This window comes from Callorhinchus milii, unplaced genomic scaffold (assembly GCF_018977255.1).
Source record: "Callorhinchus milii isolate IMCB2004 unplaced genomic scaffold, IMCB_Cmil_1.0 Scaffold1, whole genome shotgun sequence".
In the NCBI taxonomy this organism is placed as follows: domain Eukaryota; kingdom Metazoa; phylum Chordata; class Chondrichthyes; order Chimaeriformes; family Callorhinchidae; genus Callorhinchus; species Callorhinchus milii.
This window is the reverse complement of record NW_024704742.1, coordinates 29,239,109-29,300,056: the sequence shown is the minus strand read 5'-3', so window position 1 is coordinate 29,300,056 and position 60,948 is coordinate 29,239,109. Positions and strand designations below refer to the sequence as shown.

The window sequence follows — 60,948 nt, the reverse complement described above, 5'->3', positions numbered from 1 at the left end:
CCTCACTGCCTGTCCCCCTCCCTCACTGCCTGTCTCACTGTCTGTCCCCCTCCCTCACTGCCTGTCCCCCACCCTCACTGCCTGTCCCCCACCCTCACTGCCTGTCCCCTCCCTCACTGCCTGTCCCCTTCCCTCACTGCCTGTCTCACTGCCCGTCCCCCTCCCTCACTGCCTGTCCCCCTCCCTCACTGCCTGTCCCCCTCCCTCACTGCCTGTCTCACTGCCTGTCCCCCTCCCTCACTGCCTGTCCCCCTCCCTCACTGCCTGTCCCCCTCCCTCACTGCCTGTCTCACTGCCTGTTCCCCTCCCTCACTGCCTGTCTCTGATTCACACAGGGGGAGGGGGGAGCGGGAGCGGGGGCGGGGCCTGTCCCCGGGGTGGGCGGGGCCTGTGCTCGGGGTGGGCGGGGCCTGTGCTCGGGGGGGGGGTGGGGGGAGGAGCCAGCGAGCGAGCGAGCGGCCACCACCACGCGCGCTCCTACGTCACACAGGCCGGCGGCGGGCGGCGGGGGGCGGGGGAGCCGCGCCCACAACACCTTACGCCACCCACCCACGCGCGCGCGCGGGCGCGCGCTGCAATCGCGTCGCCGGAACAGCGTCACGTGGCCTTGTACCTGCCGCCGGCGGGGAGCGACGACCAGGAGACGGTTAGTGACGTAGATGACCTGATGACTTCACACCCCCCCCCCCCACCCACCCCCGCCCGAATGACGTCACTGGCTCGGCCAGTGTCGGGTAGGACCTTCCCGGGAGCGAAGCCCAACAGGGAATGGGCCGCACTGCAGACACCGGACCCCCAAACCCGCATCGCTGGGAACACGCGACAGGTCATGAAGTCCACCCCCGGCTCCCCTTCCCATCCCAGGTCCCTGAGAGAGCCGCGGCCTCCCAGCTCCGCTCTTTCCTCTCCTCTCCGCCCACTCCCGCCACGAACCCCTCCCAACAGCGCGGAAACCGCTCCGGTCCAGGTCCCGAACGACACCCTGACCCTGTGCGGCCAGAGGCTCCCCTCTGCCTCCCCGTCCTCCTCGACCTCTCCGCCGCCTTTGACACCGTGGACCGCCGCCTCCTCTCCTCCCACCTCAGCCCCCGAGGTTCTGTCCGTGACCGGCTCAGGTCCTACCCTGCACACCGCCTCCACTTTGTCGCGGCAAACGGCTTCTCCTCCGGCCCCCGCACCGTCTCGTGCGGTGTTCCTCAGGGCTCTGTCCTCGGTCCCCTCCTCTTCACCCTCCACATGCTCCCCCCTTGGTGACGTCATCCGCAGACATGGGGTAAATTGCCACATGTATGCGGCTGACACTCAACTCTACTTCTCTGACTCCACCCTGAACTCCAGGACTACTGAGGTCCTGACCGACTGCCTGTCCGACATCAAGTTCTGGACGAGGGACAACTTTCTCCAACTCAACCCCTCCGCACCTCGGGCACCGACAGCATCAGCCTCCACGGCTGCACACTCAACCTCACTAAGCCCTGTCAGGAACCTGGGTGTCTTGTTTGACCCTGAACCGTCCTTTCTCACCCAAATCCACGCTATGACCGGCATTGCCTACCACCACCTACGCAATATTGCCAGACTCGCCACTGCCTCACTCACCCCTCAGGCTGCCAAACCCTCACCCACGTCTTCGTCACCTCAAGGCTTGATTATGGGAACTCCCTCCTCATCGGCCTTCCCAACTCTTCCCTTCACAAGCCGCAGATCATCCAAAACTCTGCAGCTCGTGTACTCTCGCGCACCAGGCTCCGCGACCCCATCACTCCCACCCTCGCCCGACTCCACTGGTTCCCCATCCCCCAGAGGATCGAGTTCAAGATCCTCGTCCTCACCTTTAAAGCCACCCATGGCCTTGCGCCCTCCTAGCTCTGATCTGCTGACTCCCTACGAGCCTGTCCGCTCCCTATGTTCATCGGGCTGTGGCCTGCTCCATGTCTCCCGCCCGACCTGCCCTACCATCGGTGGCCGGGCTTTCAGCCTCTCTGCCCCTACACTCTGGAACTCCATTCCACGGTCCCTTTGCATTGCTTCCTCCCGTGCCTCCTTCAAGGTCGGTCTCAAGTCCTTTCTCTTTGACCGTGCCTTTGGTCTCCCTTCCACCTCTCTGCCTTCCCTCACCCCTACACCATCCCTCCTCCCCCACGCTCGGGCCCCAACACCTGACTGTTCAGGATTTGGGACGTCCTCCCGGTGTGAAAGGCGCACTATAAATGTAATTTTGTTGTTATTGTCAGAGTTCACAAGGCACTGGGAAAAGTTCTAAACCAGGGCATCTGATTTAGGATGAATTTGTTCCCCAGAGTACAGTCCCAGAGTATTCAGCTCAACATCCTTGTCCTCACTTTGAAACCTCTCCACTGCAACCCCCCACCCCCTTCCATACAACCCTAACTCCGCCTACTCCCTCCACCCCGTCCCCACCGTCGGCAACCTTTCTGGCCCCATTCTTTGGAACTTCATCCCGGAGTCCCTCTGCCTCGTCCATTCCCTCCTCTCCTCCAAGGTGCATCTCAAGACATTTCTCTTTGACCGGCGGCTTCGGTCATCTTCCCCCCCCCACCACCACCACCACCCGCGCACACATGCCTCTTGATTCTAAACTACAGCTCAGGTGTAAACTCTCGACTGTCCAGCGACACGAAAGGAGCTACATAAATGTAATTTGTTGTCGTTTGTTGTAGTATTGCAGAGCTGACTCAGTAAACAGGCTGCTCAGATCACCACAGAGAATTGCTGTGATTCAGCAAACGGCCAAATAGTGCTTGAGTTTCCCACGTAGCGCCATGTTCCAATTTTCATACTCAGTCCGAACGGATTGACGGCTGCGTTCACCTACAAATACACAACCACTGCACTTCACAATAAAATGAAGCATTTTGAGATATCTCAATAATGTGGGGCTATATCAAAATGCAAAGACTATTATTTAAGATTTTGTTGGGTTTTTTTAGACATTCCTATTGATTCTAATTCTATAACTTTCTGGAGCAGAAAATTCCTCATCTTCACAACCCTCTGTTTTTTTGGCCTTCAGTTCTAACTGTCTTGGTTCTGGTTTTAAGGCTATGTACTCTTGTAATGGATCCCTCCACCAAAGGGAAGAATTTTCCACTATTTAACTTGGCATTGTCTTTCAAAGCATACAACGTGGGGAACACCGGCACCTTGTGGCCCTTCAGTGTGTTACAACACATTTAATGTGAGATTAGATTGAAGAATACTCTTTGGCCAATTTGACTTGGTGGCGCACTTAATAATAATAATCCTTGCATTTGATATAGCGCTTTTCACGTCTTCTAGACGTCTCAAAGCGCTTCACAGAATATACTGTAAAGTGAAATTGACTGTATATTTTGTGGGTGAAATTTACCTCTCAATCATATCGAAAGATTGTGGGTCCAAACTCCACATTAGGACTTTGAACTTGAACATAGACTAGCCTGACTTTCGAAGCAAGGAGTTTGCATAGTCGAGCTTCGATGTAATGAAAGTGTGTATGAAGGTTTCGGGGGCCTGCGGTGTGAGACAGTGGCAGAGCCAGGAGATGTTGTGGAGGTGGGGGAAGACAGAGTGGGTCATGGCATAGATGTGGGATAGAAAGGATAGTTGAGGGTTCAACAAGACCTCAAGGTTCTGGACTGGCTTAGTAATGTGGAGTGTGCAACCATGGATGGTGATGCTGTCAGCACCTGAGATGAGGAGGCGCTGACGGGAGCTAATCAGGAGAGCCTCAATCTTGTTAACGTTCAACTGAAGAAAATTAACTCTCATCCAGGACTTGATGGTCCTGGCGTCAAGGGTGGAGGCAGAGAGGTAGAGTTGGGTGTCATCTACAAATATGTGGACGTTGACCCCATGTCTGTGGATGATGTCACCAAGAGGGAGCACATAGATATTGAAGAGGAGGGGACCAAGGACAGAGCCCTGAGGAACGCCATATGAGACGGTGCGGGGGCTAGAGGAGAAAATGTTTATGGGGATGAAGTGGAGGTGGTGTGAGAGGTACAATCTGAACCAGTCAAATTAACCCTGTGTAAAAGTAATAATACTCCACGTTTTCAAAGAACTGTGCATTCTTTAACGGTGCAAATTAAAATGTTGCATTGTGCAGATACATCATTTTCTGCAAACTAAACAGCTCTCTCAGCTAAATGGCAAGAGGCAAGACTGATTGTAGATTACAGGCCAAATCAATATTGTTGGCGCTGAAGCAGAATATGGCTTGTCAGTTGTGCAAATGAAAAATTGGGATATTTAGAGAAATAAAAAGCCTTTATAGATGTACCAAAGACTGATGCTGCGATGCTCCTGTCATCAACAAAGCACAGCACAAAACGTGTACATTAAGCTAGCAGGGCTCACTAAATGAAAGAGAGAATGGATTTATTTGGAACCTTGTTGGAAAATGTGTTTTAAATAACAAGAACAGCAACGTGCATTTATATAGAGCCTTTCATTTGGGGTAGCGTCTCGGAGTGCTTATCAGTGGGGTACGTTTGATGCCGAGCTGGGAAAACATGGGAGGTGGCAGCAGGCACGATCGAAAAGGAAAGCCTTCAGGTGTGATCTGAAGATGGGCAAAGGTGGAGGGATTGGGGCAGGGAGTTCCAGAGGACAGTGATTGAGAGCACAATGATAAAATAATCTATCAAAGATTATACTCAAGTTCTGACTGATTTTAGCTGTGGATCACCACCTCTTGGGAGGCTTTTTGTGAATTGTGCTCCATTTTCCAATGACTGCATTTTACTGGTCAGATGGGTGTCTGACACACGTGGAAACCCATCACCACGTTTAGGATAAGAGTATTCAAAATCAGACAGAATTCCATAAATATATGCCACCAATATACAGAAGTTTCTCTGTGTCTTGAATGGAGTGCGCGTTTTCTCCCTGGAGAGATGCATCCTGCTTACTTAATTAGAGAATGTCAAGCGCAGGTTGACTTGCTCAATCCCTCCCTTCGTTCAAGGCATGTCTCAAAATGTACGTCTTTGTGCTTTTGGTCATCTTTCCCCTCACGCCCTCGGCTTCCACCCCCATGTGCAGGGTGCCCACACAGCACTGTGAAGTGCTTTGAGACGTCCTCCCCACGTGAAAGACACTGCTTACATGTAAATTGATGCTGTATTGTTCTCGGGTTTCTTCCTAAATCCGACTTTCTGTGTCCTGTCACAGATTATATTGTATCTGTACCTAAGGTTTATCGGTATAATAATCTGCATTAATCTCCACTAATTAATATTACAATAAGAATTTAAATAAGAAGCTAATCTTCCCAGGATGTTTTGTCCCACCACCACCCTCCAGTTTTCTCCGCTCTCCTGAAAGTGATGATTCATGCAAGTGGTAGGCTTTGGTGGCACAGAGTGCCACTCTCTCTGCCACCAAAGCTGGACTCACAGAGTGCCATAGATCCTGTGTTGCCTTTGCTTTGTGTGGAACATTCATTCTATAAACTTTGTGGGTGACGTGGCCGTGCGTTTTATGTTCCAGTCCTTGTTGGTGAAAATTGTGGTCCATTTTAGCGCTTATTATTTCTGTCAGTATAACTGGCAAAAATGTCATTTGTTTCGTCTATGACTTCTGCTGCTGTTGTGGCCTCAAGATTTCAAAATACTTTGATGTGCAAGTCCACCACTATTAGATTCTGTTGTTGGAGTATTTCGGATGAGACGTAAAACTGAGGTCTGCCTGTTCAACTGACTGCCATGTTTCGCTCACGAAATATAGAGTCAATCCACTTTATAGTATATCCTGTGAAGTGCTTTGAGACTTCTAGACATGTGTACCTCAGCTGATAAGGCCACCGCCTTCTGTCCTCCTCCTATCCCTCGCACGGAACTTTTTCTGAGAAACTTACTGTTTTGCCCCAGTCTATTCCTTTGATAATATGACAACCTATTTAGCATTTATATGGCTGCTTAACATGGTCTTTTGTGAAAAACATGCACAATGGGATAAGGACAGGTGTACATCTATATCGCAAGACATCTTTTTCAGTTTATCTTTGTCTCCCAGGTACAAGATGCAGGTGGCAGCATTGATTAAATTTTAATCTCTTCTCTCTAAGGGTGAAGCCGTACAATCTGGAATCAAAACCATATTAGTGGAATTGCTGGCTGTTTGGTTCTTCCGTCTGGCATTTCAGCTCATAGAAATTCAACAGACTGTTTCATTGGCTCATTTTATATTTACCAGCACTAAACATCACTATAAAAAAACATTAAGTAAGACTCCAATGTTACATACTGTACTAATAGCAGTATTATCATATTGGCATGTTTTCCCCTGTGATAGACAAAAGTAGTATAAAAAGCAACAGGAGGAAGTGACTTACAAGTTATAGTCTGATCAGAGGGCTTTGTATTACTTGGATGCATTGCATCAGAACTTTGAACTCACACTTCAGCGCAGTGCTGGGGTGTGCTGCGTTGTTGGAGGTACGTTTTTTTGGGTGAGACATTAAACTGAGGTTCCATCTGCTTATTCAGGTGGACATCAAAGATCCCGTGGACCTATTCAAAAAGAGAAGGTGCAACCGTAGCACATTTGAGTCCAGATGAGAAGGCTACGTGTTCAAATCATGTCAGGCTCAAGTCCTTAGGGTTCGATAAGGTTAACATAAAGAGGCTGTTTCCACTGGTTGGGAATCAATAACCAGGGAACCCAAGTATAAGCTTGTGACGAACGGATCCAAAAGAGAATTTAGGAGGAACTACTTCACACAGAGTATAGTGAGATAGGAGAACTCCCAGTCCAAAATGATGGTTGAATCAGATGGTATAAATGCAGTCAAGAGGAAGCTAGACTTCCACATGAGGGAAAGGGAAATGAAAGGGTATGGGAGGGTATAAGAAATGGGTGAAGACTCGTGGAGTATTAAACACCGGCATGGTTTAGTGGTTAGCTCAAGTAGTCTGTTTCTGTACTGATAAAAGAAGTTATGCACTCCATATTTTATACTGTATTACAGTCGCAGGCTGCTAAAGAAACTTCACAAAATATCGTAGCTAGCAAGCAAGTGCAATATGTCCACCTAACTGTCACCTTATCCGACAACCCCTCTCCCCACCTCTTCCTTTCCTGGGGAGGGATTGCTCACTCCAGAATTGTCAAGCAGAAACTCGGGATCTATAAGTATTCAGGACTGCTCAGTTGCTGAAACTGACTCACGACAAGGGATTTCTCAGTGTGACACTGTAGTTTCACAGATCAAAAGTAAATGTCTGTTTCATTTACCTTTTTGCTCAGTGCCTAGCACACCTTTACCATGCAAGAAGCTTCGCTTAGCACTCTGGTAATGAAGAGGAAACAAAAGATTGATAACTGGACTATATGTAATAATAGGAATAATAACGCTTGCATTTGATTTAGTGCCTTATCATGTCATTGAGGCGTCTCAAAGCGCTTCATAGAATATACTGTATATATATACAGTATATATAGAATATATGTAAACAGCGGGCACTGGGCTACAAGCCCATGCTGACACTCAAAGTAACTGCTGCTCTCTCTTGTAAGGCGTGATCCAACCCGAACTCTGTCGCGTGAATCAGGTTCGCAACGAACTGCCTGTATGTTATCCTGTGAGTAACGCAGTGCGGGAGACGGATTAGCTAATTACCAAAATAAATGTTGCTGTGTGTAATTGCCCTATTAATAGTGCAGCTGGGTATCATTGCTCATTATCTTGACATATAAATGATGATCCAAAATGTTGGAAAGAAATATGAATAAAGTTGCTTGATGATTTTTTAATACGTTTTGTGTGACGTACTTGAGTATATAATGAGTTTAAATTATACTGGAATTAGTTCCCCCCAGTTTAGCAGTCAATTTTAATGAGTCATTGGCTCCTATCAGCGAGCACTGGTATCTGCAGCATGGGCTCAGGCCTGTGTCTTGAAATTTAATTTTTATTTTCCAATTTTATCTCTGATTTTATCCTCCTAAAGACCTTAAGGCAGCATCTTAATCAGGGGATCAGGGTAGTTCTGGTACATTACATAGGACAAGGAAACAGACCTTTTGACCCAACGCTTCCATGACGATGTTTATACTCCATACTAACTTCCACCCCTTCTTTTCCCATCACCTATAGCCCTCTATTGCCTTCTCTCCCTTCATATATGCATCAAGTTTACTCTTAAATACAGTACATTGATTTTTTTGTTTCAACTACAGCTTCTGAACAGACCTTTTAATTACAATGCCTTGCCTATTCGTCACACCCCTTGATACCCAAGTACCTGTTTATCTCTCTTTTAAACATGTCTATTGATTTCACCCCTACAGCTTTCTGGGGCAGAACATTCCACATCTTCACAGTTCACTTTCCAACCTGTCAATTCATTTCATTATTTTGAATCCCTCTCAATAAAATTACTCCTTAGCCTCCTCTCCTGTAAACTTAGTTCATCGAACTCTCATTGTAGCTAAACTCTGTCAGGCCAGGAATCAATCTAATTAACTATCGGTTGACACCTTCCAAAGATAGTATATTCCTCCTAAGATTGGGTGCCCAAAACTGATCAGTTACACAATGGACCAATGCCTCTATCAACTGAGCCATAGAGAGAATGTGGTTCATATACCAGAATCGTCTTCAACTGTAGGCACAACTGGATCACTTTAGGCAATTGGATATACTCAGGTTCCTTTGTGGCTTCTGCGTTTTAAATAACAGGGTAAATCATAGATACTCTCTTTCAAGCCCAAATCTGACTGCAGGTCAAGGTCATTCACCTACAAAATACACAATCGCTACACTTTACAGTAAATCCTGTGAATTGTTTTGAGACTTCCGATTTGAAAGGAAGAATTATTATTATTTCGTATCCGAGCCTGGCATCTCTCTCCTGATGGTGGAGGCATTCAATGCTCAAGATCACTGTTACTATTCACTGTTGATGTGTCAGTACATATTCATTACTGCATGTATAATTTATTATTGAGTAAACGAGTAGATTTAAGTACATTTGTCCAAGGGTAAATATTATACAACTGGTATATGACTGTCCTGGTAATCCCCAGTGACATCCTAATGCGGAACATTAATATGTAGTCCCACCCCTTCTACCCACAGCAAAGAAATGTGGTTACTGAGCGATCAGTGAGATAAGGATTATTATGTGGATTAAGTCCTATTTAAAGCAAATGAACCATGAAAATCCCTCCTGTGGATATTCTTGTCACATTACAGGAAAGTTTTAAAATAATATGCCATGCAGTGACCAAAGAGGATCATGTCTAATTATCTCTGCAAACCCTGAATATAACACAGATGAACAATTATGGCTGCAACATGTGTTTGTATAGATGTTTGTCTGTAGCAAAACCTGCTTCCAGAATGAGAGCGAATTTAAGAATTATTCCAAATTTAAATCTTAAAATTTCAAGACAATGATTTTAAGGCTAAGACTCAGAGACTTTTCAGGTCTGTTTTCTTCTTAAAAAGAACAGCCTTCTTACAGCAGAAAGGCAGTGCATAATTAATGTCCCATAGAGATCACATGAATCTCAAGCGATGATCTTTTGGGCTAACGTGCTGCATTTGGGTAGCAGTATTCCTGGTGGTGCGATCATGAACAAAGAGAAAGGCTTGGAATCACCTTTCCTCAAAACAGCGCCCCCCCCCCACTTCAAGAAATAAATCCACTAGTATCATAATAATAATACTAATATTCCTTGCGTTTGATGTAGTGCTTCTCACGTCTTCTAGATGTCTTGAAGCACTTCACAGAATATAATGTAAAGTGAATTGACTGTATATTTTGCAAAATGCGGCAGCCAATTGCACACAGCAGTGGCCCACAAACAGTGGTGGATTGAGTGACCAAATTATTAATGTTTTTTTTTAGGATTATTATCCCTGGAAAAGCAATCGGCTAATCGACTAACAACTGGGTTCCTACTTACTGCTAAGTAAATAGAGACGTGTGGAGTAAGGAAACTTGCCCAACATTTCACCCTGCTGGGAATGGAACCCAGGTCTCTCGCTTACGAAGCGAATGCTCTAACCACTGAGCTACAGAACTCCACATGATATTATGGGATTGGGATGGGAGGCATTGTATGTTTACATTCTGCAGGCTGATACTGAGTGCCTCATACTTATAAGGCCATAAATGATGAGATTGAGGTTCAAGGTATTGTTAGAGCTTTGTCTGAAACCCTCCTTTACTCCCGATCTACTAGACATTCTCCCAACATAATAGGTGCTACATCAAATGTAAGGATTATATATTAGGATTATTATAATAATAATTTCTATATGTACTGTACAGCGCTTTTTAGCCGATTATAGCTGGGTAACAAATTCTCAGTCCTCATGAATTCATTACAATTTAGTATGAGTGTGCTTTTAAGAACAATCTTCCAAGAACGATAGGAACGTTTCAAACAGGTTTTATGGTAATTCATGCTCTTTCCCATGTAGGGAAGGAGGATGGAGAAGGGAGTTTCTCCTGGAGTTGACTGACCAACAATCTCCCAGTTAAATTAATCATTCAACTGTTTGTGACGCATTGTGTGCAAATTGGCTGTCGTATTGGTTTCCAAATATATAATCACTAGAGTTTAGAGTAACCTCTGTGAAGCACTTTGAGATGTTTTGACGTGATAAGGCTTTATAATATCATTATTATTATAATAATCCTGATATATAATCCTTACATTTGATTTAGCACCTTTTATGTTGGGAGAATGTCTCAAAGCACTTCACAGAATATATTGTAAAGTGGAGTGACTGTACCTTGTGAGTGAATAGGGCAGCCAATTTGCACACAGCAATATCCTACAAACAGCCATGACCAATATTATTTGGGGGAATGTTGGGCAGGGCACTGGGAGAAATTCCCTGTCTTTTTAAATAGTGCATTATTATTATTATTAATAATAAGAACCAATGATACAGATAATAGAAGATAATGTCCTACAGGTTATGGATTTGTGTCCTTTTAGCATTGCCATTATTAATACGTTTATGTGCTGTGTAATTCATGTATGTAAAATATTACAAGCAAAAAGTCACAAGAAAAATATTTTAAAAATATGTATAAAAATGTATAAGAAGTATTCCCTATTTGTCTGCTGCAGTTAATGGCACAACATGTTAATGTTAGTGGCAAAATCAATGACCTTGTGTATTAAGACTATGGCTGCTATTGTGACAGAAACAAACACTTATTTACGCAATAAAACTCACAGGAGCAAACATGATGGAAGACTCCAGACCTCAAAAGTGAAGTGTCTTCTCCTCCTCCCCCGGAAATAATTGATGATAAAACTCCCTGTCCAATGACCATGAACCTTTACACTAATAATCTACTGTGAAGTGCGGCCTGTGGAAAACAGCTGAGGGGACTTGTGGGTGTCAGCAATCTTTGAGTGAAAGCCAGACATCTTTCAGGAATTTTTTCTCTTTTTTTTGGTCTGCCTTGAAACCTATTTAGAACCCCAATGACTCATTGCTGGCGACAGTGCAATGATAGTTTCTGCTGATGCTCGGGTTTTACATACATCCTCGCTCAATCTGGAGCGGGTTTAGTACAAACAGATAGAATAATGCAGGGTGTGAGTGAGTTACAAGTCAATGGATTACAATAATAATAATAATCCTTGCATCATTTGATATAGCCCCTAAACATGTTTTCTAGACATCTCGGAGCGCTTCACAGGATTTTTGCTGTTTAGTGACTATATTTTGTTGACAAATGCAGCAGCAAGCAATATTCCCAAAACAGCTATGAAGTGAATGATCAGTTTTAACTGGGGGTTGTTGGTTAAGAGTCCGGGAGGTACTCTGTTTCTTTTTTTGGAATAGTACTAGGGGATCTCTAATGTCCACCTCAACAGGTAGACAGGACCTTGGTTTAACATCTCATCTAAAGGATGACAACTCTGAGAATGTAATGCTCTGGAGTGCCAGCCTAGACACTGAGCTCAAAGGCTCAACAAGGGGCTTGTACCTGCACCCTTCTCACTCCGAGGTCAGATTGCTACCTCAGGCATACAGGTAACCTTTTCCTCCTGCACCTTGCCCTTCCCTCTCTTACGCTGGTCCTTTGGTTGATGTGGAGATTGGCTATTTGGACCACTTCTAGTAAATCCAATTTGATATGAGCTCATTTTAAAACTCTGCTGCTAAAGAAAGAGATATCAGACAGAATGAGTTACTTCAAGCATTTTACCATGAACGCAACAAGCCCCATGTTTGAGCATTTAACTTAGAAATCGTGGACAGCATTTTTATGATAACATACTTACAATGTGCAATTTGAGGATCATCATGTGAACCTAGTGATTTTAGTCCAGTGTGAAGCCTTACAATTCCCTGCTGCTATTGCATTATTTTTCTTTTTTTTCCCTTTCTCAGAAGTGCAGGAGAGAAAAGATGTAATTAACAAGGAAATCATAAAGTGAATCTCTACCAATTTGGACAGATAAACATTTGATGCAGAGCCAAGATGCTGATAGCTGTGTTTTGTTTTATAATTACCCTTTGTGTTGTTATTGAGTTTGACCCATCCTTGTATACTTGTTGCCAAGACTTTCTTCACAATTAATTGCAATGTTGTGTTTTCATGTAATGCCGAATGCCCACCAGGGCCATTTCTGCAGTCCATCAGAACACATTACCTTCAGAGGATTAGATGCAAGAAGGCTGCTGCTGTCAACTTTTATGTGCAGAGAATACATCACACACTTAAATGTTTGATATACGTTTTGCTTGTAAAATGTTTCATTTGGTGAAACCTTCATCCGTGATTTAAAAACACACTATACTATTTGCCTGAAAGAAATGTGTATTTACTACTGACTAAAGGATCTTAATTGGTTTATGCTGATTAATAAAATTTGCAACCTTTTAGTACATATTTATAGCAGGGTTTAAGCTCTAGTGAAAAGATCACTATTTTGATTAAGATATCTATACACCGTAGAAATATAGTACAAAAACAACTTGCATTTATACAGCGCACTTTACATCTGGTGTATAATGGATTCAAAATGATAATTATCACATAATTTCTGTTAGGAAACATTGCATTTTTCATCTCAGAAATTGAAGCGTCACAAGATCATACAATTGATTCAGATGAAGAAGGCTCTTTGGGCCATTTGATCTCATCCTTTCAGAAAAAAAAACACCTCCCCATCTCCCCATCACAGCATCAAAGTGTATTTTAAATTATTCCAGCGCCATGCTTTCAGTCAACCTTCATGGCAATCTGTTCTAATCATTGATTAACCGCTGGGTAAAGAAATACTTCCTGGTGTCACATTTAAAATGTGATACAGTTCTATAAGGTCCCCTCAGACAAGTCTCCTTTCAAGGCAGATGATCCCTTGCTTACCTAATTGTTGTTCATTTAGTTCATTTCTGTAACACTGAACAATTCTCACTGTTCTCCTCTGTATGGCCTCTAGGGCTTGGAGTCAGTTTCAGTCTCATTTGAAGGCAGAGGTGAGAGGGAGTGGGGCCTATAATTGGCTATAATGTAATCTTCTAGAGTCCAGATTAGCACCAAGAAATAAAACCAGCCATGGGCTCCCACTCATGATGGTTCACTCAACCTCTGCTGAAAAGTGCAAATATAGGTTTCATTTGAGGCCAGTATAGAGTTGTGATATTCCTCTGCAACAGAATTGCCTGCCACAGCACTCACTTCCTTGTCTCACACATGAAGAATATCAAGTAACGTATTTGTATTTACTTTTCATGAAGTTTCAACAAGACCCAAATATAAATTATCCGTTGTGCAATTTTACATACAATTGCATATAATGTACAGCAAAGAAACAGGTTGTTCGGCCCAACTAGTCCGTGCCAATGTTTCTACGCCACATGAGCCCGACTCGCTCCTTATCCCCTCTATTCCTTTCTCTCTAATGTATGTATTATTTATTGCACAATTTTAACTATAAGAGACAAAATTTGATAATAATAGAATCATTATCAGAGTGTGTGGATAATAACTGAGTAATGAAGTGTAGCATCTGACCACGAGGGAATGTTCATGTGAGCAAGTTCAATAACTGAATTATTCTGTTGCTGAATACAAGGGATGCAAGCAAAAAAATAGGTTAGAATTTCCCAATCCGAATATCTTTTGGAGGAACCAAATTATTCAACATGACAATGATGATCAAGACTACTGTAACTTTCATATTAATTAAAAATGATATCTTCATGACAATTCAAAACCCTTACTGTTAAATTGGCAGGAGGCTCCAAGGTTCGCTCCATCCTGGATATCCTTGATTTGGGCCTCTGAATTTGACATCTTGCAAGAGACCTCTAAACGATGAAGAAACACCTTTAACAGAAATATGCAGTGATCAGGTTCTTATGACTCCTGGACTCTCTGTGCCACTAGTCAGGTACGCCAGTACTTTATATAGGACAATGAACTTCTGTGTAATTTACCAATAAAAGGAACCTGATAACGTGAAACCCAACTTCACTCGACACTGCTCTTTATTTTCCTAATATTTTGCTCTTCCATTTCTCAGGGAGGAGGATGGGGGTTAGTAAGGTGGGATGGGGAGGTGGAAGGAGGAAGACATTCCGCCATGATCTAACCATTTTTCAGAGCATTTAGATTTTGGAACAATTCTTAATTGTTTCAAAAAACAGGTTCAAAAAGAAACTTTCAGCTACTAGGACCCGAAACTCTGGAACACTCTTCCTCTATCCCTCCGCCTTGCCCCATTCCTTCCCCATCTTCAGATCGCCCCTGAAGACCTTCCACTTTGACCGAGCCTACGGTCACCTCCCCCTCCCCCCGGCTTGATGTTGTGCTCCGCCACTGTCGAGTGCTCTGTGACGCTACCCTACGTGAGAGGCGCTATATAAATGCAAGTTGTTGTGGTTGAAAACTGAATTTGAGAATTGTTCAAAATTTTTGTGCTCTGAAACTCTTAACAACTCCAAGATGGAATTTCTCCACCCTGAAGGCTGAGGTACAGTTCCAAGGTCTTCAGGAGCCCTCTACTGCAGTACAGTACCTCCAAGAACCTAATCCACGTGCGAGCTTGGACAGTGAGCAAACAGCAGGCCATCAATCTATGAGGGTATCACAGCCTCACGTGGCACTTTCCAGCCTTGGTCACTTGCGAGTGATCAGCCTCGACTTTAAGCTCTACGAGACGCCGCCCGGCGTCAAGGGTGCTATATAAATGCAAGTTGTTGTTGTTATTGTTGTTTGTCGCTCCCTCATCTGGAGATAAAGAGGGCCATTGTAACATTGTTACATTGCCCTGCCTGAGATCAGCTAACAGACATCTACTTTGTCATAATAATAATCCTTGCATTTGATATAGCACCGTATCACGTCTTTGAGACGTCTCAAAGCGCTTCACAGAATATACTGTAAAGTGAATTCACCAGTAACACTAAACTTTGTTAGTGAGGGCTACCATTTATCTCAAGTGTGGCTCTCTTCCTTAGACCACTGGAAAATTCCACAGATAGACAATTGCTGGTTGACCTTCACTTTCATCCAACGCTTGTGTTATTTTCAGAAATGGCCTAGGGCTGAACATCTGACTGTCGCGCCATAGAGTCGCATGCTAATGCTTTTTTTTTAAATAACTGAAGAGTAATTAAAAAGAAATACAGTCAATAAACAATCAGAGCAATATTAATTATTCATTTTAATGGAACCGCTCAGCTTTATCAATGTTTCATGATGGGGCTTTCAGATCAGTGTGCTGTGCTTAGCCACACCAGCGGAGGGAGCTGGAGTCCATGGTAAGACTTCAGTTGCACAGAGCGAGCATTTGTTGTACCAAAAAAAGGACAAGAAGTTCAATTCGGGCAAAAGAATGATTGACTGACTCTCCGAAAACTCTCAGAGCGAGTTCTTGTTAATTATGCAATTTTCAGTAGAAATTAGGCTGTAACATTTACAGTACTGTGTTATTTTAAAGAGGCGCATTTATTGGGCTGTGTTCACACTGGGTTACATTGAGAAAATAACACTCAAGAGTTGCAAATCTTCCATATGTATTCAAATGTACTGGGAAATAAAAGTGCTTCATGACAGTAATTACAGTTCATCATTCTTGAATTTCCCATTATAGCACAGTGCCACTAAAAATAAAACACGCTGATGGATGTACAAAAGGACAGTGATAGAGTGCTTTAACCCAGGGTAGACTGCAGCCCTGTTTCAATGCAATAACAAACACCGACCCTGGTTGCTAATGTGTTTTCTTGTTCGTTTTTTCATCTTAATTTTGTCTTCTCACTTGACAGCTCCCGATTCATGCTGGGGGACATTCATGCTTTCAGCAGCATTATGTGGTCCAAGTGACCATTCTACACGTGTTAGCCCATCAGAGTGAGGAGAAAGTATAGCAAAAATAATACCCATCCTCACCAGAGACCTGCCATTTCTTATCCTCGTTGGCTTAAGACGGTTGACTTAAAATTTAAAACTTTATGAGATGCTAGGAAACTGAATTAAATTTTGAGTTTGCCCACAAAATGCACAGTCACTGCACTTTACAGTAAATCACGTGAAGCGCGTTGAGACACCCTCCTGATGTGAAAGACGTAGAACAAACAAAAAGGATGCATTTATTATTTAAATTTGTTCAAAATGCGGAACAAAGTTTTCAGCCGGACTGAAAAAGAACTGCTGAAAGTGGCTTTCAAATTAAGACTTCATTTAAGACTGTTTTCTAAAATTCCACACAATCAATATTAGGTGTGGCGGACGGTCTTTCGGGATTTTGATGGTTTATCGAATGTCTTCACGGGAAATGTTCCAGCAGGTGTTCACTAGATAGTGGTTGACAGCGACTTATTTTCTCCTCCCTAACTGTCGCGCTCCCTGAGATCAGCTAACTCAGCACAGACTAAACATCGAACCTGTCACCTTCGCTGTCAGTATGGTTCCTTTTTCAGGGAGGATCACATTGCAGAAGATCTGCAGGAGACTTTGATGGACGGCGGGGGTGGGGAATGTGGGGGTGGTGGAGGAGGAGGGGTGTTTGTATTTTCCTTGTCTGTAACAAGTATAACAATCTTTATTGTGTGCCTTTAAAATGAAGCATGCCTTTCCAGAGGTTGATAGATTTGCATATGAGATAAAAATGTTGTCAAACGTTGCTACATTTACTGACACTAAGGAGCATAACCTCTTTTATCCACCAAGACTATGGGTAAAGCTTATCTTTTTTGGTCCTAAATTATTTTAACTCTTTTAAAGCCATGTGTATTGCATAAAAAAAATATTTTTATTCGAAAATACAATTTGTATTTATATAGCGGGGTAATGTCACGGAGTGCTGAATAATAATCCTAACTTTTGATAAAGCACCTTATCGTATGATATAGTGTACAGGATAAACTGTAAAGCCATGTGATTGTGTATATTTTTGTGGATGAAATAGTTTGAACTGAATGATGCTGTGCACCTATTATTTTCTCTGCCAGTACTCCACTGGTTATAGTTCTGAGAGAGTGGAGATCCCCAGTTCTATTTATCGTTGGTAACCTTCAACAATGGCAAAACTCAAAGCCATCATTTTGGTAGAGGCATTGCAATGGAGTACCACATGGCAGGAAATCTTGAAAGCTGCACATTTGATCAAAAAGTGAAAAGCAGGGGCTGAACTGAAAGATTATAGGTGAGAGAAGGTCAGTTACCAGGTTATTCATCAGCCAATTTATCATCCAATCAGGATTGTCAGCCAAGTGACTGGGAGAATCTCTTCTCTTTTTCAAAAAGTGTCGTGGGATTTGTAATCTCCATCTGAAGAGTAGGCAGAAGGGATCTCGATTTAATATCCAATCCTAAAAGAGGCAACTTGAATGATCCAGTACTACACTGGAATGTCAGGCTAGACTGTGAGCTCAAATCCCAATGTGGGACTTCAACCTATAACCTTTTGACCCAACAGCGAGAGTGCTACCAACTGAGCCAGATTGACACGCAGGCCAAGCTGAATAATAAAGGTCATTGCTACTGAAAACAGCCTTGGCCACTCCACACACCGATTGTTGGTAGAAAACAGAATCAGAATGACACTTGGGCTTCAAAATATCATGTCCGTTAAAGTCACGCAATGGAAAGGATCACCAGTGTAAGTTATTGGTAACAGATAGACTCTACTGTGCGATTTCTTCACTTAGTTTGAATTTGCAAAATCCTCCGATTTAATGTGCTTTTATTTCAGAGTCTGCCGGTGCAGATTTGTGGATCCAGTGTGAAATTAATGCACAAACCATCCCTAGACGGTGCTCTTGTATTTGAGCAGCTTCTCGCTTGCTTCACTGTTGCAGAGAACCCTCGAGAATGCACAGGGCAGCCCGACTTCCAGAGAACACGTCTACTACAGCTGCTCTTTAATAAACAATTCAAAAAGATCAACTTCCCGTTTACCTGGTACTGAAATTGCTATACCACAGATTTCACACATCAGAAAATAGAATCCTTTAATTCCATAATCTGTCTTGTTTACCACAAGTACCTTAAGGTCCCATTTCTCCTACTTTCTTGCTTCCAGTTAGAGGCAGGTTAAAGAGTGTGATAATTAACTCTGAACATTGCCACTTTTTATTTCTGTTCACACCCAGTCTTAGCCTGTAAAACCATTGTGTCTTAAGATTTTGGTCTGTCGCGTGAGCTACCTCTTTGTACTTTCGGTCATCTTTCTCCCCACCTCCCTCAACACTCACCCCCACCTCGGGTGCCCAGCCATTAATAGTTAAACACTTTAGGATGTCCTCCTGACATGAATGTAAATTTGTATTGTACTGAATTATGAAAATTCTTAAATTCAGTCTTAATTTGGAATCCGTTTTCCCACAGCTCTTGAAAAGAATCGGCTTCAGAAATAAAGCTGAATTTAAGAATTTTCAACAATTCTACACAATCTTAAATTTTAACACATAATTGTCTTACAGGCTAAGACTAGTTGCAACTGTGGCCATTAAGTGCTTATGTCCTGACATGAGTCCTGCAGCGGATTGGTTAGAACACTCGCCTTGCAAGCGAGAGGACCCAGGTTCGATTTCAGGGCAAAGCCTTAGGCAAGGTTCCTTACTCCACGGGCCTCTGTTTCCTAGCCTTAAGTAGGAACCGGTTGTTAGTGAATTGGTGGATTGCTTCTCCGGGGAGTAATCCTTCAAAAAACTAAATAAAGCAAATAATGATAATTTGGTTACTCCATCCACAAGTTTGTGGGACACTGCTGTGCGTATTTGGCTGCCGTGTTTCACCCACAAAATATACAGTCAATTCACTTTACAGTATATTTAGTGAAACACTTTGAGACGTCTCAACGATGGATAAGGCACTATATCAAATGCAAGGATTATTATTATATTATGTAAAACCAGAGTATGTAGCATTCTTGCCTCTAAGTCAGAAGATTGTGCATCTCAAATAGTCACTATATTTTAATTTTATTTGGTTGTATTTAACTTAAATCAAATTGTTGACTTGGCGCTAATAATGCAAGGATTATTATTATTTTTATCATATACTGTTTTCTTTTTTACTCCTCACCTAACAATGTTCATCTCATTTCAACATTCTGCAAGGCCACCTAATTATCACATATAGCCACCACTTCTTTATAGCCTGTTGCACATTCGTTTTGCACATAACAATGAAGGATGGAGTAAGGACATTAGATAAAAAAAGACAGACACTATTAATTTCTAGCAAGTAAACAAGTTGCACAATCATCAGCAAAACCTTACTTAAAAGATTCAGTAGCACAAATGTTTTTTTTCATTATAGACAAAATATATACGGTAGCAATATAACAGCATAATTATCATTTAACAAAATTTCATCAATCTACAGTGTTAAAGTGATTCCAAATATATATTTCCTGCTGGTAAAGCCTAGCAATAATATATAATCCAACAGTGCATTATTCTTATGTCAAGAACAACTTGCCCATAATGTTTCAGTCCCCCTAAAGAATGGAAATCATACGCACATTACAATTCAGCAAAACAACTTAAGCCAAATTAACTATTAAGATACCAATCTAAATTAAAATTCTCATGCGAACACTTCAAACGCCAGGTTGGGAATTTGAACTCATGGTCTAGGTTGGCACTGCAGTGCAGGGCAGGGAGAGCGCCTCAATACCAGCAGTGCTGCCCTTAGTAATGAGACATTAAACGATTGGTGGTCAACCTGTGGCCCACAGGCTGGAAGTCACCGGTGGGGCCTTCATGAAGTGGCGCCCTTCCCACCCCAACATTTGGACAAGTCTGGGTAAGTCTGCATTTAATTGCTAGTGTGTTTGCAGTTTATTCTCGATTCAATATTTCTTGATTTATGGCAGAAATCATAAAATATTCAATCAAGAATATTTATTTTGTTGCCACCACTGCGTTAAAACCAATGTCCCCATCTGCCAGTTCAGGGGAACATGAAAGATCCCATTGACAGCATTGAAAAATGAAGGGAGTTTCTCCTAATGTCCTGACCAATATACTCCCTCAGTTAAAATTGATCATTCATGAAGTGCTGAAATTGACTGCTGCATTTGCCTACAAATGCACAGAAAGCTATGGGACTTTACAACATGATAAGGTGCTACATCAAAAGCAAGGATTATTATTAATGGATCAAAGAGCAGCAGAAGAACCATCCAGAGAAAATGTAAGGATTTGCCATTTTCCTCCAAAGGGAATGGTTATAGGTTAGGAGCTTTTTATTCATAAAGAGATTACTTTAGCATGGCAGTAATCCTAAAATCATTCCATTCGTTAATTAACAACAACAACAAAATTACATTTATATAGTGACTTTCACGTTGGGAGGACTCCTCAAGGCGTTGGATAGATAGAGTTGTGGACCTGAGCTGGGGGTCGGCGTGGGGGAGGGTGGAGGGCAGGGGGGGAAGCGAGGAGATCGAAAGCACGGTCGAAGAGGAGGGTCTTGTGGTGGGTCTTGAAGGTGGCAAGGGAGAGGGCCAGACGGAGGGACTGCGGGATGGAGTTCCAGAGGGTGGGGGCAGAGTGGTGGAAGGTCCGCCTGCCGATAGTGTAGTGAACAAGGCAGGGGATGTGAAGCAGGCCAGAGCCCGCTGAGTGGAGGGAGCAAACAGGGTGGTAGGGGGTTAGGAGGTTGGAGAGGTAGGGGGGAGCAAGACCATGAAGCGCTTTGAAGGTGAGGACCAGGATCTTGAACTGTATCCTCTGTATGATGGGAAGCCAGTGGAGATAGGCAAAGATGGGGGTGATAAGGTTGAGGAGCCTAGTGCGGGAAAGGACACGGGCTGCAGAGTTCTGGATGATTTGCAGTCTGTGGAGGGAGGAGTTGGGGAGGCAGACAAGCAGGGAGTTTGCATAGTCGAGCCTCGATGTAATGAAGGTGTGTATGAGGGTTTCGGCGGCCTGCGGTGTGAGACAGTGGCGGAGCCGGGCAATGTTGCAGGGGTGGGGGAAGGCAGAGCGGGTCATGGCGCAGATGTTGGGTAGAAAGGAAAGTTGAGGGTCAAAGAAGACCCCAAGGTTCTGGACTGGCTCAGTAAGGTGGAGTGTGCAACCATGGATGGTGATGCTGTCAGCGCCTGAGGTGAGGAAGCGCTGACGGAAGCCAATCAGGAGGGCCTCGGTCTTATTTTCAACTGAAGAAAGTTAGTTCTCATCCAGGATTTGATATCTTCACAATAATTAAGGAATATTGTTAAAATGCATTTTGAGATTTCCCTCTCCAACTGCATCCAAACCTGACTCAAAATGCTGGCACCCATCATTCGGACCAGACCTCATAGTTGAGGATGACATTCCAAGATGCCGTCCTTCAGACACAACATTAAACCAAGGCCCTGTTCACCTGTTCCGACAATAAAAATCTTATGGCACTACTCAAAAAGAGAAGGGAATTTCCTCCGGGGTCCAGATCAACAACGCCCCAGATAAAATTCGTCATTCCCATCATGGTGGTTTGTGAGACACTGTTGTGTGCAAATTGGCTGCCATAATTGCCTAAAAAATAAACAGTCCCTACACTCAGTAAAATTGTGAAGCGATTGAAAAATCTCAATGATATGAGAAGGCGCTCTATCAAAGGCAAGGATTATTATTATACTGGCCCAGAGCAAACTTTCAAGTGCGAATCACCCGTTATAACAGAACAATCACTGCAGCTTCTTTACAGATAGGTAGGAGACCACTGTGGAGGGAACCACAAACCTAAGGGGTAGTACCTTATGCTGAGTCGCTCCACAATCTTAAATACAAGACAGCAAGGTATCTGTGCTTCTTCTAATGCCTCTACACCAGGCCTGAGCACCGCAGTTGGTAGACATCTCTGGGCCGAGGGCTTGTACCTTTGCTGCTCTGACATCACGAGTGGGCAGTGCAGTGCAGTGTAGTGTAGTGTAGTGACCTGCTCTCATTCATGATGTCACAGGAGAGACATGGCAGCTGTTCCACAGCACAACACAACAGCAAGAAGTCACCTGTCCAGACCTTATACAGCACCGATAATACTGACCTGTCCAGACCTTATACAGCACCGATAATACTGACCTGTCCAGACTTTATACAGCACCGATAATACTGACCCTGTCCAGACTTTGTACAGCACCGATAATACTGACCTGTCCAGACTTTATACAGCACCGATAATACTGACCTGTCCAGACTTTATAGAGCACCGATAAAAGTGACCTGTACTCCGTTTCTAAGTTTAATGGTGATCTGTGCTGCTGAGTTCTGGATAGTCTGAAAACTGGTGGGTGGAGCTGGCAGGCTAGAGAGTAGGACATTGTAGAATTCGAGTCTGGAGGTGACAAAAGCATGGATGAGAGTTTTGGGATGCATGAAATAGATGGGAGATGTTTTGGAGATGGAGTAAGGCGGATTTAGTTAGAGGCTGGAAGAAAGGTTTGAATGTTTGAGCAACTTGGGAGATCAATACGATCAGCGATTGAGCAGAGGAGGTGCTGACAGGAGCCAAGCTGTTAGACTTAGTTCTGTCAATATAAAGTTGGAGAAAGGTAAGGCTCATCCAGAACTTCTATCAGAACAGCACTGGGCCTGGAGTCAAGGGTGTAGGCAGAAAAGTAGAGTGTCCTCTCTGTATACATATGGGACTGGACTCTGCCTGTGGATAATGGGTGAGTGAGTCGCATCCTCTATAGTACAAGCCTGGTGGGTGCAAATCAAACTAGAATTTGTCTCCCATGTTCCTTTGATATTTTGCTATCCCCAGCGCCTTGGGATGTCCTCCTGACGTGAAAGGGACTATGCAAATGTAATTTTGTATTATATTGGGTGCCCAAGAACTTTCGGTGAGACCTGTATATGTGATATGTAACAATCCAAACATGCAGCCATTTCTTTAATGGGAACAAAATACCAACAGCCATTTCCGTAAGTGTGCATGTGTGCTAAGCTTATATGCTCACAGGATTAAAAGTGCAGCATGAGATGTACTAGTGAGTGGACAGGTTTCTCTCCCTGTAGCGTCTAGCAATTCTGTATAAATTTACACTTTAGCTAAGGATGAATATCAAAAAAAAAGCCTCGACAGTCTCAGTAATTGAGTCTATGCCTTAGCCCAAACGATGATATTTCTGGCAGTTTTAGGACAGTTTGTCTGATTCTCTGTAGCCTCCTTTCTCCTGGAGCATGTGGGGAAAGCTTTCAGTAAGAATTTGATACAGAGCTTGTACTAGTTTCATATGTGTTGCTAGGCACTATGAAGTGCTGTGCCAGCTTCTAAGAGTCGGTGATGTCTGGCTGACTGTCTTCTGCACACGAGAGCTCAAAGACACCATTGTTTAGAGGAAAGACTGTTTTATTGGGGGTGGAGGGATGGGGGCAAGGGAGGCTAGCAAACACAAATGGACCTTTGACAAAGAAATGCTGTTAAAAAAGCTGCCATTGCCCAAACACACACCCAAATCATATTCAAACTTAATTATATATATTCTAATCTCTCTCATTATTTTTCTCTTTTTTCCCAGTTCTGTCTTTGTCTCATTCCCTGTCTCCGATCTTTCTCCCTTCAATCTCTGACACACTTATTTTTCTTTGCGTCTTTAGGTAAACACTAAAGATCTCATGACACTATTCAAAAAGAGGACATTTGTACTGCCTTATAATCCTCAGATAAATTGGTTCATCTCTTCACGAATCTTCGTGGGACATTGCTCTGCGCAAATTGACTGCTATGTTCGCCCACAATGCACAGTCACTACACTTGACAGCAATTCTATGTAAAGTGCTTTGAACCATTTCAATGTTACAGGCACTATATCCAATCCAAAGATTATTCTATTATAATTGTCATGCTGAACCTGGTGGTTGTTGATGAAATCCTGACTGCCTCATATTCAGCTTTTTCTTCTCATTGAATACTAAGGGCACCTTTGCAGACTTCAAGATTTGCTGACGTGTGGCGTAATGTTTGCTATATCAAATGATGGGCTATATAAAGTGCAAGAATTGTTCTATTATTATTATTATTATTATTTTGCCCCTGTGAATTGTGCTAACTAATGCAGCAGCAGATAAATAACACGCCAGACAGAACAAAGCACTTTTCGACATGACGTGTGCTTCAATATTGTGCTCTGCTCTCATTTCTCTCTCCTTATCCAGAACATTCTGATAATCATTTTCTGATAGTTACATATTTTTAACGTTTACAGGATTTCAGACAAAAACAATAGTTCACATCAATGGGACAGCTGAATTGAACATGGCACCAAAAATCACTTTACACAGATGCCCTGGAGGATGAGAAGTTATGTGGGTGCTGAAGTATCTAATTAAATGTCACATTCTGTAGATTAAAATAATACAACTACCAGTTCTGTTGTTTCTCTTACTTTTCACAAGATAATAGATTTAGGATTCTGGTTCATGTGTCACTTTCTCTTGTTCCCTCCATCGAATTTGAGTTATGATAACTTCTGTGTAAGACAGTCATTTCAGTGTGTCAGGGATTGGCGGCGTTATTGCCACAAGATTTATTTTGATGAATTTTGCGCTGATCAAGCTGAGAGATGATGGGGATATGGAACGCAGTTCATTGTGAACACCACAGTCGAGCCTAGGGAGAAAATCGCAAGATTGGTTAGGCCCATCTGATCTAATCTTTGCAAAACACTCAACATACCGTCCTCCCACTACAGCATCAAGCTGCCTTTTAAATGAGTCCCCAACCATCCTTCCTAATAGCCTGTCCCAGTAGTTAATTACTCTGTGAATAAAGAAAAACTTCCTGGTGTCTATCCTGAATTTGACATTCACAACACTAAACCCGTATCCTCTACTTTTACTGTTCTGGTGCATCCAGCTCTATCCTCACGTGATGTTCATCATGGGAAAGGTTTAATAGTATGTAGGAGTCCTATAGCTCAGTGGTTAGAGCACTCACCTCGCAAGTGAGAGACCCTGGTTCGATTCCTGGCAGGGTGAAACCTTGGGCAAGTTTCCTAACTCCACACGCCTGATAATAATCCCTCAAGAAAAAAATCAATAACAATTTGGTCACTCAATCCACAACTGTTTGTGGGACAATGCTGTGCACAATTGGTTGCCGCGTTTTGCCCACAAAATATACAGTCACTACACTTTACTAGTATATTCTGTGAAGCGCTTTGAGACGTCTAGAAGACATGAAAAGCGCTATATCAAATGCAAGGATTATTCTTCTAACTTCAGGCCCTTCATTTTCTGCAGTGTAGGAGTATTGTGCCATTGTGGTATCACCCACTGAGTGTTAACCCGAGTTACAGGTTGTTTTTGCGAGAAGGAGGGTGTCATGTGCTATTAACAGCAGTGATAATTATCACATCGTTCAAAAGTGTAATCAAAAGAATCCAATAGTTATCACTGGTGTTAAGGTGACTCTTTTCTCTCCCTCACCTCTTGGAGTGATAAATATTAACCTCCATATTTTTGATTGATTTGATCATATCACATTAAAGTAATAATAATAATTTGGTCACTCAATCCGCGACTGTTTGTGGGACATTGGTTTGGGGAATTGGCTGTCGCATATCTCTCACAAAATATACAGTTAATCCTTGCATTTGATATAGCTCTTTTCATGTCTTCTAGACATCTCAAAGCACTTCACAAAATATACTGTAAAGTGTAGTGACTGTATATTTTGTGAAGTCCCACAAACCTGTAACTTTACAGCATATTCTGTCAAGTGCTTTGAGACATCTCAATGAAGTGTTAAGGCGCTATATCGAATGCAAGGATCATTATTATTATTATTATTATTATTATCATTACACATCTCCCTATTGTTCCCCCTCACCCTCTCAACACAGTGGGAATTCCCTTGATAAACACATGATGAAAAGATCGCTAGCAATAGCCACCGGCATGTGACAGGCCCCACTATTGAGTACAGTTGTGTGATGAATCAAGGCCAAATGGATTAAAAATAGGAACAAGCCATCAGCTCACAGAACACGTATCACTCAACCAGCAGAGTGATATTCAATAGAAAGTGATAACCATTTTTGCTTTCCCCCTTCTCCTTTCATTTTTATCCAAATTATAAAGTAAAGGATTCTTTCCTAAAAGGGCCCCGTGGTGGGCAAGTCTGGCTCTCCCGACAGCTCTAGCAGTGAAGTCAAATACAGGGTTTGCCAGCAAAAAGGCCTCGCTCTCGCGATACAAAGATATTTATCAATGGCATTGAAGCTTTTTGAAGTCGACAGCTGTTTTATGAGGGTTTGAAGTGTGGATTATCATTTATCAATATGTATCAGGTTTGTCATCGGCCTGCTACACTGGAACCGGAGGAGCAGAGTCATCATTACTCTGCACAGCAGCGAGACACGTCTCAGGAAAGGGGAGGGAGGAGAACTGTAGCATTACAAAATTAATGTGTAATTATAAAACAGCCAGAGGAAAAGCTGGTGGAGGTGGTTACATTCTCTGGTGTACGGTTTCTAATGAATTCATTCTGTTCCACACGGAAAACAAAATCCTGCATTCTCAAGATTAAAAAAGGCAAACCTCTGACAGGTTTGTGATTCCAGGATTTCTACCCTTTCGGCCCAATTGCTGTTCATTTAAGCTCACGCAGCATTTTTTTTAACATAACACTTCCAAGCCCCTCTGCTGTGTTGCACAGTGACACGTTAGAAATAACTGGTTTTGCTCCAGATGCACTCAATCTATCACCCCCACCCTCGCCTGACTCCACCGGCTTCCCAAATCACAGAGGATACAGTTCAAAATCCTGGTCCTCACTTTCAAAGCCCTCCATAACCTTACTCCCCCTACCTCTGCAATCTCCTGACCCCCTATCACCCTGTTCGCTCCCTCCGCTCAGTGGGCTCTGGCCTGCTTCACTTCCCCTGCCTCGTTCGCCCCACCATTGGTGGGCGGGCCTTCAGCCTCTCAGCACCCACACTTGGGAACTCCATCCCGTAGTCCCTCTGCCTCGCCCCTTCCCTTGCCTCCTTCAAGACCCATCTCAAGATCCTCCTCTTCGACTGTGCCTTTGGTCACCCTCCTTTCCACCCTGCCCCTTGCCCTCCCTGATCCCAACCCCCAGCTCGGGTCCGAAACACTGATTCTCCAGTGCTATGGGACGTCCTCCCGACGTGAAAGGTGCTATACAAATGTAATTTTGTTGTTGTTGTTGTGGAGCCAAGTTGAAGGGAAGCCCTAGGCTCATGTCCTGGCTGTCTTGATGGGCATCAAACATACCCTGGGCGTGATCTCATTTGAGGGCAACATGGTGGGTCCCAGGCATTAAAAGAAAGATATAACCATTCAAATTAAAAGCTCCCAAAAAGCAAAATCCTCGCAGCCCCTTGAATAGGGGATAGAATAAAATAATGATAAAATAATCCTTGCATTTGAGATACAGTACTGCCTTTCCCATCAAAAGAACACCTCAAAGCACTTCATAGGATATATTATTAAAGTGTAGTGACTGTATTGTGCAGTCGAATGTGGAAGGCAATTTGCACACAGCAAAGTCCCACAAATAGCCATGTAGTGAATGACCAGTTTTATTTGAGGGGATTGTTGGCCAGGAGACTAGTATGCTGGCCAACAATTCCCCCCCTCCACCCAAAAAAATATATAACTGGTGAAAGGCAGATTCTCCTTTTTCGTGCACAATGCCAGAATCTTCAGGGCTGTCAATCACTAAAACACAGTCTTAGTAACTCCTAGTTTTGGAGCATTACATTGACAGCGCCACTAGCAGTTGTGCAAGGGTTACAAATGATGATGGTACCAAGTGATGTATTCCCATACGTCCACCCATCAGCGTATTTTAACAGTTGAGGATCTTTCTATCAAAGCTCCTGTGAGAAACCATGTTCCAGAAATGTGAAGCATAAAAGCAAGGCTCAGAGGAGGCCGTTCTGCTCTGTATGCTCCAGGTAGTCAATTTGTTAATGTCAGCCAATCTACCACTGCATTCAATTTGTTAAATATTCTCCCTGTGCTCTTAGAAATAAACGTAATACAATTTCAACTTACAAATAACGTTACATTATAAATGTAACATTTAATTATATGTGTAAAAATTGGATTGCAATTATTTCTAAGGAACGGTGTACAGGGACAGAGAGCCAAAATTCATTGTCTTAAAATGTAAGAGTGAGCAGAATTTGGGAGAATTCTTAAATCTTGCCTTTATTTGCAAATTGTTTTTCCTGCTGAATTGCAGAAAGCTGGCTTCCAAAAAGAGCCTGAATTTAAAAATTTAGCAAAAATTTTGCGTGATGCTAAATTTCACGACAATGGTCTTAAGGCTAAGACCTTAAGATGAATTTTCTGTTCGCTGAAACTGTCCCTAAGAAATAATTGCAATCCAATTTTACATTTATGATTTGATGTTATGTTCATAATTCAATGTTATTTGTAAGATGGAATTGCATTACGTTTATTTGTAAGTGCTCAGGGACGATACTGTACGGTTAGAACTAAATAATACGCTAAAACCTGGTGACATTTTGAGCCTCTGTGAGTGCCAAGCAACTTTTTTAATGTCGGGAATATCCTCAGGGTACAGGGTGTTCTCAACCGTGTCTCTATTGGTATAAGAGCTCCCAATACAAATGACATATCTGTAAGTAAGAATATGTAATTGGAAGTACATCACGCTGACTCACAGGAGATGCCTGAATATGGAACATCCACCCGATGTGAAAGGCGCTATACAAATGTAATTTTGTTAATGTTGTTGAATACACCTCTGTTTATTTAAAGAATTGTGTTTCAAAATGGTCGTGTTTTAGACCTCGATGTAATTGTTTTACTAATTGTATTGTGATGAAAGTGACAAAACTGTGCAAAAGCAGGTACACTGTGTCAGTCTGTCATTGAGCCCAGCAAAGTTGGTAGCACTCTTACCTCAGCGTGAAAAGGTTGTGAGTTCAAGCCCCACATCGGTCTCCACATCTGGACTTAAAACCCATAGTCTAGGCAGACACACTAGTGCAATGCTGCATTGTTGGCAGTGTTGTCCTTCGGGTGACACGTTAAACTGAGGTCTCATCTACCTGGACAGGTGGATGTTAAAGATACCACCGCAATGCTCTAAAAGAGAAGGGAGCTTCCCCTGGTACCGTAGCCAACAACTGGATAAAATTGATTATTCACTTACTGATTGTGTGCAAAATGGCTGCTGTGTTTGCCTGCAAAATACACAATCACTGAACGTTGCAGTATTTTCCATGAAACACTTTGAGATGTCCTCCTGATGTGAAGGGCACAATATAAATGTATTGTTAGACCCTTCATAAGATTGGAGCTGGGGTGATATGTTCTTTTACACTCTCCTTAATGACCCGCTGGGCTTGAGAGTAGCACATCTTCTGGTAGCAGTTAGTACTCAGTGGTGGTGGGCTAGGAGACTATGGGTTGGACTGTGCCACACCAAGCCTTTCCAGTCCAGAGGATGTCAGCCTGCAGACAGACATAGCATTGGTGTTGTACCTGAAACTGTAATATGTGGAATGGAAAGGTGATGTTCCTCTGATCTGCTGCCAGGACCCATCTGTATGAAGGTAGAAGGAAAGATTTATTGCACAAGGTGCCTGGGTTTAATTGGCCCTGTCTATATTCGCTGTTACCAATCTTACAGGCAGCTGAAGTACTTCATTTATTTGATCTGGATCAATTTACAGCACTTACATTGGCACTCCTCCGCAGAACGTTTAGCTTCTCCCTGCTTTCTGGAACACCAGCATTGCAGCTAATAAACTGTATAAGTTTACAGCATAATCTGATCAAGACCGCTCAGCTATCCTGTTAAATGAAAGACATGTGTGTTAAATACTAATTTGTTTATTCAACATGGAACTGTCAGTCTCACTGAGAGAAGCCACAAGGCTGGCTGGCACGCACAGTGGTTACTCACGAGGCTCCCTCTTGGTACTCAGTTCTCTTCTGTAGCACTCTTACCAGGCCTATCCTCCTCGCTCCCCACCCCACCCTACTTCCTGCCACTGAATAACTCCCCTCATGACGTAAAGCTGAACAATAAGAGAACAGTGTTCCAGTAAGACGTGGGACCTTCGGTGGGGACGAGATGGACACATAGGAATATAATGGTTGATTAACTTATCCATGCATGTGACCCGCATGCTAGATTTTAAGACAATTGGAGTGAAAAATGTGCCATTCCGTTCATGATTATCACTGGTGATAACTATCACATCCAAACCCATTCAATGCTCCAAGACGCTACCTTATGTGCAGGGCGTTAAGTAAATGCGCTATATCAAATCCAAGGGTCATTATCACTTAATGCTATAGGAAGGCAGTTGTAGTCTGATGGTTGCATATAGAAGGATGCTGAGCGAAACAGGTGTCCAGCTCAGTGCTTCCACTCACCTAGGGCTGACTCATGTTGCCTCTCGATGAACAATCCCATGAGTTGGGAGTATAGCGATGCTATGAATTGCCTAGCCACTGGCAAGGGTGAACACTCTGAGGAATCCTTTCTGATATTCAGATCTGTAAGCCGTGTCTCTCAGCATGGCTACAACAAGCAAAAACAATGCTATCTTCTCTTGCTAAGGTTTGATTCCCCTTCCTTATATCCCTGGGTGCCTCCCAGTGCAGCAGACACAAGCCCAAACTCAACATGAGCTGTTGTAATCTCCCACTGTATAATGGATTCACAGAGCCAGGAAGATTAAAAAGTGATCTGGACTGTACTGCAACCGTGCGTTCCCAGGGATGTGGAGTTAACATTCTGTGCCTTGCCTCAACCATCAACACAGTCGCTAGACTTTGTTACCAGCACAGATTTCGGAAAGGTGAACAAGAATAGCAAGTGAAATACTCTGGCATTAAAAAATTGTTTAAACATTCTCTTGGAAATATTTAAACAAATACTGTTTGTGGAGCATTTTGAGTAGCAAATACAATTTGTTTTTACATTTACAATTTGACACACTTTTCATGTAAAAGAAGCATCTCAAAGCGCTTTACAGAATGAGTTTAATTAGAGATGAAGTGCATATTATTACGTAGGCAAACATGATAGCTAATTTGAACCAGCAATGACCCACAAACCACAACAAGAGCAGCTAATTAATTTGATATTTTCAGATGAATTTGCATGGGGAGCGCAATATAAGGCACGAGAAATAGGAGCAAAGCTTCACAATTTTGTTTTCGTCAGTTGGGTTTCTGACACATGAAGAAATCCTTCACCAAGCATACGCAAAGCAGACTGAGAGCTCCACATATATATATATATATATATAATAATAATAATCCTTGCATTTGATATTGCGCCTTATCATGTCTTTGAAATGTCTCAAAGCGCTTCACAGAATATACTGTAAAGTGAATTGACTGTATATTTTGTGGGTGAAACGTGGCAGCCAATTGTGCACAGCAGTGTCCACACACAGTCGTGGATTGAGTGAACAATTTTCATTATATATATATCTATTTTTGAAGGAATTATTACCCCTGGAAAAGAGATCCGCCAATTGACTAACAACCGGGTTCCTACCTACTGTTAGGTAAACAGAGTAGTGTGGAGCAAGGAAACTTGCCCAATGTTTTTGTTTGCTGCAAATTGTATCCCATCTATGCATGGAATTTCTCTGTATCTGGAATGAAATGTGCACTCTCTCCCTGGAGGGTCCACCCTTACTTAAAACAAGAGCAATAAGCATGGACTGGCAAGAGCACAAGCTTGGGGACCCTAAATTGTGCCTTGGGGTACTGCTAGAGTTTAACCAGCTAAAACCGCATTGTTTGCTCTGGAGAGCACTTCTGGCAAGTATCCCCTCTGATGAGCTAGACCCACCCTACTTATTAGGGCTTTGGCTTGCAGATTAACTGAAGTCAAGTAGGAAGTCCTGCCAATGAACCTTGATAGTCTCTGTTTTCAGCAGTGCCCTGGAGTACTGCGGGCCAATTTAGCTCAGGAACTGGACTACCCAAAGTGGGTTGACTCGATTCTGACATTCTGTTTCCAAGCACATCACCGTGGAGCCACTTCAGCTTCAAGGAGCCCCTCCCCGAGGAGCACAGTAATCCTGTAACATCAAGTGGGTAGATGTCCCTTAACATCCACCTTAAATAAAAACAATTTGCAATTATATTTTACATTCACCCACAAAACATACAGTCAACAACAATAACAAACTTACATTTATAGAGTGCCTTTCACGTCAGGAGGATGTCCCAAGTCACTCCACTTTACAGCAAATCCTGTGAAGCGCTTTGAGATATCCTCCCGAGGTGAAACGTGCCATATCAAATCTAAAGGTTATTTTTATTTATTGGGAGGGCATTGATGGCTGATTGAGCTCCCCAGCTAGTGTTGGTGATGGGTTGGGGTGACATGGGAAAGAGCTGAGGAGCTAAGAAAATAAGTATGATAGCAGCAGGCTCTTAACAATTCTCCTGACTCTCCTCCCTCCTCATTTACTCTTTACACCCATTCGCATTAACGTATTGTCACGACAAGTAACCCCTCCAATTTTTCCTGGCCATTTGGCTATGTACGAAAGCAAATGGGAGGAAAGTCCCAGTAGATGGCAGTGGAGACCTTACTGAAATTCTGCAGCATGACTATGATTAAAACTAGCACTCTCCCAACAAGGCATTTAATAGAACAGCTTGTCATTTGTGTGAATATGACTTATTACAGTTATTAATGTGCAGGTGATGTTGGGTAATTTACTAAAATTCAGCTTGATTTTCAAGTTGTTGGCATTTGCTGGTGCTTGGTAATAATAGTATTTGTTCAGAACTGAAGGTGAAAGAAAGGCAGCTTTACGTTGCAAAGTGGGAATTAGTTCTTCTGACGATGGATTAGCGACTGCCTGAAACAAGGGAACATCAAAAATATTTATTCTAGGTACGATCTAAACCCTCATACCTGCATTTGTCCCCTCAAGGCTCGACTACGGAAACTCCCTCCTTGCCGGTCTCCCCAACTTTTCCCTCCACAAGCTGCAGAACATCCAGAACTCTGCTTAATTATTATGATAGGTAATATAGTAATGCAAAGATACAGGAAACTTAGTGCCTTAGAGCAGTTGGGTGAAACTTTATGCCATTAATCTGACTTCTTTGGAGTCTGACATGAAATTAAAAACATCTGAGCTCTGTAATAGCACTTTTAATTGGAGAAACATATGTATGCACACAATTCCAACATGCATTCCCACTTACAACATGCACACACAGCACATCCATAGATTACACCCATGCACAAACATGGGTCTAATCTATGTTTTGCACATACATGGATCAGAAACATAAACATACATGCATATTCACACATGTAAACATAATTATACACAACTCATATACTCCTATACATAGACTTACACATGCATATGCATTACACTCACACTAAACATGCACAGCAGTCCACATACATAGAATCATAGAATCATAGAACCATACAGCACAAAAAAAGGCCATTCGGCCCATCGAGTTTGCGCCGGCTCTTTGAAAAGCGCAAAAAAAAGCACAACTTCCACCCCCAGTTTATGGCTCAGTTCCAATAATAAATGTCCTCTATTAAAAATATAGGAATATAGTGGCCCCTCATTTAGTTTAACTAAAGGGATTGCTTAATGCTAAAATTGCGAATAGACAGAAAGTCCTGCAGACGTAAGGATAAATCAGGGTCCCAATGGGAATACTGAATATACACTGTTCACTGCTCTCAGAGACTCAGCAGCTTCCCATCAGGGTACTGCTGTTTGCACAAGAAAAAACATTCAACTCAGTGAAATAGTGGAATATGAATCTGGTGACTTGTAGTTATAATAGAGAGATTCGGATTCACCCAATTTGATCTCATCCTTCTAGAATAACTAACCTACCAACATTGGACCTTTGGAGGATAGTCATTGTAAGTGGATGTGCTGCCTTTCCTTGTGTCATGAAGGTGCTGACTCAAACTTGGCTATAATGGCTAGGACTCTAACCATTTACTGCTACCTAACTCGTGACAGTTTTTCATGTGTGAACCCAACAGACAGAATACCCTGTGAGGACAATCACTGGCAGTATAACGCTTCCTACTATTTTGCTGATTTTTTAAAATTGTTCATAACTATAGCATATCAGGATGAAACCTTGGGCAAGTTTCCTTACTCCACGTGTCTGATAATAATCCCTCAAGAAAAAAAACAATAATAAATAGGTTGCTTCAATCCACGACTGTTTGTAGGACACTGCTGTGCACAATTGGCTGCCACGTTTTGCCCACAAATATACAGTCAATTCACTTTACAGTATATTCTGTGAAGCGCTTTGAGATGTCTAGAAGACGTGAAAAGCGCTATATCAAATGCAAGGATTATTATTATTATTATTAACCTGTTTTATTAAATTAGTCTCGACCACCCTTCCTGGTAACCTGTTCCAGTTGTTAATTACCCACTGAGTAAAGAAATACTTCCTGGTGTCTGTCCTGAAATTTCCCTTTGCAACCTTGAAATTGTTCCTCTTGTTCTGTTGCCTCAGTGCATTGAAAAGTTTATTTTCTCAATCCCATTTAAAAGCTTATGTTAGTTCCTAGTGCCCCGTCATGTGTTGTTATAGGGTGAGGATGGTGGGGAAGAGAGGCCAAAGAGAGCCAGTGATCATTTCATATTATTACTCAATGTTTTGAGCCCTGTCCACCCCTTCCAGTCTGCCATTGGACTTGCAGAGATTGGACAACAGGTACTTTTGCATCAGGAGGAAATCAAAATGAGTCACAACATTTGCTGTAAAGCATGGTGACTGTATGTTTCAGAAATGAATGCAGGAACCAATTTGGCACAATAGCTCACAAACAGCTATGAAATGAATGTCCAATTTTATTGAGGAGATTGTTGGCCAGGACACTGGGAGAAACTCCCTTTTCTTTCTGAATTCGCCCATAGGATCTTTAATGTCCATCTGAAGAGGCAGATGGGACCTTGCTTTAACAACAACAACTTGTCTTTATAGAGCGCACTTCACATAGGATAACATCTTGGAGTGCATTAATGTCTTATCCAAAGGACAGCACCTCTGAAGATACAGCTCTCTCCCAGCACTGCATTGGAGTTCCGGGACGCTACCCCATGTGAAGAGCATTATATAAATTCAAGTTGCTGTTGTTGGAGTGTATAAACCTGAATTATCTGAGTTCAAAGGCCCAATGTTAAGCTCGAACCCACAACCAGCTGACTCAGAGGCGAGAGTGCTGCCAACTGAGCCAGGCTGACACCTAAGAGTCACAGTACAGCTTTCACTGGATGCAAACATTTCCTCCCATCCAGAGGTTTGAGAGGATTGATGTGTGATACGTGTAGTATGAATTGATAGATGAAAGGATTATGCTTCCTCAGTTCTCTGAGGCAAGTGCTAACAACTTTGGGATTGGAACATTTTTCACTCTGTTTCTGTGATGTACGTTAACCTCCAACCTTAGAAGAGTACATTTGAGAGATGTGATTGCTGAATTAAGCACTACACTTGGACTGGTTTATACCAGTGAGTCATATCCATGGGGAGCCTGAGGAGCCTGCCAGCACTCCACCTCCATAGCACTTGCTTAAAATATTTGTAATTATAGCAGTACTTAATTGCTAATGGTAATTTGTGCCATCCTCCTTTTTCACATCAGTAATTCCCAATTCCCAGGATGTGGCCATGCATTCTCCATTCTTGTTCTGATGAATCAAATGTGGTGCCATGACCATATCACAGCTGCCTCAGTAACACAGGTCGTCCAAGTTTTGGGTGGCTGAAGCAGACCACAAGGACACCACAAGGGAAAGGTGACATATATGGGATTTCCTGGAGGGAGGCACACTTTACCTCTCAGGCGTGGGGGGCAGTGGGAAACTGGCTCTATGTGGAGCTGGCAACAAGGCAACATGCTTGGCATCAGAATGTTGGAATTGAGTGGTGGTATCACTAGTCTGGTTCTTGAGCCAAGCGGGTCCACAGTACTCTTGATGAGAGACTAGTCTGCCTGGCTTGGCAGCAGGACATGGAGGGGCAGAACAGTCACTGGGAGCAGTAATTCTTTCCACTCAGCTCCTGTTAACCATGAAATCTGATGCCCTGATGGGGTGGTCCTGACTGGATAAGCAACAGGAAGCTCACCAGATTGTGCCTTCAATGGGAAGCTATGCAGTTTTAGCTGGTTGAACTCCAGTGGTCACTAATGCACACAGTCAGGGTCCCCAACTCTTGGCTTTTGCCAACCTATGCCTAATACTCTCCAGAATTAGGTGAATAGAATGTGTCCCTTCAGGGAGAGAATGCTCATTCCATTCCCAACACAGGGACATTTCTATGGGAAGGTGGCATACATATGTGGTGCTATTTTAAAAAAGAAAGTTTTTCTTGATATATTGGGCAACAATTGCCCAGATAAAATTGATCATTCACTTCATGGCTGTTTGTGGGACATTGATGTGTGCTAATTGGCTGCTGCATTTGCCAACACAATACACAGTAACTACACTTTACTGCATGTTTTCAGTCGTGTTGTAAAGCCTCTGAAGTATTCTTTAATAAGGTGATAAGGAGCTATATCAAATACAAGGATTATTGTTAACTTTATTTTTGATGAGCTGGAGCACAGACGCATTCAATCTGAATTGAGGTTGAATATTATTTGTCACACGATTGAAAGCGTGTGATTTATTTCTGTGCTTTTTTGGTCTGTTTTGAGGTGAGTGCTGAGAACCCTGGTTACCTGAACACTTGAGTGAGTAAGGACTCAATGCTCTGAATAGCTTTTTTCTTGTCCGTTAATTGATGTTTTTATGAGGCTGGATTGTTTACATTTGCAGAGTAACACATGATAATAAAAGACACATGGCGAAAACTGGGAACTATCAGCAATCTTGGGATTTCCTCAGCATGACGGGATGTAAGAATGTTGGTGGAAATACAAAGACTGCGAAAATTGTAAAAATAAGCAGCTTTTTTGGCATGTGGGGTGAGTACGTGAACCAAATGATCTGTGACTAATACAGTCTGTTGAAATTCTGTACTTTAGATAATCACAAATAAGCCCTGATCCAGCGCATCTGGGTGGGGAGGGAGGTCAAAGCTAAGGGCTGGCATGTTTGTGTGAGGAGTGATGGTTACTATATATTTGTTTAATGGATGTTAAAGATCCCCTTGACCCTATTTGAAAACAGAAGGGAGTTTCTCTGCTCTGCAACCCCCCCCCCCACCCCCCGCCGATAAATTAATCGTTCACCTCATGGCTGTTCGTGGGACCTTGGCTGGTGCAAATGGCTGTCACGTTTGCCAATGAAAACTACACTTGACAGAAAATACCTGCAAAGCAATTTGAGATGTTTTGACACGAAAGATGTTATAACCATGAGAGTTCTTTCTTTATAACGCATAAGTGAATCCTTGAGTTAAACTAAAAAGACAATATGCCAATGAAATCGTACTTGTTAACTGGGCAAATCAGAGCAACCAAAATGCCCTTCAATAACCTTGTGCATGTGGCAGATAGAAGAAAGTGCTGTCATGAACATGTCAATATCACATAATTTCATCAGTGTGTCATGGGTACTATTTATACTGTCGTGCTTGAATGGCACAATCGAAATGTAATATTGGGGGAAAAAGCTGCCACATTGTAAACTGGCAGCTTTTTGTTTTTTTGTCCAGTGAAAACCCTGTGAGTCACATCAAACATGGAAGATGTAGCCTCTGAGAAGATCTCACTTACAACTTTCACAGTTTTATTTGCCCTAAGTGCAGTTGCTTGGAATATGCATGAAAATATCATATAGTGAAATTGTGAAAGAAAATAGGAAACTGCACCCATGTGGACTACAAACACTATCAGAAGTCAGATGTCATGGTGCTTGGCAGTGACCTTGATGGGACTTTCACGTTCCACCTGCATTACATGTAGATACCCTGCTTTTCTTACATTATGACCTTTCTGCTTGAACTTCTGTCATTGAACTGTATGCTGAGTGCAAATGTTTCTGACTGTTCTTGATGTGATGCATATTAAAAGTTTCCTTCGTAAGCCAAATATGTGCCAAGACGGTACGAGGAATTTCTTGTGCTTGCTTAAAGGCACAATTTTGTATGCCTGAAATAATTCCAAGTTTCCCGGTGCTATTTTCTACATCAGCATTTAACCCCTGTTTCAGATGGCTGTCCTCATTTTAATCTACTCGTCCTATTCTCTCACTTTCAGCTCCTCTACCTATCTATTTGCACTTTATTCTCATCCAAATCTCAGCCAAATTGCACATTACCGTGGGTCCAAATGATTAGATACATGGTGCTTTGATAGTTTAGATGCTGTCCACAACCTGATTTGGAAAGAGAACCACTTTGTGCTTCTGGCCAACCTATAAAAATGAAAACCAGTTTAGGAGCTTATACCTATCTGATACCAACAAATGCAGAGGTAGTTGGAAAAATCTGTCAGACATCCTACTGCAGTCTACCTTATCCCTAATTGCACTGTCTGAGTATCCATATCTACACAATATCACTGTTGATTTTCTGTATTAATGACTAGAACTTATACTAGCCATTAGCACTGGAATAGATTGTGTGTGTGATCTTGTGTGTGTGTGTGGGGGGGGGGTGGTGATGACACTGCAATGTTTCACAGTAGATTCCATGTTTATCACATTGAATCTGCTCTGAAACATTGCATTTTTCATTCCATGGATTTCTTTTGTTGTCGTCTGTATTATTTTCCTCCCACTTGAGGGGCACTGTTCATTTCACACACTATAACCAATTATTAGTCACATGTACATCCATAATTTAAAAGCGTGTGATTTATCCCAATTGCTTCTTTTTTTTATGACACATTCAGAAAACCATCACCATGCTTAAGAGGATCCAAACCAATCTGGGAATTCCATTCATCCCCACCTACACATGGAAATTCCTGAGATATTTCTTATCTGCTTGAGGTCAGAACAGTGCAGGAAAACTGAATACTTCACACTTTCCTTTGGCTTGCACGTTCACAGGTTTCCAGAAGTGCAAAGCAGTGAATGAGACTAATGTCTCAGCCATCTCTCTTGGGATCCTCCCTTAATGTCACCTGAAATGTTACCACCTCCAGTGTTATTGAGTCTGGCAGTGCAAGGTGAAGGTTGCAGTTGCTGTAAAAGCACATCATTAAGACTGATGTTTCAGTGCCAGAACAAACTGCGGGTGGGCAAATCTAAACCAAGCCACACAGACATTGCTGCTTCCAGATGACGTTTTCCTTTGTTCCAGAAAGAAAAAGAAGTTGAAATGTCCTTAAACAACAACGACAAGATTACATTTGTATAGCGTGAACGTCGGGAGGACGTCCCAAGATGCTGGACAGTGTACAGCATTTCAGATCCGAGCTGGGGTCAGGGGGAGAGAAGGAAGTGGAGGGGAAGGGGGATGACCGATGGCATGGTTGAAGAGGGGGATTTTGAGGCGGGACTTGAAGGAGGCTAAGGAGGGGGCGAGGCGGAGTGATTGGGGGATGGAATTCCAGAGGTTGGGAGCAGAGTGGCTGGAGGCTTTCCCACTAATGGTGGGCCAGGTGGGTCGGGGGATGTGGAGCAGGCCAGAGCCGGCTGAGCGGAGGGAGCGGGCGGGTTGGTAGGGAGATAGGAGTTTGCAGAGGTAGGGTGAGGCGAGGCCATAGAGGCCAGGATCTTAAACTGGATCCTCTGAAGTATAGGAAGCCAATGTAAAGTCAGTGAAGTGATTGGCATTCCAGCATCTTGGGAGCCAGCATTCCCGAAATATTAGGGGCAAAAAAAATAAAATGATACCAAGAAAAGAGAAGGAACTGGGATAAGAGAAAATGGTTCCAGTAGTGCAGTTTGCCCAACATAGCTTGGTTGACCGAATGGCCTCCTTCTGGATTATGATTTCCCATACTATAAGTCAAATCGCCCACAAAATACACAGTAAATACACTTTATAGTATATTCTGTGAAGCGCTTTGAGACATATCGAAGACATGATAAGGCGCTATATCAAATGCAAGGATTATTATTATTATTAATATGATTAGTTCCAAGGAATTGATATTCACAAGTCTGTTGGGGCCTATTCTCACTTTCAATCTCTTTATCATTGGAAAGTGCAAAGGGTAAGCATCTAATTGATTCCATCAGTTAAGTAGCGTTATTTATGACAAACAGTTCTTTTGAAGTGAATTCTCTGAGAGGATTACACCAGTTACGTAATGGATCTGTTTGCGAACGTCACTTTGTCATTTACTTTGAATTGAGTGCTGTTGTAAACGCAATGTCTTTTGGAAGCTTCTCAGCAATTACAGCAGGTACACACAGATTCCAACTAACTAACTCTGAAATTTCCATGTGTTGGTGGGATGATTGGAATTCTCAGTTTGGTTTAGATATTCTTAAGCATGGTGATGGGTTTTCCATGTGTTATTACCTTTGTGTATATTGCATGTAAATAATAATAATAATAATAATCCTTGCATTTGATATAGCGCTTTTCACGTCGGGAGGACGTCCCAAAGTGCTTCACAGAACACACTGTAAAGTGAATTGACTGTATATTTGTGGGCGAACGCGGCAGCCAATTGCGCACAGCAATGTCCCACAAACAGTCGTAGATTGAAAATGACAATTTATTATTGTTTTTGGTTTTGGAGGGATTATTATTAGGCTCTGTGTGGAGTAAGGAAACTTGCCCAAGGTTTCGCCCTCTGCCTGGAACTGAACTCAGGTCTCTCACTTGCAAAGCGAGTGCTCTAACCACTGAGCTACAGGACTCCACAATTATCGTGACTCTATGATATTTAGGTATTGGCCTGGCTCAGTTGGTATTAACCTAGCTCTCACCTCTAAGTCAGAAAGTAGTGAATTCAAGTCTCATATTGGGACTTTGATATTTTCAAAGTCTAAACTCATATAGTCCAGGCTGACATTCCATTGAATTTCTGGGGTGTGTTTCATTGTTGGAGGTGCCATCCTTTGGATGAGATGTCAAGCTGAGGTCCTATCATTGCTTTTGCCATCTGTGGACAGGTGTGCTTCAGTGTTGCTGCATGGCTCATCTCAATCGGATAAATTCACAATTGGCTCAGCCGCCCCCCCAAAATGTATCCTACCGCTTCAACTTTTCTTCCAGTTTGGGCAAATGGGATGTTGCGGCTGAAGAGGGGCACTGCTGTGATATGAGGTAAAGTGAGTGCAGCAGTCAATGGGTTGAGTGAGCAGGAGTTGAATCCAGTGTCGACACACACACACACACACACACACACACACGTGACTCTGCAGTATTCAGTGAAGGATGGATGTCGAGGTGAAACGTGGCTCAGCTCAGCGCCCCCAAAGATAATTTTCACTCTCCGAGTATGGCCTCCAGGATGACCTAAAATAAAATCCAGCACTATTGTAGCTGTTCTATAGCTTCTCTGTTCTGGAGACAAGCGACTAACTCACTCCATCATCTCTGAACTATTAAACAGTACAAAAGAGCTCCCCGAGGACCAGTTAACAATCCAGGACTCCATACATAGTCAGTCTAAGAACAATAAACGTGATGCTCCATTTGGGAACAGGTTATGTAACGATCACATTTGTGCAGTCTCAGTCTTTTAAATGGAAATGCAAAATGCTTTTGGGAAAGCTGTGAGAATATTTGCTGTCTTAAAGCCACAGCGCTCCACAGTTGTGTCATTATTACATTCTCCCAGTACAATCACAGCCTAAAGAAGCCGACTCCTCAACTCACCGTTCATGGGATCCAAGGAATGTACAGCGCCATCACGGCCCATTTGGTTGGTCCCGAAATAAAATAATCATATGCTACAATATGAAGATATTTAAGATTTTGGTGTTCCCAATAAATGCTTGTGATGCCAAATCTGGGGAGCGGAGAATTGGATCTCTGTTACTCAGAGAGTGAAAATCCTAAAGTAATATTAATAATAATCCTCGCATTTGATATTATCACATTGTTGCAACATCGCAAAGTGCTTCACAGAATATACTGTAAAGTGAATTGACTCTAAACTTTGTTGGCGAAAATTAAAATGTAATTAATGCAGATTCAGATGTCAATTGCTGCATACTTTTGCCTATAAAAGACATAGTTGCCTAAAATTTACAATAAAACACCATGAAGCATTTTGACACATCTTCTCTATGTGGGCGAAATTTGACAGCCAATTGTGCACAGCAGTATCCCACAAACAGTTGTGAAATGAGTGACCAATTTTTTTTGTTGGGAGGGATTATTATCCCTGGAAAGAGATCCACCAATCGACTAACAACTGGGTTCCTACTTACTGAATTAACAATTCAACAGCACACCAAAGAACACAACACACCACAGAACACACCACACCACAGAACACAACACACCACAGCACACAACACACCACAGCACACAGCACACCACAGAACACAACACGCCACAGCACACAACACACCACAGCACACAGCACACCACAGCACACAGCACACCACAGCACACAGCACACCACAGCACACAGCACACCACAGCACACAGCACACATCACACAGCACACCACAGCACACAGCACACCACAGCTCACAACACACCACAGCACACAACACACCACAGCACACAACACACCACAGCACACAGCACACCACAGCACACAGCACACCACAGCACACACCACAGCACACAACACACCACAGCACACAACACACACAACACACCACAGCACACAGCACACCACAGCACACAGCACACCACAGCACACAACACACCACAGCACACAACACACCACAGCACACAACACACCACAGAACACAACACAGCACACCACAGAACACAACACACCACAGCACACAGCACACCACAGCACACAGCACACCACAGCACACAGCACACATCACACAGCACACCACAGCACACAGCACACCAAAGAACACAACACACCACAGCTCACAACACACCACAGCTCACAACACACCATAGCACACAACACACCACAGCACACAACACACCACAGCACACAACACACCACATCACACAGCACACCAAAGAACACAACACACCACAGCTCACAACACACCACAGCTCACAACACACCACAGCACACAACACACCACAGCACACAACACACCATAGCTCACAACAAACCACAGCACACAGCACACCACAGCGCACAACACACCACAGAAAGCAACACACCACAGCTCACAACACACAACAGCTCACAGGACAGAACAGCACACAGGACAGAACAGCACACAACACACCACAGCTCACAACACACTACAGAACACAATACACCGCAGTGCACAACACACCAGAGCGCACAACACACCACAGCTCACAACACACCACAGCACACAGCTGAGAACAGCTCACAACACACAACACACCACAGTGCACAACACACTAGAGCGCACAACAAACCACAGTACACAGCACACCATAGCACACAGCACACCACAGCACACAACACACCACAGAAAACAACGCACCACAGCTCACAACGCACCACAGCTCACAACACACCACAGCACACAACACACCACAGCACACAGCACAGAACAGCTCACAACACACAACACACCACAGCTCACAACACACTACAGAACACAACACACCACAGTGCACAACACACCAGAGCGCACAACACACCACAGCTCACAATACACCACAGAACACAACACAGCACACAACACACCACAGCACACAACACAGGCAGGAATTCACAGATCACAGTCTAGGCTGACACTCCAGTACAGTTACGTGCTCTGGGATCCTACTCCGAATGAAGGGCGCTATATAAATGGAAGCTGTTGCAGTACAATGTCAGGAAGCGACTGCTTTTTTGGAGATGCCGTCTTTTGAATGAGATGTTAAATTGAGGTCTTGTCTTTCTGTTCCGGTGGGCGACAAAGATCCAGGGAAACAATTCAGAAAGAAAGAGAGGGTGACCAACAATCCTCCAGATAAAATTGGTAATCTATTTTATGGCTGATTACAGTGCGTAGATTGTCTGCTGTGTTCACGTACAAATACAGTTCGCTTTCAAATGCAATCCACTTTACAGGAAACTCAGTGAAGCGCTTTGAGATGTTTTGAGTCATTATTTATCAGATAGGACACGCTGGAGACATGTGGTGATTAATTCAACTGCAAGGATTATTATTATTTTTCTCATCAACCTGGTTGGCCACAAATATCTATTGATCAAAAACAATTAACACTGATATTTTTCAAGAAATAAAAATGCAATAAACATGTATCATATTTTACCTGGCTCACATTCACTAATATACTGATTGTATGTGAAATCGGGCAACTCGAATTCTGATCATCAGGAAGTTTGCACATTAACCAGGTAAGGTAACTAAAATTAATAAGAGTGCCTCTGGAGAATAAGTCACGTGAATGCAGCTCTGTATACTAATTGATGGCTTCCCATCACAGGGGAGAATAGAGTTTGAGATCCTGGTCCTCACCTTTAAAGCCCTCCATAGTCTTGCTTCCCCCTACCTCTGTGATCTCCTGACCCCCTACCATCCTGCTCGCTCCCTCTGCTCAGAGGGCTCCGGCCTGATTCACGTCCTCCGCCTCGCCCTCCCCACCATTGGTGAGCAGGCCTTGTACCACTCTGCCCCCACCCTCTGGAATTCCATCCCGCAGTCCCTCCACCTTGCCCCCTCCCTTGCCTCCTTCAAGACGCATCTCAAGACCCTCCTCTTCGATCGTGCTTTTGATCACCTTGGTTTCCCCCCTACCCTCCACCCTCCCCAATCCTGACACCTAGCTCTGGTCCAAAACACTGTCTGTCCAGCGTCTTGGGATGTCCTTCTGACGTGAAAGATGTGAAAAAAATGTGGTCACTCAATCCACGGCTGTTTGTGGGACACTGCTGTGTGCAATTGGCTGCTGCGTCTCGCCCACAAGATACAGTCTCTCCACTTTACAGTAGATCCTGTAAAACACTTTGAAATATCTCGACGATGTGATAAGGCACTATATAAAATGCAAAGATTATTTATAAGGAATATTATTAATGTACCAGACGTAGGTTGTGATTGATTTATGAGGGAGTGTAACAGGGGGATAAACCTTGTCACTGCCTTTTATGTTTATTGCTGCTCAATCTAATTGTAAAGGGAGCTAACAAAGGTTGGCACCAGCCCTAAGTAATAATTAAGCACTAGTATAAAGCTAGGGGGCTTGGGAGTGTAAGAATATGGAGAGGTTGGATGTTACAGAGTTAAAGTTTCCTTGTTAAAATAAGTTTTGTTCAAAGAAGTTAGAACTATTGTGCAAGTTTTTTTTTGGGTGTGACCCTCCTACAGGGAGTTTGAATCCCTCTTATTCCTACTGCAGCATGAACAGGATGGTAAATCCTCAATGTTACACTGGATTGTGAAAATGGCCTAACAAGAACAGCAAGCCTTGTTTGTGAGTGAAATGAAAGCCTGCTTCTGCCCAGGTTGGTAATAAATTACTTATTTTATTGCTGTTTTAGAAAATAGTGAGATGTTTTCACTTTATTATTTTCAGATGTACAGTTCTGTGCCATCTGGCACTTGTACAAGTAACACAGATTGGGGATGAGAGAGGAGAGTGAATTTTCCACAATGGATTTTTCAAGTTAAATCCATTTTCAACAGGAACATTAAAATGCCATGTATCACAGTTGTTCAGGATGCAGTTGTTTTCAAAGAAAAATCATCCAATTTGCTGTGTAGGAGAGACTGATGATGCTTTTAGTTTTTGGCACTGTTATTTGGGTAGCTGCAGGTATTGCTGGTCCTGAGATTGTACGCAATGCTGGTCTTGTATCTATCTGTCCTTAATTTCTTTTGTACTGACTCGTTGTGAGACCGGGGATCAATCCAGTTGGCAAGAAAGTGACAGTGCAGGGACTTGAGTTGATGTGAATGTAAGAGACTGATTTCTTTGGAAGGTGCTCCAGCCTGGTCCAATTAGGATCAACTAGTCTTTTGTTTCTTGTTTAACCTAAGCAGAATGCCTCTGAATAAATTGACTCTGCACTCCTGCAAGGCTGATCAATTTGTTTAGAGAATGGTGCAATATGCTTGGGCTTCTCTTTTGCGGAAGCACCTTCAGGCTGACCTTATAAAGCAAGCGGTAGCCCCAGCCGATAATGGTTGGGTGACAAGTTGAGCTCTTGGTCACTTTCAGAAATGGTGAGGACTGAACATGAGCTCAAGGTCTCGTACCTTGCCAGTATTAAGCATGTCAATATTTTCAGGCTAGGGGACGATGAGTGTGGAGCATGACTCCGGAGCAGGAGTGTGTCGTTTACTAACCCTTAATACAAAATGGAAACATTAGTTCAGAATTGAAAAGGGATCAGGCCTGCAAAAAACTCCATGCTCAAGCTTGTTTGCAACAACTCTACAGTCATTGGTGGCATGCAATTCCAGCTTTACTCCATTAATGTAGCATTTCAGAGTATTGAAAATCAATCAAATTCCTAACTACAGTCTTTAATTTTGAAGTTTTTTTGTGTTATTTTAAGAACTACGGAACGTAGTACATAATCTTCCCCTTCATACCTCTGAATGCTTTTGTGTTCCTTATTGTATATTGTAATCATTTCTGTCATTGTCTCCTGGAACCCCCTTCACTGTACAGTGTTAATATGTGGTGGTGTCTGTGTAAGTGGGGTTATCATGTGTCTACCATGAAATAGATAAAATGGTGCGAGCTCTGGTCTCTCACTCAGTGGTCTGTTATTTAGCCCCATTAACACCCAGAATAATCTTTCATTCCAATGTTTATCTTTCCCGACACATGCCTTTTTGAACGCATTTTAATAATTCCATTTATTCATTCTCCCTTGCCTGAACTCTTCGGGTGATATGGCACATGTAAATTTTGCTTAATTCCCAAACTATGAGTCACTTCTTGTATTGTCAGCTATAAGATTCTAATATTTTCATTACCCCATTTTGTGGTTTGACTACCTCATCCTTTACCTTCAGCATCGCCTGTGATTTTCCAAGGCTATGTGAATGCATACCTGGTCGTGTGATCCATGTAAACAAGCAAATGTTGATAATCTCTGGCTGTTTTAGGTAAGGGTCCCACAAAATCAACATAGACCCTCTTCCATGATTGTCCCATAATCACATACTCTGAAATTATACTTTTAGGTATATTGTTTGGATTAATTTGGATGCATTGTATGCAATTTGCAATGTATGCTTTTATTTCCATGTCAATTTCAGGCCACCCCATTACGCTCTTAAATTATGCTTGGTTCCTTTCATGCCATTACTTGTTTTGGAGGCATCAGTTGATTTGCTTGCTCTTTTTGCTAAACCAACTTTGGGTTCTCCACCAAGAGCTTTTTACCCATGTCCCACTGTGGGAGGTTACTCATTTTGTTTGACTCCAAGAGGGTCCCTTTGGCCTCTAACAGATCATCCAGAACTCTGCAGCCCATGTTCTTTCCCGCACCAGGCTCCGTGACCCTATCACCCCTATCCTCGCCGAACTCCACTGGCTTCCCATCACACAGAGGATACAGTTCAAGATCCTGGTCCTTGCCTTCAAAGCCCTCCACGGTCTTGCTCCCCCCCTTACCTCTCCAACCTCCTAACCCCCTACCACTCTGTTCGCTCTCTCCGCTCGCCTTGCTCACCCCACTATTGGCGGGCAAGCCTTCTGCTACTCTGCCCCCACCCTCTGGAACACCATCCTGCAGTCCCTCTGTCTCGCTCCCTCCTTTGCCACCTTCAAGACCCATCTCAAGATCCTCCTCTTTGACCGTGCTTTTGATCTCCCTGCTTCCTCCCCCACGCCTACCCCCAGCTCGGGTCCGTAACTCTGTCTGTCCAGGGCCTTGGGATGTCCTCCTGATGTGAAAGGCACTTTACAAATGTGATTTTGTTGTTGTAGTATAATCCTGTGGTCCTGAGTGCTATTTTGTGGACTGCTCACATGTCAAGTTATGTACTCCACTACTGCGCAGCAGAAATTAGATACATCAGTGGTGATGGAGGGTATTAACGGAAGAACAATGCTGTTCTAAGAAATTAATTTTTTAATTAAATTTTATTTAAAATCTGTTTTTAAAAAAATGCTGGTGTATTTGGGGTGTGGTCCGACAACCATAAATAAATAATCCTTTCATCGACGAAAGGACCTTTCATGTCAGGATGACTTCTCAAATCACTCCACAGTATTATATGGTAAAGAGGAGTGATTCCGCTTTGTCTGCGGACACGGCAGTCAATTTCACGCACAACAATGTCCCACAAACACTATGAAATCAATAGCCAATTTTATAGGAGAGATTGTTGACCACAACAGTGGGAGAAACTCCCCTCTCTTTTTGAAATGCCATGGGGTCTTGAACACGTGGATGAACAGGCAGATGCAACCATAGTTTGACATCTGAATCAAAGTTTTGCATCTCCAAAAGTGAGGTGTTCCCTCCAGCACTATACTGGGTTGTCAGCTAGACTGTGGCACCATCATACAGGAGTGTGGAAAAGCACCACTGAATGATTGTTCCAATTTCCTCTCCCTCCTTGCAAGTAGTGCAATGGAGGTCATTCAGCATAGAAACTGAACTGTGCCACATTGTTCTTACTCTATGTCTCTACATGGAAGGAAAACAAAATAATTGGAGCACATCTGATTGTATTTTGGTTTCATCTTAGAAGTGGGAAGGGTTACATATCTTGTGTCAAAAAACCCCAAGCAAAAATCAAAAATGTGTGCTGTAACCGAGGTATTCGTTGCCAATAGTGATATTTTATAGGACTGGGATAATGTCAGTTGCTGCTCTAAAGTGAACTTTGGAAGCATTTTCTGAATACTTCAACATTTTGAAGGAAACCGGATGTCACAAGACTTTTTCATAACTCATCATTATCGTGCTTTATTAATCCTTTTATTCCACCCTGTATCCCTACTGTACAAAACTCTGTACAACCTGTCTGCCAGGCTCCACTGGCTCCCTATTGCAGAACAAATCGTTTTCAAGATCCTCGCATTTACTATCATTTCTTGCTCTGGCATTTCTCTATCTCTCTGACCTGCTCATACACTCCTTTGCTCAGCCCGATCTAGCCTTCTGCTTGGCCCTTGTCCCCTCTGCTCCACCTCAATCCCTCCACCTTACTCCTCCTTGCTGTTTTCAGCTTACACCTGAAGACCTTCTTTGACCAAGCTTGCAGTCACCTCCTCCCTTCCATCTGGCTCGGCATTGGGCTCCATCACTGTTAAGTGCTCTGAGATACTAAGCCAAGTAATGCTACCTTGGGTGCTATATAAATGCAAGTTGTTGCTGTTATTCCCCTCTTCTCGAAAAAGACAAAAATGGTAAAATTTTATGGTGTTCACATTTAATTAGCCTCAGTGTTTTTATCACTGAAATTCACACAATTTAGTGTGAAACTAAACATCCCAAGATTCATACTAAACAAACCTCTGTGAAAATTATGTTTAAATTCCTATTTTTAAAATTGTTTATAATTATTCCAGATGACAGCCTGGCTCAGTTGGTAGCACTCTATCACCTCTGAGTCAGACGTTTGTGGGATTAAATCCCATGTTTTAAATGCTCACACACGTATTCAAATCCCTTCACTCTAGCACCTCCCTACCTCTCCGACTTCCTCACTTCCCAATCCACCACCTGTCGCCTCCACTTGACTAGCACCAGCCTCCTGCTCGTCCCTCACACCCCACCATCGGAAGTCGTACTTTCAGCCACTTGCCCTGAAACTCTGGAACACTCCCTCAATCCCTCCGCCTTGGCCCCTCTCTCCCCTGTTTCAAGTCCCACCTGAAAATCTTCCTCTTCAACCATGCTTACGGCCACCTCCCCTGGCTCGGAGTCAGGCTCCACCAATGTTAAGTGCTCTGAGATACTATCCTGCATTGAGGGCACTACATAAATGCAAGTTGGTGGTAGTGTTGTATGTCTGGATTTTGAGCTCATGCTCTTGGCTGACACTCCAATACACTACTGGGGGCAGCGCTGCATTGTTAGAGCTCTGCATCCTTCAGATGAAATGTTAATATTGAGATCCTGACTGCTTGTTCAAGTGTATCCCATAGCACTATTCAAAAAGAAAAGGAAGTTTCTCCTGGTATCCTAGCCAACATCTCCCAAATAATAATCCTAGCATTTGTTATTGCACCTTTCACATCGTCAAAGACATCTGAAAGCACTTTATGGAATGAACTGTAAAGTGAATTTTGTGGGGGAAACTGGTCATTCACTCGATGGCTGTTTGTGGGACATTGCTGTGCATGTATTGGTTGTGGTGATCACCTACAAACACATTACATTAAGCCTAAGCACTCTGGGATATTATCCTACGTAAGGGGTGCTATACAAATGTATGTTGTGAAGTGATGCCTTGTTGAGGAAGGTGCAGCATCAAATGCAAATATTGTTGTTTGTTACTTTCTTGCCATCTTATGTGCCCTTGCGTTAGAAAACAGGGCAACCAGATATTGAGCTGGTTTCAGTTTTGTTTCTGAACTGGTTGCTTGGAGGCGAATGAAAGTATCCAAGTCTGTTTCATCTGGTGATAATTTCCTTGTGCGATGTAAAAAGCGATCAGCCTGATAAGAACACATAACCTGATAAGAGTATATAAACAACAAGGGAGAGCATGATAAAAGAATACAAAAAGGTCAGGAAAATAGTTAAAAAAAACAATTAAAAAGGCAAAGAGGAATTATTAAATTATCAAGAAGTATAAAAAGAAAGAGTAAAATATTCCACAGACATAAATAACAAAAGAAAAATCTAAATAGGAATAGGGCCACTAAGGGATGGACAAGATAAGCTTACAGGCTGTGACAGTGAAATGGCAGAAATATTAAATAATTACTCTGCCTCAGTATTCACCAGAGACGGGTGGACATGACAGTAGTAGAAGAGATCGAAAATAATATAAAAACATTTAAGGTACAAAGGGGATAGATAATTGAAAAACTAACTAAACTCAGAGAGGATCAAACCTCTGGTCCAGATGGATTGCATCCGCATATATTAAAAGAATCGAGGGAAGAGATAGCAGAGGCACTATCGCACATATATAATAACTCATTAGAAAAGGGAGTAGTGCCAGAGGACTGGAGGATAGCTAATGTTAAACCTATATTTAAAAGGGGAGATAGAACAAGCCCAGGGAACTATAGACCTGTCAGCTTACCATCAATGATAGCAAATATAATGGAATTCGATTCTCTGAGGGATGGGGAGTCGGGTGAGGGTGGGAGTGATGGGGTCACGGAGCCTGGTGTGTGAGAGTACACGAGCTGCAGAGTTTTGGATGATCTGCAGCTTGTGAAGGGAATAGTTGGGAAGGCCGATGAGGAGGGAGTTTCCATAATCGAGCCATGATGTGGTGAATGTGTGGGTGAGGGTTTTGGCAGCCTGAGGGGTGAGGCAGTGGCAGAGTCTGGCAATGTTGCCATTTAAAAAAAAGCAAACGATGCATTGAGTTCATTTCTAGAGAGATAGAAGTTATGGTAAACATCTACCTAACCTTAGCTAGACCACACTTAGAATACTGTGTGCAGTTCTGGTCCTCACATTATAGAAGGGATGTAGAGGCACTGGAGAGGGTGCAAAAGAGATTCACAAGGATGATCCTAGAACTAAGAAGTTTGGACTCATTTCTCGTGAAAAGAGGAGAGTAAGGGGTGATTTAATAGAGGTCTTTAAAATGATGAAAGGTTTTGATGGGGTAGACATAGGGAAGAAATTTCCACTTGTGGGGGAGACCAAAACCAGGGGCCATCAATATAAAATAGTCACAAATAGATCAAAAAGGGAAGTTAGAAGACATTTCTTCACACAAAGAGTAGTGGGAATGTGGAACATGCTACCACAAGGAGTTGTTGAGGCAATGTATTTAAGGGAAAGCTTGATGGGTACATGAGAGAAAGGTTATGCTTGAGGGCTCAGTTGAAGGGTAGGAGGAGGCTCATGTGAAGCATAAACACCAGCATAGACCAGTTGGGCCAAATGGCCTGTTTCTGTGCTGTGTATTCTAACACATAAGAACATTGAATGGGAAAACACTATTGTGTCCATCAGGTTTGTTCCTTTCACAGACTTTGAACTATCTGAGGACTCCACACAGTCTCCCTTGCACTTGTATAAGCATTGCTAGATCTGATGTCCACCCATCCCCAGATCTTGCCCACCTTCCTTCCACAGACAAAATCCCAGTCTTTGCCAGTTTATGTCAAGACTTTAACTTGTAGTCTTAAGCAAGTGCTGTATTGTTGAAAGGGGTGCCTTTTGGATTATAAACAAAACCAAGCTCTTATCTGCTTGTGCTCAGTTAGATATTAAAGTTCCCCAAATAGCTACTGTGTTTGCACAACAAACAAGTCACTATAACTTGACAGTAATTGACAGTGGCAAGGCACAGAACATCATGTTGCTCCCCTTTCAATCTATTCTGCAGGTGTTTAAAATTCTTTAAGAGTCAATGCAGAAATGATGTTGTGTTTAGAGAGCAACACAGTTCTGATAAAATTACAAGGCAGATGTTGACCTGCCATCTGAATAAGTACAATTCAAGCACTTGATGATGGGTAGGCAGATTGTCATTTCATATCTTTCCAGGTCATGAATTGCGAAGTGCAGTGTAAAAATAAATGCAGCAATGACGGGTGGTGAGGGCCATGTACATGAAAAGGTGGATGATTGATTCCAAACAATTTACAATTATTAAATCAAACAATTGCTGAATGAATTACTTCTGTTTTGCAGCTTTGTGCCACCTACTTATTGCACCACAAAGCAACCTGATTAGGTGGAAGACCTTATGCTGCTGAAGAGGTTTTTAACATTAGTTTCCTCAATGGAGATTGTCTATGCTTTGATTTGTTTCATTATCTCTGAAAGATGAGAGAAAGCATTCGCATTTTTACAGTGGCTAATCACGTTGAAAAGGCTTGTGATTAGCAAGAGCACTTTGCAGTAATTCCTGTTAAGTGTGGTGATTTTTTTTAATTGGCAAACATAGCAGCCATTTTGCATTCAGTGAGGTCCCATAGTCATGAGGTGAATGACCATTTTTTCCTGGAAGGTTGTCAAGACCCTGGGAGAAACTCCCTTCTCTTTTTGAATAGTGCCATGGGATCTTAAACCCCCACCTAAACTGCCAGATAATAACTTGGTTTGATATTTTGTCCGGAGGATTGCACCCCTGATAACACAACAATCTTCAAGTGTTGAGACTAGACTGTAAGCTCAAGTCCTGATAAACAATCTTCTAACCCAGAGACTAAGATCGAGACTGACATCTAGACCTGAAGAGATCACACCTGAGCTACCCAGAGATTTCCTGGCCCTCTTCCTCTCTAACGTAATAGCTATCCTTTTGGATGCAAATCGCCTGCTACTAGCTTTCCGCCAACTTTCTTTATTCTTATTTCTCCTTAATGTTTTCTCTTGTCTTGTTCTTTTTATCTGTGATCTTCTAGTTTGTTTTAGTTTTTCAGTTTTACTCTTTCTGGAAATATTTCTCACATGCGTTTCACCGTTTTCCATGTCGAACCTTTCCTATTCTGTTCTATGCCAATCTGCTTACAATTTCCCTCTTTGTATCTATTATTTTCTGACTGTTTGGCACGCCTGGTATACATACACACCCCCACACACACTCTTCTAAAGTGCAGAGCAGGCCCCGAAGGAGATAGAGCAGACTGGTGTTATGTAACATGGCAAGACTGTTGCTTGCACCTGGTTTCATGGTTCTTAAGAGCTTGAGATAACCTATACTTTCGATCCAAATTTGTCAGAATTGTACAGAATTGCATAAAATGATACAGCATGGAAACGGGGCCATTCAGCTCAACTAGTTTGTCCTGTTTTTATATAATAATAATAATCATTGCATTTGATGTAGCGCTTTTCACGTCTTCTAGATGTCTCAAAGAACTTCACAGTATATGCCTAAAGTGAATCAACAGTATATTTGTGGGCGAAACACGGCAGACAATTTTGCACAGCAGTGTCCCACAAATAGTCGTGGACTGAAGTGTCCAATTTATTATTGTTTTTGGAGGGATTATTATTAGGCGTGTGGAGTAAGGAAACTTGCCCAAGGTTTCGCCCTGCCTGGAATTGAACCCAGGTGTCTCACTTGCAAGGCGAGACACCTGGGTTCAATTCCAGGCAGGGCTGAGCTACAGGACTCGGTGACCTGAGGACACACCAATTTGAAATAGCTGTTAAAAGAAACAGAAGGGAGGCCCACGCCTTGGGACGTCCTCCCGGAATGAAAGGCGCTATACAAATGTAATTTTGTTGTTTTGAGAAGAAATTTCTTCTCATAATGAGTTGTTTGGATCTGCAATACATTGCCTGAAAGAGTGGTGGAAGCCGATTCGATAACAACTTTATATTCAAAATGAACCTCCACCCTTCCTAATCCTTTCTATTCTCCCTCATGTATACATCAAGATTCCTCTTAAATACATTTATGCTTTTTGGCGCAATCATAACTTCTGGCAATGAGTTCCACATTCTCACCAACCACTGCTTGAAGTTTCTCTTAAACTCCTTTTTAGATCTGTGACTAGATCTTATTTGTATGCCTTATTTGTATGTCTGAATAATCGAGAGTTTTCCAGCACAAGTAAATGCAGTCTCTTGATTCTTACATTGTACACTTCCTTGCAGTTAGTTATGGTGTTTGTCATGTGTAGAGGCCTGTGTACAACATGGCACAGGGAAACAAAGAGGGCAGTGAGAGAATCATAGAATTATACAGCATAGAAGGAGGCCATTTGGCCCATCATGTCTGTGCCGGCTCTTTGAAAAAGAGCTATCAAAATCAATCCCTCTCCCCATAGCCCCTCAAACTTGTCCTCCCCAAATAATTGTCTACTTCTCTCTTAAAAGTTGTTATCGAATCGGCTTCCACTCCCTTTCAGGCAATGCATTGAGGATTCAAACAACTCATTGTTGTTTGAATTTCTTCTCACAACAACAAAATTACATTTGTATAGCGCCTTTCACGCCTGGAGGATGTCCCAAGGTACTGGGTCTCCCCTCTGTTTCTTTTAACAGCTATTTCAAATTGGTGTGTCCTCAGGTCACTGACCCAACCACCAGTGGAAGTAGTTTATCCTTATTTGCCCTATTGAATCCCCTCATAATTTTGAAAACTTCTATTAAGTTTCCTCTTAACCTTCTCTGCTCCAAGGAGAATAATCCTAGCTTCTCTAGCCTCTCCTGATAACTGAGGTTCCTCATTGCTGGTACCATCCTGGCAAAGCTCCTTTGCGCCCTCTCCAATGCCTTGACATCCTTCCTAAAGAACTGAACACACAGTACTCTAGTTGAGGCCTAACCAGTGTTTTGTAAAGGTTCATCATAACTTCCTGACTCTTTTATTCTATGCCACTATTTATAAAGCCTAGTATCCCATATCTATCTGTCCTGCCACCTTTAAAGATTTACTTATATGAACCCCCAGGTCTCTCCATCCCCTTTAAGATTATACAATCTTGTTTGTATTGCCATAAGGCAAGCAAGCATTGACAGAGCAATAAATAATCAGTAACTTGCTGAGATAAAAGGCAGCTGCTGGAGTCGTCAAAGAATCAGTCACTACATTTGACAGCAATTATGTGTGAAGTGCTTCAATGTGTTTTGACATTGCAGTACACTGTAATAAATGCAAGCCCTTCCTTCTTAGAAAGACTGAGATCAAATACCTTATATCATTAGTCCTGCAGTCTCCAGAACAGTCCAGGGCACTTCTCAGTAAAATCGTCTGCGTCATGACTGCACCGCTGGAGCTGTGTAAAACAACAGGGTGGCATCAAGCATGCCATGATGATGTGCCCACACTACAAGACAGCTGCTGTCATTTTGCTTCACTGGATGCCTTACCCTGCCATGAGCTGGCTTCATTTCTCCGAGACCATTTGTAGAGAAGTAGTCTTATCTATTCAAGATAAGTTTTTTTTTCTTCAGGAAAAAAAACACACTCACTCAGAAGGAAGGTAAAAGATTCGAAAGCTCCTAGTGTTGAGAGTGTCAAATTATTTTTATGAATAGGTATGTTGCCATCACCCTGCACAGCGTTCATCACTGTCAAGACCTGGCAGTGTAGCAGATAATCAGATTGATCCAAGGCCACCCAGAGACCGTGGCTTAGGAAGCCCTCATCAATCACCCTGACCCCCTTCTCCCCCGTCTTCCCTTTCTGGAAAGTCTCGGTGGAAGAATCTGTAACAGTAATGCAGAAACAAATCAAACACAACTGACTCGCAGAATTCCGCAGAGGTGGGGGGTCCGAAGATAATAATGTGAAAAGGCTTCCAAACCTTCAGTTTTATATTAAAAAAAATCAATATAAATTCAGGACTTCCCTTGGCTTTTGGATACCCTCCACCCCGAAATCATTAGCAAATAGTGATAACCTGCCAGCTGACTTCCCAGAGTCGATGCATTGTGTGATGAGCATAGGAATTGGTGAGGCTCTAACGTCTAAATAGAAAGAGGTGCTAATGATGTACGCCTTTGAAGCTTTCAATCTGGAACCTGCAATTTGCAACCAAGCTGAGCATAACCAGAGTACAGATGCATCCTTTTCCTGGCAAGTTGCTTTGCATCACTCACACTGCTAAACATTCATCCAATTCTTAAAATAATTCTGCCTATTTTCTCCATCTGCTCCTGAAATTGTTTAATTCTTATGGACCATATCAGTGATGGTCACCTGGGTGACTATCTTCAAATACATCACCCAGGTGGCCATCACTGATATAGAATGCAGATTGACATACAGTAGTAGTTTTGATCTTGAAAACTTCAACAAGATTTCCCTTAAACTTCTCTAGCATGAGGATTTTCAGTCTCTGTTATATCCTTATACCACTGGTGCCAAATGAACTTTCTCCTGGCATCCTGGCCAACAATCCTCCAATGAAAATTGATTATTCACCTCAAGGCTGTTTGTAGGACATTGCTGTTTGTTTAAATTTACGCAGTCCATTTACTCGGCTGGTTTAGGCCTCTTTCATGTCCCTTGTCCTCTCCACCATTGGCAGTCATGCCTTCATGCCCTGAAAGTCTAGAGATCTCTCCCGCAATCATTTGCCTTGACCCCTTCTTGCTTGTCTTCCGATCACACCCGAAGACCTTCCTGTTTGTTAGTATCTATGGTCACTTTCCCCCGCTCCCAGACTTGATGTCAAACTCTGCCTTTTAAGCACTCTGTGACACTATCCTCCATGAAAGATACAAGTTGTTGTGGTGACTACAATTTACAGAAAATCCTGTTGAAGTGCTTTAAAATGTGAGAAGGTGCATCAAGTTTAACCATGTATACAATGAAGATAGAAGCACAGCAGTTCATTTTTACAACAAGAAAGAAACCACAGTGCAGTACAAGAAGACAGGATTTAAAGAATCAAAGCTAGAAAATCAATGCATCAACCAGAGCTTAGCATCAGTTTAGGGGAGTCAATGACAGAAAATCCTCTGGAGCCAGAGCAACCTGGTTGAAACTTGGATCACAGAGGCTGATTATTACCTGTACTACGTCATTGATTGGGACAAGCAAACAGATAACTAGTGGAAGCTTTTATGGTTCTCTGCAACACTTGGCAAGAACCAGCAGCCTCAGGGTGGTTAGATGTAAGAATTAAGGATCAAGAATTGTTATATTTGGTTTGGTGCCTTTCATGTCAAGAGGATGTCTCAAAGTACTTCACAGCATGTAGTGTAAAGTGGGGTGACTGTTTAAATATCCCAAAAATATACAATAAACTGGAGGTTGATTGATTTTTTTAAAAAAAAAGGTGAGTAGCTGCTTTGCAATTTCAAATCAACATCTCCCAGTTTACTCCACTATCCTTTTCTCCCACTTTAGAGGCTTTTGGAAAGGGTTGTCCCTAAGTTGTCCTAAGGTGGTGGTGTGGATACTTATATCAGTGATTTTCCTACCACTATTGTGAACATTTTGTGAGAATTGTAAATTAAACCCCATAGTCTACAAAAGCAGTCAAGGATTTGACATGTGCTAAACTGTACTTCCAAAGGATGATAGCTGCAGCCCTTCCATTGTTAGAAGATGGTGTAGGAAACCAGGATTTCCTAAAGTACTGCATCAAATGCAAGGATTGCTTTTATTTTCAACAATCGATTTAGTTAGAAAGGGAAAACTTAAGGCCCTTAAAGATTGGAGATCCAAAATTGCTCATGGTCTTACTCTTAAGACACATCTTCAATCTGGTCTCAATTTGGATGCTGTTTTTCTGGAATTGGATTATTTTAAATGGAAAATGTTTATTAAAATTGGGATAATGACAAAAAGTGTCTTTGTAACCAGATTATGCTAAAAGATTTCTTAGTGTCCTGGCCCGAAATCCCCCAGATGAAATTGGTCATTCATTCTATGGTTATTTGTGGAACATTGATGTAGGCAAATCCAACCAATTTGCACACAAGTACACATGGTCTTTACTGCTTGACATATAGTAAATCCTATGAAACACATCAAGGCTCAAAATTGCTCCTGGTTTTCAAAAAAATGTTTTTCCCAGGTTGTTGAATATTCTGCAGGATCTTCCAATCTAAGAAAACATTCATAAGGCTATGGCCAAGAGAAATGTCGTGCCTCTAAACAGTGAGGAGGAATTCTAATATCCAGAAATTAGAATAACTTTTTTTGTGCAATTTAAGTAGGATCCTGCTTTACAGCAAGTTTTTTGAGGCAGCTGCAGGATAGATATGATCCTCATCTTATTCACAATTCAGTTCAAAACTGCCGAAGAGTTTCATCTGTTATAAATGATCCCATAATCCTAGCATTTGATAAAGTGCCTTATCACTTCATCAAAATTTCTCAAAGCGCTTCGCTAGATTTTACCGTGTAGTGTCTGTGTACATTGTGCTCTGATTAGTGAGTGATGAAAGATGTTATGCCAGTACATTGTCTGCGTTGTGCTAACACATGCACTGAATCGCCAATAAACAGGTTTCAGATTCACTGCATCTAAAGGGTCACAAGCCATGCCAATAGCAAAATATCATTTGGAGCATTCTTTTGTCATGTGTTTTCAATAACGAGCTGGCCAAAAGCCTTAATGTAATTTGAGCATTGATCAAAACAAGCACACATGTTCAAGCACAGCCTGGATTACGTTTCTTCCACACTTCACTTTTCCCGTTCTGTGCCTGCAACTCATCAAACAAATGATTATAACTGTAGTTCACTGTTTCAGCTTTTACAGTTATGCATTACTGGATGATTGAAACCAGGTTCAGCTGACTTATAAAATTAGAGAGGAAAATTAGACAGGGAACATGGTATTTCACTGCCTGCTAAGTGTAGCAGTTTTATTTCTTTTTGGGGGTTAGCCTAGTGTCTGATACATGGGGAAACCCGTCATCATGCTTAAGAATATCCAAACCAAACTGAGAATTCGATTCATCCCACCTACTCCGGAAATCCAGAGGTATTTATTGGAATGAGAGAGAGTGCGTGTTCTATTCCAACAATCTGTCACTGGAATTTCCATGTGTAGGTGGGATGCATGGAACATTCAGCTTGGTTTGGATACTCTTAAGCATAGCGATGGGTTTCCGCATGTGTCAGACACTAGGCTGACCCCCAAACATTCTCTGTAATGGTGGCTTTTATTTAGTTCCGCATGAGCAGTGCAGACGCCTGGAAAATGTCCATTTTACAATCTCAGTTGCCTCTGAAGACTACTAGTTTTGTAAAACTAGTATTAATTTTAAAAAACAGTTTTCATTCCTGCACGTGTGGTGGTTTGTAATTCAAGATAAGTGAAGAGACTGCCAAAGTGATACTGTGAGGTGGTAAAACGAGTTCTCACCTATTGTTTAAAAATAGATATAATGGAATAGAATGATGTTCACAGGATACATCAAGGACGTGACTCCCCCTCATAAAGATCACGTCAACCGACTAACATCTGATCCTGAACCTGGAGATGGAGCGCACTTCTCAGTGGTTTCATTCACGGGGGCAGAGGTACTATGTTTAGGCACGTCACTGAAACAGCATGTACAAGGGGAGAAATTGCACCTCTACTATTTACGCTATTTCTTTAGCGTATCAGTGTGAGTTTAGAGCCAAAACATGGGAAACAAATACATTTAGAACTCAGCAGTCCTGAAATTCCACCCATCTTAGATTGTGATGAGGATTTTGTCTTAAAATTTAAGACGGTGCAGAATTTGGGGGAATTCATAATATCCCATCTTAATTAGGAAGTTTTTTTTGGAAGTTCTTGAAAAGAAGCAACTTTCAAATTAAGAATTTTCTAAAATGTTGTACAATTCTTAAATTCTCAGAAAATGATCTTACAGCCTGAGGCAAAATTGACTTTCTCACCTTATATCTAAATGAAACGAACAATCTGCTTCCAGTATGGATCAACATTGTTTTTCTTAAGCAAAGACTTTGAGGCATTAGGCCAGAGATACAAGAGCGTGTTGTGAATGTGTTAAGAGTATGAAGAAAGGGGAGAGAGTAAATCACAGGGATTAATAA

General features: G+C 42.5%; 1 long non-coding RNA gene and 1 other non-coding gene across 2 annotated transcripts; one reads left to right on the top strand and one right to left on the bottom strand.

Moving 5' to 3' along the window:
• Positions 1 to 599: 599 nt before the first annotated feature.
• LOC121849789 lies at positions 600 to 18,376 on the top strand. Its single transcript, XR_006085350.1, has 3 exons — positions 600 to 646; positions 17,920 to 18,102; positions 18,196 to 18,376. It is a non-coding gene; the product is annotated as an uncharacterized LOC121849789 (long non-coding RNA).
• Positions 9,969 to 10,040, bottom strand: trnat-cgu. Its single transcript has one exon. It is a non-coding gene; the product is annotated as a tRNA-Thr (tRNA).
• Positions 18,377 to 60,948: the final 42,572 nt, after the last annotated feature.